General features: G+C 40.2%; 1 protein-coding gene and 1 non-coding gene across 2 annotated transcripts; both read left to right on the plus strand.

The window, feature by feature from the left end:
* The first annotated feature begins 17,492 nt into the window (after window positions 1-17,492).
* EIF4E (eukaryotic translation initiation factor 4E) lies at window positions 17,493-51,878 on the plus strand. Its single transcript, XM_075543999.1, has 7 exons — window positions 17,493-17,641; window positions 34,264-34,370; window positions 40,075-40,170; window positions 45,976-46,039; window positions 46,888-47,001; window positions 48,563-48,702; window positions 50,611-51,878. The coding sequence occupies exons 1-7, from the start codon at window positions 17,624-17,626 to the stop codon at window positions 50,723-50,725; spliced, it is 654 nt and encodes a 217-aa protein (XP_075400114.1). The 5' UTR covers window positions 17,493-17,623; the 3' UTR covers window positions 50,726-51,878.
* On the plus strand, window positions 41,193-41,327 carry LOC142444137 (small nucleolar RNA SNORA42/SNORA80 family). Its single transcript, XR_012783799.1, has one exon. It is a non-coding gene; the product is annotated as a small nucleolar RNA SNORA42/SNORA80 family (small nucleolar RNA).
* Window positions 51,879-72,089: the final 20,211 nt, after the last annotated feature.

A 72,089-nucleotide genomic window follows, 5' to 3' on the forward strand; every position in this document is an offset into this window, starting at 1 on the left:
TGTCAGCTCCTCTTTTTTGCTTCCCGCCCCCCACCCCCACCCCCATCCCTCCTTTGGTTGTTTTTATGAATGATGCTTGTGAGGTCCTTCTACAGCTTATCAGATCTTCTGTCATTCATGTCCGAGGTGTTGATCTGTTTTTGAGATGTTGAATGGTGTCTGTTATTTAGGAGCCTGGGGGGCTCGGTGATTAAATGCTTGGCTGTCCCCTAGAAGGTTATTTGAACCCACCAGCCACTCCATGGCAGGAAGACGTGGCAGTCTGCAAGATGACAGCTTTGGGAACCTAGCCCTACTCTGTTTTAAAAACATTGGAATGAGTCACCATCTCCTTGACAGCAAAGGGCTTAATTTTTTTTAAAGCATTTTTATTAGGGGCTCATACAACTCTTATCACAATCCATGCATATACATACATCATTTGTATAAAGCATATCTGTACATTCTTTGCCCTAATCATTTTCGTTCTTTTTTTACATTTTATTAGGGGCTCATACAACTCAAAGGGCTTAATTTTACCAAACAATTTGGCATCGGAAGTGGGTGTTCTTTGTCTCCCAGGATTGGGCGACACAACTGCATAGTAAGCAGAAGTTCTTGCAGGACTTTGATAGCATGGTCACAATCATCTTATAAGCATTATAAGTATTAAAATGTTCCCAGAAAGCAATCAGGTGCATCAGATTGAGAGGCATTCTTCAAAGCAACTCCTTAGAATGCCAATGTTCCAAAGACAAAGAAACCAAGAGTCAGAACAACAAATGCAATGCACCAGCCTGGTTGAAACAAAAGATGAAAAAGTAATTATTTAAATAATTGAGGGCAGCCAGATAACCATCACTGGAATATCTCCGCTGCAGCACCAGAAGTGGTGTTGAACCTCCCCATTAGAGAAGAATTTCATCATAAAGCTAAGTAGCACCCAGGTTTCTTTTTTTTTTTTTCCCATAAAGAATATATATATATATATTTTTTTTTCTTCTTTTACATTTTATTAGGGACTCCAACAACTCTTACCACAATCCATACATATACATACATCAATTGTACAAAGCACACCCATACACTCCCTGTCCCAATCACTCTCAAGGCATTTGCTCTTCACCCAAGCCCCTTGCATCAGGTCCTCCTTTTTTCCCCCCGCTCCCTCCCTTTTCCCCCCTCCCTCATATGCCCTTGGTAATTTATACCTCGTTATTTTGTCATATCTTGCCCTATTCGGGGTCTCCCTTCCCCCCTTCTCTGCTGTCCCTCTCCCAGGGAAGAGGTCACATGTGGCTCCTTGTAATCAGTTCCCCCTTTCCAACCCACTCACCCTCCACTCTCCCAGCATCGTCCCTCACGCCCTTGGTCCTGGAGGTATCATCCACCCTGGATTCCCTGTATCTCCAACCCTCCTATGTACCAGTGTACAGCCTCTGTCCTATCCAGCCCTGCAAGGTAGAATTCGGATCATGGTAGTTGGGGGGAGGAAGCATCCAGGATCTGGGGAAAAGCTGTGTTCTTCATCGATACTACCTCACACCCTAGTTAACCCATCTCCTCTCCTAAGCCCCTCTATGAGGGGATCTCCATTGGCTGACACTTGGGCCTTGGGTCTCCACTCTGCACTTCCCCCTTCATTTAATATAATATATATATACACATACATATATACATATACACATAAATACACATACATACACACACTTATATCTTTTTTTTTTTTTTTGCATGATGCCTTATATCTGGTCCCTTGGGCACCTCGTGATCGCACTGGCCGGTGTGCTTCTTCCATGTGGGCTTATTTGTTTCTGAGCGAGATGGTAGCTTGTTCACCTTCAAGCCTTTAAGACCCCAGACACTATCTCTTTTGATAGCCGGGCACCATCAGCTTTCTTCACCACATTTGTTTATGCACCCATTTGTCTTCAGCGATCCTATCATGGAGGTGTGCAGTCAATGATATGATTTTTTGTTCTTTGATGCCTGGTAACTGATCCCTTTGGGACCACTCGATCACACAGGCTGATGTGTTCTTCCATGTGGACTTTGTTGCTTCTGAGCTAGATGGCCGCTTGTTTATCTTCAAGCCTTTAAGACCCCAGTCACTATCTCTTTTGATAGCCGGGCACCATCAGCTTTCTTCACCACATTTACTTGTTCACCCATGTTGGCTCCAGCTGTTGTGTCGGGAGAGTGAGCATCATAGAGTTCCAATTTAATAAAAGAAGGTATTCATGCATAGAGGGAGTGTTTGAGTAGAGGCCCAAGGTCCTTCTGCCACCTTAATACTTGACCTATAAATATATATACAAAGATCTATTTCCCCAACCTCCTATATATATTTGCATGTACATGTCTTTGTCTAGACCTCCATGAATGCCCTTTGACTCCTAGCTCTTTCCTCCATCTCCCTTGACCTTCCTCCTGCCCTACTACCATGCTTCATTGCCACCTGGGCTAGAGTATACCTCTTCCCTAAGCAACCTTACCCTAGATCATTTCCCACCAGGCCTGCCACTCCCCCTTCTCTACCCTTTGGGGTCCCATGTTTTTCCCTTGTCCCTGGGTTTGTTAACACCACTTCCCTACCCCCCCTACCCCCCACCCCAAGTCCCCCCGGAACTGTCAGTCCCGTTGTTTTTCATCCAGATAGTTCATCCAGCCTGTCCTATTCAGACAGACCTGTGGAGTCACTAACATGCACGAAAACTAGACAGAGGAACACAAAGCAACAGTATATAACCAGACAACAAAACAACCAAAACAAACCACTGAAAAAGAACAGAACAAAACAGTTCACAAGAGAAAAGCTTGTAGTTAGTTCAGGGATCTTTGCTGGCCCTTAGGAGCGTTTTCCAGTCCAGTCTGTTGGGGCACCACGCCCTGGCCCCGAAGTCCACTTTCAGCATTCCCTGGGGACCTTGCCACTCCATTCCCTTGCTGTTCCGCTGCACTCCCCCAGTGCATTGCCTCGGTGTGGTGGGATCAGGTCAGGTGCAATTCCCACACTGTGTCTCCGGTGCTGTCCCCTGTATCGCCCTTAGTCACTGAGGGGCATCATGTCTCATAGTAGGGCCAGCCATGTTGTTCTCTCTGTGGACTGGCTGCTCTACTCAGGAACATCATCATCACGGCCTGGTGGGCCAGGCTGTGCTCCACTCTCTCCTCCTGCCCCTTCATCTGCTCCCGTAGCACCCAGGTTTCTTAACGGGGGAGAGCAGTGACCGACTCCCCCATTTCTGCGCAGCAATTGCTGCTTCTGAGGGCCCTGCTCCTCCTAGGCGCAGCCCACTTTTCCTGGCCTTCAGGCAACCCAGCCAGCCCAAATCTCTTCCCTTGCTGGCCTCTGTGTGGGCAGCTTGGTGAAGATATAATCAGTACCCAAACTGAACTTGCTGCGATTTCTCTCCCCTTCTTCCTTCTTTCTTGCTTTGTTTTCTGCCCCACCCCCACCGCCACCACATGCTCCACATCCCCCAGGCCGTGCACAGGCACATTATCAAAGAGCAAGAATCCCCACCCACAAGGTGGTTTGGTTTTCTACTCTGTGTTATTTTCTTCGGTTTCTGTACTTTTTTGGAGCGGTCGCCCACTTCCTCCTCCAGCGCCCCTTCCAGTGCAGCCACACCCATTCCGCCCAGGCAAGAAGAGGCAGTCCTTAAGATTCCTGCACATCCACCCAAACAAGAGACCCCTCCAAAAAAAAAAAATCTGAGTGCACTGACGTGTCACATTCACGTTTCCACAGCAACGGAAATGAGCAGCCACACCCAGGCCACACCCATGTCCTGTGTGTCTCCAGTCCCTCATCTCCCTGTACAACCCACCCATTACCTGCTCTCTCTCTTTCTCTCTGAAAACGCTAGAGGAGAAGTCCTTTCTTCTAGCTTCCGGTGGTCCAACGTGTTGGTTGGTTTGTGGCAGCCTCAGTCACAGCCTCCAGCTTTATCCGGTCACCTTCCCTCCATGCTTTCACTTTGCTCCTGTCCTTATCTGACGAGGGTAAGTCAAAATGTTAACTAAACTTGCACTTCATACCTGCACAAATGTATTCCAAACAAAACACGCTTACACACGTCCCTGGGATCCGTGGATGCGTTAGCTTAGTTAGGTTGCCTTCAAAAGAAAAAGGACACTTTTTGTGCCAGGGAAAATAATTCTGAGGTCAGGGCTAGTATTAAAATTTTAGAACATTTATGTACGTAGCATCTTTCTAAATCAGTGAAGTTTTACAAGTCATAACAATGGTGCTCTACAGAAAACAGTTTTTAGATGGATCAATTGTTTAAGTTAGGAAGACTTCAAAGATAAACCAGAGGAGGACATCCATTAAGCTTGAGGAAGAGACTGTGGCTGAAAAAACCATGGAAGAAACTGATGTCCAGGTCATTACAAGAAATCAGGGACACATGTAAGGGCCCTATTTCAGGTCACACACATAGTATCAAACATGACAGATGAAGCACACACAGTAGAAAAAGAAACAGAGGTTTAAGACCAACGAAAACCAAGATGCTTATGAGTGTCAACAGATGTCTTCACAAAAGTAAAAGCAGAATCTACGGACGGGGGTGGGGGGTGGGGGAACCTCTAGCAATGACACACTGTACAAGGAACTAATCTCTAAAATCAATAAAAAATTGCAACACTTTACTGGAAAAAGAAAAAGGAATAATCCCTTTAAAAAGTAAGCAAAGGATTTGAGCAAACAGTTCACAAAAAAAAATCCAAATAGATAGCAAACATAGGCAAAAATGCTCATTATCATTAGCCATCTGAGAGCTGAAAATAAAAAAGATAAGATCTCATGTTACATGGATAATGACAGCCCAATTTATTTATTTTTTTATTAAAAGATCATTTTATTCCCCCTTACTGAAGGGTCGCGGGGAGGAGATGTCAGTCAGGTTGCAGGGTACCAATGATTAAACATACAACTTTCCTCTAGTTCTTAAATACTTCCTCCCCCCACTATCATGATCCCCATTCTACCTTACAAATCTGGCTAGACCAGAGGAGGTACACTGGTACAGACAGGAACTGGAAACACAGGGAATTCAGGACAGATGACTCCTTCAGGACCATTGGTTGAGAGTGACTATACCTGGAGAGTGGAGGGAAGGTGGGGTAGAAAGGGGGAACCAATTACAAGGATCTGCATATGATCCCCTCCCTGGGGGATGGACAACAGAGAAACGGGTGAAGGGAGATGTCGGACAGCGTAAGATATGACAAAATAATAATTTTAAAATTAGCAAGGGCTCATGAGCCAGGGGGGAGCGGGGAGGGAGGGGGGAAATGAGCATATATTAAGGGCTCAAGTAGAAAGCAAATGTTTTGAGGATGGCAACAAATGTTCAAATCTGCTTGTCACAATGGATGTATGGATTGTGCTGATTTTTAAGATAATTTTATTGGGGACTCTTACAACTCTTATTACAATCCATACATTGATTGCATCAGGCATGTTTGTACCTACGTTGCCTTTATTCTTTTCTAGACATTTACTTTCTATTGAACCCCTGGTATCAACTTTTTTTTCCCTCCCTCCTTCCCCCACCCTCATACCCCTTTGATAGATTATGAATTATTTTCATATCTTACACCAACCACTGTTTCTCTTCCCCTGTGCTTTCTGTGGTTCTTCCCTCTGGAGAGGTTGTATAGTTATGTGTTGATCATTGTGATCAGTTCCCCCTTTCTCCCTTCCTTCCCCCACACCCTTCTCTCTACCTTTCTGGTATATCTATTCCCACTCCTTTTCCTGGATTCCTTCGGTTGTGAGCCCCCAACTTTTATCTATACCTAGGTACATGCTCTGGTCTAGTCTGAATTGAGAAGCAGCACTGGGTTCATGGTAGTGGGGCGGGGGTGGGGCTGGGGGTGAGGAAACTCAAGGAACCAGGGGAATATTGTGTGTTTCATCGATGCACCGTGGTTGATTCATCCTTTCCCTGTGGCTACTCTGTGGGGGGGTTGTTCCATCATCTACAGATGGACTTTTGGTCTCTGCTCTGCCCACTCCCTGCCATTCTCAACAATATGTTTTTGTTTGTTACCTGTCTTCTGATGCCTATTAACTGATCCCAATGACTCCTCATGATCACACTGGCGATGTACTTCTTCCATGTGGGCTTGTTTCTTCTATGCTTTGTTTAACTTCAAGCCTTTAAGACCCCACATGTTATATCTTTTAATAGCCAGGCACCATCTGTCTTCTTCACCACATTTGCTTATGCACCCGTTTTGTCTTCAGCAATTGTGTTGGGAGGGTGAACACCTCAGACTGCGATTTGTTAGAACAAAGTGTTCTTGTATTGAGGGAGGGTATGAACCAAGGGCCGAAGTCCATCCCCTACCTCAGTGTATTGCTGTATAAATATATGTACATAGGCCAATACCTCTATTTTTTGTGGTAATACATTTGCATCTGTACACACTTATGCTTTTACCTCTATCCATTGCTTTGCTTTCTAGGTTCTTCCTCTGTTTCCTTTTACCTTCCTCCTGCCCCATCATCACTTTCCCCCTATTTCCACCTCTTAGAACTTCCTCTTAGCTAGTTTGCTGTTGTTGACTCTAATTCCCTAGTTGTTACCCTGCCAATGGCACTGCCTGCTCACCACACCCTTCCCCTGCCGCCTCATCCCCTAAGTCCCCGCTGGAATGTTGGTCCCATGCTTTCTCCTTGGGCTTGCTTCCCATGCCTGTCTGATAGAAGTAGGCAAACTGACTATGACATAGACCAAACAAAAAGAAAACAAAAGATTGAAAGAAGAAAAGGGGAGGGAAGAAAGAGAGAGCAAAAATATACATAATTCCAGGTCTGTACGCCGACATTCATGATTATCTCCCCACTGGTTAGGAGCTGTCTCTCATAGCCATAAATCCATTTTGGGGCCTCTTCAGGGACTTCGTAGCTTTGCTTTGCTCCAGTTGTGACAGCCCAATTTAAAAACAAAACAGAAACCAACAAATGTTGGAGCGGATGCAGAGATTGGAACTCTCACATACACACTGCTGGTGGTCTGTTAATATGTGCAACCATCATGGAAAATGATAAGGCGCTACCTCAGACAACTAGAAATAGAAATTCCATATGGTCCAGCAATGCCCTCTGCTGGCCAAGGAAGGGAGAGCCATCACACCAACAGACGTGCACTCCCTGGTTCATCTCAGCACTGATCAAACAGCAAGACGTTAGAGAAGCCCAAATGTTCACCAGTAGAAGGGATAGAGAATCCTGGAATAAGATGCATTGCACGCAACAACTCATCACATGGATGGACCTGGAGAACGTTATGTTGAGTGAAGTTAGTCAATTACAAAGGACAAATACTGTATCAAGTTGCAGCTACTTTAAGGATAAGAACCAAGACAAAGACTTGCATACCAAAGGGAACAACCTTTGAGGTTCCCGAAGGAGGGAGGGCAAGGATGGGGAGTTGGTGGACTAGATTCAGTGGTTCTCCACCTTCCTAATGCTGTGACCCTTTAATACACTTCATAACTGTCATTTTGCTACTGTTATGAATCATCATGTAAATATCTGATATGCAGGTTGTATTTTCATCGTTACAAATGGAACATCATAAATCATAGGGATTAATAACAAATATAATGTCATATATTATGAAATAATTCTCTAATGACAAATAAATGAAATGTCGTCTTGAAGCATGGCGTAGCGTGGGTAAGTCTTCACAGCCAGGTAGTTGTAGATAGGTGTATTTGCATGCGGTGTATGTGTTTTCTGATGGTCTTAGGTGACCCCTGTCAAAGGTTCGTTCGACCCCCTCCCCCAAAGGGGTCGTGATCCCCAGGTTGAGAACCACTGGACTAGAATGTGGACAGGTACTGACTTGAGTGAAAGGGAGGAGGGAGGCCATTAAGGAGAAGATATCAAGGGAGGAGAGTGGGCTAGAATACAGTGACACTGTGTGTGTGTTCATAAGTCGTTTCAACTGTCAAAGAGCGGGGATAGTCTGAAATGTAAACTCCTCCAATGTAACTCAAAATAAAACATTTTGTTCTTATAAAAGTATAACTGATGGAAGAGGAGCGTGGAACTACCATTGGTGGGACAGCTACAGAAATTGGGGTCTCCCATGGTTTGCATTTTCTCAACATTTACTTTCTATTTCAGCCCTATTGGTATCAGCTTCTATTTTTCCCCTCTGTCCCTCCCCCCCCCGTGACCCTTTGATAAATTATAAATTATTGATTTCATATCTTACAACGAACACTTGGATATCTTTCATATCTTCCCTTCCCCCATGAAAACACCCTTCTGATACAAAGATCAGAGAGTTCAAAAAGCTGACCTTTCCGTCTTTGGTTTTTTTTTCAAAATCAAAGCAAATCAAAAATATTTTATAGAAAAATCTTATTTGGATCTAAGTCTTGGATTGACTGGTGTAATTCAGAAGGGAGGTCCAACCCAGCCAGTGGTTTCTGTGGTGATCTGCTGGGGCAGGTCAATGCTAGACAGAAAGAGCAGTTCAGAAGTCATGGCAACTCTCTCCGCAAGGGCTGATCGTGGCAGGATTTCTTTCTCAACAGACACTGGTGGGGAAGGCTAGGAAAGTATGCTAAGGGATTGTTCTCCATCATGACAATACACTTGCTCAGTGTTCAAGGGTAGCAAAGGCGGTCCCAGGAGACTTTTGTCGGGAAACTTCACTTCATTCATCTTACAGCCCAGCCTGATATTGTCCCTTCATGCTTCTTTTTGTTTCTCACACTCAAAAAACATTTGAAAGGAACCAGAACTGCTTATCTGGAGTCTCTTAAGGATGCCCAAACTGCTGGGGTTTTTTTGTTTGTCTGTTTTTGACAAGGTATAAATCATCAAGTACAGAATTCTTTAGAGAAGGGCTAGAGAGATGAAAACTCCCCCTTCAGCAGTGTGTGTGTGTGTATATATATATATATATATATATATATATATATATATATATATATATATATATATAAACTGAGAAAAAATAACTTCATATTTTGATAGTTTTGTAGTAATACTTTTTTACTTATCTTCATATAAGGACACAAGTCACATTGGATTAATGGTCCAACCTATGCCAGTATGACCTCAAGGTAATTTAACTAATTATATCTGTAAGAGCAGTATTCCCAAAGAAAGGCACATGATCATGGGGATTAAGATTTAAACACATTTGAATAAGGCATACAAATAAAGAGAATAAATAATTCCATTTCAGCTCCAAGATCCCATCACCATTTTGACAAAACAAATGTTAAGCTTACAGATTCCGGGAACCAATCACAAGGATCAACCTAGAACCCCCTCTCAGGGGGACGAACATAAGAAAAGTGGGTGAGGGGCGATGGAGGACGATGTAAGATATGAATATAACAATCTATAACTTATCAAGAGTTCGAGAGGGAAGGCGGGTGGGGGAGGGAGAGGGAAGAAATGGAGAGCTGATATCAGGGGCTCAAGTGGGAAAAGAATGCTTTAAAAATGATGATGGCAGCATATGTGCAAATGTGCTTTACACACTGGATGAGTGTATTGATTGTGATGAGATGTAAAAGACCCCAATAAAAGTATTTACCGTAATAAAAAAAGTTTACAGAGTCAATCCAATTTAAGCTGTTATCCTATCCCACAAATGAAATAGTAAAGACTATTTACAAGTTAAGAAAGAAAGAAAACAATAGGTGAAAATTTGCTTCAGAATGTGGATCTATTTTTAATAGCATAGTGGTAAACATAATTTTTTTGCATCAATTTTTCCCTGTGGAAATTCTATTTATTCAAATACATTAAGTATTTCTATTCTCCACCTCACCCCACCCCATTCCCTTATAATTCCTGTAATTAAAAAAATAATTTTATTGGGGACTCATAAAAGTTTTATCACAATCCATACATCCATCCATTGTGTCAAGTATATTTGTATACTTTTTGTCATCATCATTCTCAAAACATTTGCTTTCTACTTGAGCCCTTGATATCAGCTCATTTTTCCCTCCCTCCCCCAACCTACCTCCCTGCCCCACCTTGATAATTTGTAAATTATTTTGTAATGTCTTACACTGTCCAATGTCTCCCTTCACCTACTTTTCTGTTGTCCATCCCCCAGGGAGGGGGTTATATGTGGATCATTGTGATTGGTTCCCCTTTTCTTCCCCACTTTACCCTTACCCTCCTGTTATCTCTACTCTCATTATTGGTCCTGAGAGGTTATCTGTCCTTGATTCCCTCTGTTTCTATTTTTTTAAATTTTTTATTTTTTCCCTCTGTTTCTAAATCTGATCTGTATCCGTGTACATCTTCTGGTCTAGCTGGATTTGTAAGGTAGAATTGGGATCATGATAGTGGGTGGGAGGAAGCATTAAAGAACTAGAGGAAAGTTGTATGTTTCATTGGTACTATACTGTACCCTGACTGGCTGTCTCCTTCCCAAGACCCTTCTGTAAGGGGGAGTCCAGTTACCTACAGATGGACTTTGGGTCCCCACTCCACACTCCTCCTCATTTACAATGATTTTTTGTTCTTTGAGGCCTGATACCTGATCCCATCGACACCTCGTGATCACACTGGCTGGGGTGCTTCTTCCATGTGAGCTTTGTTGCTTCTCAGCTAGATGGCCACTTGTAAGACCTCAATTACTAAATCTTTTGATAACTAGGCACCATCAGTTTTCTTCACCACATTTGCTTATGCACACATTTGTCTTCAGTGATGTGTCGGGAAGGTGAGCATCATGGAATGCCAGTTTAATAGAAAAAAGCATTCTTGCATTGAGGGAGTACTTGAGTAGAGGCCCAATGTCCATCTGTTACCTCAATAATAAACCTATAAATATATGCACACAGATCTATTTCCCATCATCACATATATTTACATAAGTACATGCCTGTATTTAGATCTCCATAAATGCCCTTTGTCTCCTAGTTCATTCCATTTCCTTTTACTTTCCTCTTGTCCCACTATCATGCTCAGCCTTCGTTTGGGTTTCAGTAATTCCTCACAGTTACATTGCCCTTGATCAAGCCTAACCAGGCCTCCTACACGCTCCTTGCCATTGATTTGAGATCACTTGTTCCCTTGTCTGTGGGTTTGTTAATACCCACTTCCTTTCCCCTGCCTCCCCACCTCCCATGTCCCTCTGGAACCTTTGGTCCTGTTGCTTTCTCCACCAGATTGTTTATCCCACCTATCTTATCTAGATAGACCTGCAGAGATATGCACACAAAAACAAGACAGAGCAAAACAAAGCAACAAAAACAACAACAAAAACCCAGCAACCAAAGAGAGACGGGCCTGTGAAGTTCAGGGTCTGTTTGCTGACCTTTGCATCCATTTTTTATGTAGTCTTAGTTTGTGTACAGTTTAGGATCTGATTCTCACTGCAAAACAACATTATTCCAAGTTTCCACTGGAGTATTTAAATATATTTACTTTCTAAGCAGGTTCAGAAAATAACTTACAATTCTCCTTAACTTCCTATGCTGAACACTCCTTTTTTTTGCGTTTTCTAAAATTAAAAATAAGATACCAGCTTATGGTGGAATAGTTGACATATGATGTAACATTTCCTCTGAAGACAAAAACAAGCATAATTAAAAAGCTAAGTTACTTAAGTGTTTTCACTATTACAAAGGCGCCCTGGTGGCACTGTGGGTTAGGTGTTGGAAAGCTCACCAAAGGGGAGAAAGATGAGGCCGTCCGCTCCCCTGAAGATTCATAGTCTCGTATGGAATGTTATAAGAGCTGTAAGAGCCCCCAGTAAAATGACTTAACATCTTTTTAAAATAAAAAGCATGCTATTAGAACCAAAAAAAGATTCATGGTCCCAGAAACCTGTCTAGGCTCGCTAGTGGGTTTGGGTTTCCCTCTTAAATATTTCCTGTGGAATACTGTTGAGTCCTATGACTTTCATGTAACAATTATGTTTAGTTAATCTCATTTATAATTTAAAAAGCTATGATTTCTTCTTGTTTTTCAGATTTAACAATGTTTGTTTATTTTTAACAAGTATCCTATGTAATTATAAATTACCTTTCAGACTAAAATTTAAGCTATAATGAAAGCTCATATATAGTCACCTTGCCAACTTCTATTCTAAAAGGCAACAGCTATCATATTTAAGTAATCTGAATAAATCAATGTGGTTTTTATGGGGAGAAGAAGCATACAAGAATATAAAACACAGCTTTCGATATGAGGTGTACCATTTTTATTAATTGCCTTACAATTAAACCAACAGCTTGTTTCATAAGCTCTTTGAGCTTAGCACTTGTTCTATCTCAGAAGTCAATGGTCATAAGATAAACACACTACTCTGATAAAACATTCTGTATCTAGATCCAATCATTTCCTTCCTTTCAAAGTCAACTAACTATCTTTAATCTCAAGGGTTTCATATGATAAAGTATGTACCCTTGTCCCTGATTTTTCATTTCAAACCTCTCAATGCTGTTGGTTAAATTTCACCAAATACATTCAAGAGCTGATAAAGATTTTCACCAGATTGCAAGTCTTTAATAAGATTTCTCATTATCCTCAAAAGATACAAGCAGCTCTCTTGGAGTATTATTATCATTATTTTTTTGTGACAACACTATAGTTTGCTATTAGTTGTGTTATCACTTCAATTGTGTCCCTCAAAAATGTGTTGTAAATGCTGTGGTTATAATTCCTTTTGAGAATAGTTTTTCTTGTTAGGTCAATGGGCATGTCTTAAATCAACCTCTTTTAAGATATGAAAGAGGAGATGCAGTCAGCAGGCAATTACGAAGATCGATGCCAGGCCACATGAGATCAAGGCATTACCATACCCTTTTTCTCCCTGATACATATGTGGTTGATTGTATCTGAGAATGTTTCATGCATACCAGTCTTTTAAGGAATGCCCTTAACAGCTACACGAGGAATGGTGTCTCTTCAAACCCTGGAATTAAAATAAGTAGTTAAGAGGCAGGTGAATCAAGAATTTCTAATTCACAGGTCTCCCGTTACACAGTTGGGATAGAAAGCCCCTGGCTAGTCCTGGGGCAAGGCTAGTTGGCCACCCCAGACAATGCCTATGAAATGGCATTTCCTTAGGGAATCACTATATCTGAAGTCACAGTAAAAATCAGTCCACAGAGGTTTTTCTTAGTTAATCAATAATAGAGGCAAACAAATGTGCCTAATACCATTTTAAAATTAATTGAGTACTGTAACTATTATGTTTTAGATATTCTGGTGTCTTGATCAGCCCTACAAATAAATTAGTCTGAAAAAAGTACATTGATCATAACAATGATAGGTGTCCTCAACCCATCATTCCAAATTACGGTCAATGGGTCAGAAGTTGATAGTTTCGTACCAGAATCCCGGGTCTCCTTAACAAGGTTGGGAATACATTACCAAATATAGTCATTGTGGATTCCTCTTTATGCGTGGCAAGTAGGTTAACGCCCATCTATTAATATACAAGCATTAACAATGCTGAAACTTAACCATGAAAGTAGCAATTAAAATCCAGTCTGAAGTTACGCCCAAATCTCTGATATTTGAGTGTCGATAATTTTGTAAGCCTTTTCTAAATTCTACTGATCTAATCTCATAGGTTTAAATTTGTTCTTATCTCAATTCAACAAGGTTAAATTCAATTCAAAATACCTTATTGTTGGCTCAACATACTGCTTACATGGATTCTTCACATACTCTTGGCAGATTATTACTGACTCACTGTTTCAGACAATGATCTTATTAGGCTGTCCCACCTACAATATTTTGCTTAGTTCCCTTCGAGTGGATTCTGACTCATGGTGAACCCAGGATGTCAGATAGCTGCTGTTTCCCTACCTAGGAAGTGAGGGTACATAGCTCACAACGTTATATTGTGGATAAAATGAGGTATTGGAAGTGCATGTAAGATGCTTAGGTAGGTACTGTGGTTAAATTATTGTTCGTGAGGTTAGAGCTTGGTTATTTTTCTTAACTTTAGGTTTTCTAAGTATTAATGATCTACCTATAAATCATTAAGGAGCTAATATTTCAGAGACGGAGTCAACCCACCATGAATTAAACAATGTTTAAGATAACATCAACTTCAGAGCTAAGCCATGAAGCAGTCTGAGAAGACAGCAGGGGAAAAGCATGGAGAGTAAAGGGGGGCTAATTTCCACAGGGTGATCCAGGAATGCTTCTCTCAGATCACACTGGAACGGAGACCAGAGTGAAATACGGCAAGCTCTCTCATGTGAATGAGTACTCATTCATGGTACTTGCTTAGCTACATCCTCTTGCTTTTTAGTCACAAATCTTTATATAGGTACCAAGCTCTTTATAGCTCTATGACTTAGTAAGCTGACCAGAATTACAGTCCAGAGGGAAGTTCCTGTGCTTCCTGTATCCTTTAAATATCCTTCAGTGACTACACAGTTGTTATTAGTAACTCAATATTTATTACATTAGCTTTTTTGGTCAAGTTTGAAGTTGAACTTAGAAGTCCTTTGAAGAGAAAGTAGTTTGCAAGAACCTATCAGAGGGAAGTAACTATGGTATGGAGGAAAGACTGAATTTTGGAGAACTGGGTTTGAATTCCAGCTCATTCACTGGCTAGGTGGAACAAGGGGTTTTTTTTTGTTTTGTTTTTTAAATAAGATGTCAAATTAGTATTAACTAAGGGTTGGTAAAGTTGCAACCCAACATCACACTATTAAGCTCCACTCACTTTATTTTCTATCTCAAAAGATATTTTCTGTCTCAAAATTGACTAATTTGAAGAAAAATAAGATTGCTTTTAACTGATGAGACTAATAAAGACTTGTATGTCTAAAATTACAAGGTTTGCCTTAAAAGAAGTCCTAGACAGTACAGCAATACTATTTATGAAGGATATAATATTTTGAAACAAAGTTGAAAAGTCTAGCAAACAATGACTTTGGTTATCTGTCAAGCCTAAAGAAAGTCCCCAGGACAGAAAGGTCACATGTAACAATGTTCTGTCAAATTATTTAAAGGCATTTCAGTTTCTCTGAGTTAAGTCTATAAAGAAGTTATATACCAGCTTGAGAGATACATTATGTAAGGATCATGATTGTTGACAGATGCTAAATGATACCCCCTCATCTAGGCTTATAAATAATAGTTACTATGTCATTATGCTGGGCAATAAGTAGTTATGTACTGTACTCATATAAGCTATATAATTTGATCAAGTGGAATAGTATTGTAATACAATATTCTATTTTAAAATGTTATATTAACCTTCCTTTTGTTTGTGGGCGAAACACAGGGTTTCTTGTCTCGTAAAGTGTCACAGTCTCAGAAACCCACAGCGGCAGTTCTACCCTGTCATACAGGGTCGCTGTGAATTATTGAGTTATTTGTTCCCCTCTTTCACTACTTATATAATTATGAATATAGTAGTATGTTAAGTGTATTTTTCTTTGGATCGATAAAATATATAATTTCTGTGTAGTTCAGACTGGCAAAACAACACAACACAATTATACATACATATACTTACATAAACACTTAGTCACAAAATTCTTGACCTGGGTGGAACCTAATGGCAATATTGAACAAAAGACACCCGATTGTGCCAGAAAATGAGGTCAACAAAGCACATACGGAACAAAGAGGAGGTAAGCAGTAGCACAACAAGTGTCGGAATCCAGGATGATTTACAAGAGTGGGGAGTTTGGGGATAAAGGAAAGATTTGGTAGTCATTCCTTAAAAATATTAAAAACATTAATAGCTTTCATTTCTATGTTGATATTTCCTTATCGGCTTTTTTTGATTCTTTATCTCTGCTCTCTAAGCACATCTATGCCTTCTCATCCAGGAAGAAAACCAGGTATAAATTTTAACCCACCAAAAAATACCCTAAATATCAAGTATAAATACTTTAGATAGTTTATCATTTGGAATTCTATATACTTTTAGAACCTACTTGAGCTAAACTGATGGGACAAAAGCTTTCACGAATCACTTCTGAGATCCAGGTAAACCAAAATATATCAACAGGCAATGACTTTGAGTCCTTACACAGCTTCAATTATGTGTTAGTCAACTCAGGTGTCCATTATGTACTCAACAATAAGCATGACCCTGCTCTGGACATCAGCAATAGCAGAAGCAGGCAGTTTGGTTGCACTGATGTTTTGGTGAAGGAGAGGTAATAATATTCTTAAACAGCCTTGGAAAGCGTAATGAGATAGTTTCCTTCTCATGAGAACCTTACACTCACACCCAACTGGGTTTCTTTTTGTTGGTTGCTGGAGTAATAACCAAACTGCAGAAAAACACCATCCTGAGAATTAACAGCACAGTTATCTTAGAAGAGGAAATGTAGGCTACTAGTTAAGAACAAATTCTCATGGCTATGATGATTGTGACTATCACAGTGTTTTTTCCTAACAGGAAAGCCTCTACGAAGCAATGTTAATTACAGTTCTATATATGTACACACTATACCTATCATCCTTAAGCTTTGAAACTGCATTGGCGCACACCATAATGTAACAAAGTAAACACCACCAAAAGCATTGTTGGAAAAACAGGGGAAGGCAGCTGATGCTCAGAAAGGCAGGCAGTTGCCTATTATGAAGCATTAGAGTCCGATGCCTTTTGAAAACTGGTTACAGTCATTACCACAGCGCGCTCTGTGAGTTAAGTGGTTCCTAAATGAAAAAGCTGAGGCTCTGAATGATTAAGTCACTAGCCCAAGGAGAATGAGTCAACGTGAAGAGTCACAGTTGACCGGCCTAAGGAGACCTGTCCGTCCAGGGCTTAGTCAGCAGGCCGAGGGGTTCCCTGGCTGACACCTGGACTAGGCTGTTTCCATTCAGCTAAAGCGTGGAGAAACAGAGAGGACAGCTTCCAAATAACTTTTACTTCCTCCAAAGATTTAATCCCGAGGTCCTAATTCCAGGATTTGGGCAGGAAAGGCGGTCGTGCCCACCCTCCTCCTCTCCACCCCGCCACCAGTGGCGAGTGGGCGCAGTGGGCGGCCCCGTCCACCGCTTTCGAAGGGATGGCTCGGCGTGCTCCCCAGTGCTAGCGGCGCCGGGCAGCGGGGGGCTGCCGGCCTCCTCAGGGACTTTTCGACTTCCCACCGCCGCCTCTCTTTGGAACGGACAGGGAAAATGGTGGGAGTTGAAACGAAAACGAAATAAAGAGGCGACTTGCCCCAGGACCTGCACTAAGCCCATGAAGCTTTGAGACTGCGCGTGTTGAGCCTGCCGCTCCAACCTTCAGGGGAGATGGGAGGACAGGGCGACAAAGGGCACAGTGGGCATGCTTGGCAGTGAGTGCTACAGCGGCGCTCCCGGCGGAGGAACGGAGGACTGAAGGCCGCGCGCACTCCAGCCCGCGAGCGGCTTCCTCACCGAAACAGCGCGCCCGACCGTCCACCACGTGACCGGCTTTTTTTTTAACTACATCTTTGCCCTTAAAAAAAAAAAAAGAGAAAAAGAAAGGGGGGGGGGAGTAGACTCCACTTCCCAGAAGCCTCTCGTTACCCACGCAGCCGCAGTCTTGCGCAGGCGCCGCCAGGGCCAAACGGACACGTCCGTCACGTGGACAGGAGCCGGCCAATCCGGTTTGAATCTCGTTTTTTTCCTCTCACCCCCCCTTCAGGAGCGGTTGTGCGATCAGATCGATCTAAGATGGCGACTGTGGAACCGGTGAGTATTGCCTTTGCCCCCCACCCCCACCGGTCCCCGCGCTCGGTCTCCTCTGGGACGAGGGGACCCCGCGGGACAGCGTTCCCGGCGCGCACGCTGCCCCCTACGGCCCCCTCCCCCTCTTCGTTGGCTTGACCTCCCGCGGGCAAGTGGGGGGCGCCCCGGCGGCTGGCCGCGGCGGCGTGGAGCTCACCCGTTGTGGTGGGGGCCGGAGAGCCGGGCCGCGGGCTGGGGGAGGGGCGGCGCGGAGCCGCCCGCCGAGCCGCGGGGTGTCGGCGCCGGTGCCGCGCGATCGGGGACCTGGGGGAGGCGTGAGGGGCTGCGCCTGTGCGGTAGGAGAGCGCCGGCGGCGGGCAGGCGCCGGGAGCCGCGGGCATGGTGGGCGGCGAGCCGGCCTGGCACGAGATGGTGGAGGAAGCCCCGGGGCAGCTTTTCCCTCCCTCCCGGGCCGGCTGGGGGGGCGCGCGCGAGGTCCCCTTCCCAGGACGGGTGGACTTGGGGAGCCGGTGGGCGCGCGTGGCCGGCGAGTGGGTTGGGCGGAGCGGCACGCGCGAGGAAGCCTCGACCTCGCCGCGGGGGAGCGCAGAGGGGCGAGCGCGTGTTCTCCGGGGCGCCCGCCCCAGAGTTGCGGGGTGCGTGGCAGGCGAGAAGAGCAGGTCTGGGGTGGGGAGGGGGAGAAAGCCGCGTGCCGCCCGGGTGGAGCTTTCCGGATGGCGTGAGGGCTCGCGGTGGGGAGAAGGGGGATCACATTGTCCCGGCCCCTCCATGCTGGAGACGGGGCTGTCATGGAGGAGGGAAGGGGGAGGAGCGAGGCCTACGGATCGCTGCTGCGCGTCTGGTTGCCGGCCGGCCCTGCCGCCTTCACACGCGCCCGTCTTCCATTCATTCATCCGCGCCGGCCGGCCGCCCGCCCAGAACGCGAACGGGGCTGGGTCCGTCGGTTCTCTCCACCCCGCTTCGTGCCGAGAACCCACCTCTCTAAGGAACCGCTTATTGGAAATAGGAATTTAGCCCTTTAATTGATTTTTTTTTTTGCTTTGGTTCTTGTACTTCACGCATTCTAACAGGTTTTCTGATCAATTTAAACACCATTTTAAAGCCCTTAATGGGGCAGACTGTTGGTAAACACCCCAAGGCGAGAGTGTTTGTTGGCTGTGGCACACTGAAACTTAGGGGTCTCAAATTGCAGTTTTAGGATTGTGACATCTAAGTGACTACGCTTTTTTTGGGGGGGGGGATGTGAGTATATTAACTATAAACCAGAAAACATTTGACGCTTAGCAGCCCACAAACTTGATTGCTAAATCTTTCGGGGTGCTTTGTGCTCTAGGTAAAGGCTTGACAGTTTGCTTTGACTCTTAAAGGACTTTTATAAGTATTTTTAAAATTCCAGCCGCATGTGCTCTGTAAACCTTCACCCAGTTCACAGAGAAAAAAATTAACATACAACAAGCCTTATCATTTAATGAATAAACATTTTTATCGCCCGTTTGTTGCACTTTTTCTCCTTGGCTACCGGTTCCTTTACTGGCACCAATTTTCATGGACATTGCTGGAAGTTTGTCCTCAAAATTGTCGCAAGTTGCTAATATGATTAACTGACATTGGAGCACTAAAGCTGTGTAAAACTAAAGCTCTTCATGAGTTCTTTTGACTCTGCCCTAGTCATTACCAGTTATCTGTAAAAGAATGTATTCTCTGAAGTTGTAGTAGCATTTAGTCTTACACTGTGTAAGACTGCAGCTTAGTTTCCACAGCACAAAACCACAAAGTGATTGACTATTTTGGGCCATGAATATTTATAGCCGTTAACATATTTAGTTGTACCAAGTGTTCCTTAGACTACAAAGATATTCAAAATGTGATTCTTTTAATGTAGACTCTTAGGAACTTAACTCCAAATGATGTGGTTAATGATATAGTTTGTTTTAGTGCTGACTCAAAGGAAATTTATATGCTATTACCTGGAGTTAGTTCTGACTCACCTTAAAACATGGGGTAGAGTAGAACCTCCCCCCTTGGGTTTCAGAGGCTGGAAATACAGAAGCAGACTGCCATATCCTTCTTCCAGGGAGTGGAAGTGGCTGATGGGGATGGACCACTGATTGATCTCTCAGTCAGCATCAAACGCTTAACCTGTACACTGCCAGGGTGCCTTGAAACTTGGACAGTATATTTAAATTTAGGGAGTAAGGAGGGGTACCTTATAGTTGCTTAAAAATAAACATTGGATAGTATTCAAGTATTTTTAATGAGAAGTAATTTTAAAGCATCTTTGTTTACACTCTAGTCACTTAGAATATTTTTGACAATTTAAAATATGATTTAAAAAAAGACTGATTAGTGTTGTCAGCTGATGCTGTGCTGAAAAACGATCTTAGTGTTCACTGTTGTTTCAGCTAGCATGGGTTTCTTTGTTGTGTTCCTACTGTGTTCTTAGAGAACCATGGGTTTTCCTGTTTGTCTCACTTTTGTTCAGTCTTAGTTTAGGGATATTGCACAAAATAGCCATTCAGTTTGATATCATTGTGTATTTTACTCTTGATTCTTGCCAGGCCAGTCATGACCACTAAAACAAAACAAATAGACCCGAATTTGTAAAATATTAATTAATCAGAACAGTAGCCAGATGGGAAAAATTACTGGTCGATGCCCTGTTAGACACTTAATCTCCTTAGAAAACAAGGGCAACATACATGTTGCATAGCAACCAAACCTCTTGAATAGCAGAGTTGGTACAGCACTACCCTGTTCAAAGATGCTTGCTGGCTGACTCAGCTGCTTTGAATGCATAGCAATAATCCAGATTCGCCCATCTGCCTCTTGAGTGACTCACTCACTGTGCCTCTTCCATACTTGTACGCATTCTGGTTATTCCATTTACCTCCTTCTTAAATATTTGAGTCCTTACATATTTTTTAATCGGTTATAACTGAACCAGTTAGAAGCCTTGATGTCATGTGTATGCCTGAGTTCAGTTACATTAAGATATGATTTGTTGAGAAGTTTGGTAGGACAATTTGAGGGGAGAGCATTTTATTTCTTTACAGGTAATATGGTGGAGTTTTTTACTCTGGGGCTGATAGCACTCTGCTGTTATCCAGTTGGCAAGGTCAAAATCAGACTTAACAATTGGAGAAAATGGCAAGGCAATTTCCCTAGATTTTCATACCTTTAATTGGTTATGTTTCTTTGTAACTTTATTTCTGTATAAGTTCTATATGTGTTTTGATGATGATTTTTGAATTTAAGAGATTAATTTTGGATTGTTTAGTTAAATTGAAGACATAGTTTTAACTTTTTTACATTGTACCCATGAAGTTTTTAAGCTACATACATGAATAAACTTGGATGGTGAACTGATCGATTCTTTTCATTTAAAAGTGAGCTTTGTGTTGCAGTTTATTAGGGTAATATTTGGTCTGCTGGAAAGTATTTGTGAAGTTATTGGCAAAGACTTACCCACGTTATTATATAATTAAACTTTTTAAAACTCAAGCACTGATCGATACCATTCTTACAAGTGGGTGTTTTTGTTTTGATTAAAGAAGCCAGTATTTCAGTGTTTGTTCATAAGTTAAGTGATTTGGGTTCTGATGTGTATATTACAAATTTCATTTCATTTATACTCTGAAAGATTTAATTTCTATCCAGACACAGCTTACATGCAGTTGCAGAGGATAATGTATAAAATGAATTATGTCTTTTTAACCTAATTCAGACAAAATTAAAGGCAGACGTTTCTATAGTCTGTTTAGTTGTATTTGCAGTAAAACTAGAACTACTGACAGCCCTGGACCTGTGAGCTCATAGTTATTCTAGCACTGGACATTTCTACAGTTTCCTTCCTGCTTTTCTGGTAACAGAATTGCCTCCATCGTCGCCACATGTATACCTATCTATCTATTTATTTATGAAAAGTGGGCATGAGTATGGATTTTCGTTTCATTTTAATCCATGAGGGTTTTAAAGACAACTTTCTAATTGTGTATGGGGGGGGGTGGTACACGAAAAACCTCAGAATTGCTTTTGGTCTCCCTTGTGCAAACCTTTTTCCTTTTGGCAGGGACTTTCGTGGAAGGAGGTAATTTTTTTAGCCCTCTCTGCTCGGGGCTTAAAACAAAAGAACCCAGAATATTTCAAAGCTATAATAGTTTTTATACAAAGCAACCTTGACGCCTTCAAAGTGCTCTCCATTACACTTTTGACACACATTGGTCATATTTGCGATTCCTTTCTTGGAAACATTTTTTCAAACTCATCTGTTTAGTTGGCTGACAGCACCACCCTCATTTTTTTATTCACCTCTTCTGTTTGTCAAATCGCTCTCCTTTCATGTCCCTTTTCATTTGCAAAAACAAAAAAGTCCCATGGGCGAGGTCAGGTGAGTAAGGTGCATGGTGCAAGAGAAGCGTGCAGTTTTTTGCCCAAAACTGGAGGGTTGAGATGGCTGCGTGAGCAGGTGCATTGTTGTGATTTCAAACCTAGTCCCCTGTCTGCCACAAATCAGACCTTTTTTGTCATACACTGTCTATTTTTTTAGAACCTCTAAATAGAATATTCGATTAACACTCTGACCTGGTGGAAAGTACTGTGAGTCATTTGGACCTCTAGAATGAGATTTTTCAATTGGTATTTCACCTTTTCTTGAAACGAGAAAACCACTCAAATACTTGAGTTTTTCTCAATGCTGTCCCTGTAAGCTGTGTTCAACATCACAACAGTTTTAGGGGCATTTTTCCTGAGGAGGCAAAATTTCACAGCTGCACGCTGTTCTCTTAAACTGGTCATTACAAAAAATGAGGTTTGAATGAAACTGCTTTTACAAAAAAACTTCACTGTGACCAGAGAGAACCTTTCCAGGTGACACCACTGGATCCCCTAACCCAGCGTGAGTTGCTTGATGTTTGTCTAGCGGGGAAAATACCTACTACTACGAAAGCTCTCCTAGGTCCAGTGAATTTCCATTTTTGGGGGGTACGTCATGTAGTTTGAAATGAGAATAAGATATCTTGTAGTGATCAAATATAGTATCAGAAATGCTCATTTGTCAGGTTTAAAGAACTAGATAAAGTAATATTCCACAAGTGTGTTATGTGCAGATATATGCATGCTTATATTCATACCTTTTTTTCTGGAAATTTTTATGCCTTTTACCAATCCTTGGCAGTTAACAAGAAATACAAAGCTTATCTCCCACAATTTTCAATACTCTTCTTGCTCCCATTCCAACCATATTATGACTAGTGTTTCTTTGAAAATCCCCAATTATGTCTAGAGAAAGATATTTTTATTTCTATGGACCCTAAGAATGTGGTCAGAAAATTAAAATTTTCTTGCCAGTGGTAACTAGTTTTTAAAATTACATAATAGTTTTATTGACTTGTTATACACTATCCAATATATCCATTCAGTCAATTCTGTTCAGTCCCATTGAGTGAGATTATACTATCAGTGCTAACTCCCCCATCTCTCTTCCTATACCCTCAGGGAATCATTACTCCTGTGACTATGCCTGAGACATTATCTATCTTGTCTTTCATGTACTGCATGATCCTAAATATACAAATGAATGATGCAAATCTAACTTGATTAATTAGGTAAACCAAGTTAAAAACCATAATAGTAAGGGGAGGAAATATTTATGAACTAGAGGATAGTTATGTAGTTCATCAGTGCCAAGCCATACCCTCACTTTATCATCCATTCCGTGTGTCCCTTCTAAGAGGGACTGCCCATTTATCTTACGTGGGTTTTGTTTCTCCCACTACATCCACACCCCTTCACATCAATTTAGTTGTGTGCTTTACGGGAATAGAGAGCCTCGTCTTTCTCTTATGGAGTGGCTAGTGGTTTTGAAGGCATCCAGAATGGTCAGTTCTTGTATCTCCTTCCATAGAGATTTCTGTGGATGTAAGAAGAATATCATATATGTTGATTATTTTCAAACAGATGATAGCTAACTGTAGTTAACTAGTTAACTATGCATATGGTTTTTCATCTCTGTGCTTTGGGAAGCATTACATATCACCATGTAGCGCTTTCACATTTCTCTGATAATAAATACTTCAAGGTGTAAAAAGGGCAGGGAGGCCATGTCTGATTTCAAGGGAGGAGAATCAAACTCGCTGTCAGCCCAAAGTGAGACCCATGTCAGACATACTTCCACCGTCCAACCTTCATTACCACCAAGCATTGCTCCCTCACTATTCTCTGCTTCTCTTCTAGGTTTGATAATTCATTGCAGTGGACCCACAGAATTTACAGACCAGGCTCACCATTAGGGGCTTTAGAATGGAAGTTTACAGAACAAGTGCTCGAGAAACAGTTCTTTTGGTTATGGGTGCCACTTCTCAGCTAAGCATGCACTTAACGATTCTGTCACCTCTCTCTGGTCCTTTACCTCTGAACCACATGATTCACTACCCTTTGCTCTCCTTGGGCAGGTGTTAAAAAAGCTCCTTTTGCACTACAGATAAATGTCCAAAGAGACTTCCACTGCCATAATCCTCAGCCTGAAGTGCCAGTTCTAGGTGCTCAGTAGGCAAACTAATTAGTGCCTGGCAGCCTCTTGCCTGAAGACCTCAGCTTTCTTACTTTGGCCCACCACTTTGTCTTGTGTTCTGCCTCTTAGTTCTGCTGGTGCTGCTCCTCTGGTGTCACAGCTGTCTCCTGGATTGAGAAGATTCAGCGCACTGGGAGCTCAAGGTCCAGAGGGGACATGCTCTACTTCCAACACTTCTTCCTTGATGATAATGAGATTTCTTATTCCTCCTCCTAAGAAGGCTCATTTTATACCCCATAAATGGTACAATTGACCAAGCCCCATGTTAGAGTTCTATATACCCTATATTTTCTTTTTTAAAAAATTATATTTATTGAGGGTTTGTACAATTCTAGCCACTATCCATACATATATCCATTGTGTCAAGTGCATATGTACATTTGTTGCCATCATCATTCTCAAAACATTTGCCTTCTGCTTGAGCCCTTAATATCAGTTGCTCGTTTTCCCACTCTCCCCTACCTCATGAACCCTTCATAATTCATAAATTATTATTTTGTCATACGTTACACTGTCTGACGTCTCCTCCTGCCATCTTCTCTGCTGTCCATCCCCCAGGGAGGAGGCGATATGTAGATTCTTGTAATCAGTTCCCTACACCCTATATTTTCATGCTCTTACCAATGCACAGTACATGCATGGTATTGTCCTAACAATTATTTCTGTGCTTACCAATATTTAAAGTGTTTTCAACTATTAGCAATTTAAACCAGTGTTGTGTTGAATAATCTTTATCCTTTCACACATGAGCAAGTATATCTGAAAGGCTTAGTGTTTGGCTACAAAATGAAAAAAATAAACAATACAGATTAAAAACAAACAAAAATACAGTACTTCCTTTGGAAGCACGTGTACAAATGAACCACTTCAGTTACTACAACTGTGGTTGATTTTACCGGGTTACCCCCCCCCAACCCCTTTTATCCCCCTAAAATTGTGAATTGTTATTTATGTAGGTTAAAAGATGAAATCTTTTTATAAGTAGTAAACTGGAGACTCTTATACTTATTATCTAGGTTAAGAAGTAGGGGCAGTATCAGTACCCGGATTTTTGTTACTGGTTGATTGCTAACCAGTTGACTCTGACCCATGGCAATCTCAGCTGAGCAGAATTGTGCACTCCCCAGGTTCCTCATGGTGGATTCACACTGCCAGTCTGAGCTGGTAATAGAGTGCACAAAATTTGTCATTTCCACCACCCAGGAATTGTAGTTTTTTTATTTTGTTGTGTGCTGTTGGGTTGGTTCCCACTTGTGGTCACAGTGTGCATGAAGGAATACCATCCTCTCAATCTTTGCCCCAAAATCCTGTGCCATCATCACAAAGTACTGCCATGTTGAATCCATTGTTTCATGCACTGTTTCATCCGTCCATACTAAACACGGGATCGTTTTCCAAGCACTGATTCCTCCTGATAACGGGTCCAAACTATGTGACATGAAGTCTCGCCATTGTCAGTTCTAAAGAGCACCTTTACTTGTTGTTTGGCAGTCCAGGATGTATTCACTGTTCTTCACCAATACTGTAAACTAAAGGCAGTTCTTTGGCTTTCCTTATGTATTACCCAGTTTTCGGCTTTCATATATATATATTATATATATATTATATATAATATAATATATATTATATTATAATATTATATATATAATATGTCACTGATCCATATATATATATACACACACACACACATATATATATAGACTTGATATGATGGAGTCAGTGACCCTCAGGGCAAAATAGAATTGCCTCTTGTAGTTTTTGAAGCTTTAAATCTTAATAAGAACAGAAAGCTTCATCTCTTCTGTGGAGCAGCCGAATGGGTTTGAACTATCAAGCTTGTGGTTAGCAGCTGGACATATAATCCCACTATGACTTCAGGGCTCCTCCACTTGTATAGCCAATTGAAAATATGTTGGATGGGTCAGATGGTGCTCTTTAACTCAGAGTGACATCTTTGCTTTTTAACACTTTAAAGAGATCTTGTAGCAGATTTACTGAATGCATATATGCTATTTGATTTCTAGATTTCTGCTTTCAGGGTTGTTGCTTGTGGAGCCAAGTAAAATGAAAGCGTTGGCAATTTCCATCTTTTCTCCAGTTATGATAATATTTATTAGTCCAGTTGTGAGGATTTTTGTTTCCAAAGCCTTTTAACTTTCATCTGTTTATTATAGGTTGTTAAAGAGCCTTTCTCTAATGTTGATACCATAATTCTTCATCTAGTCCAGCTTCTAGGCTTGTTTGCTCAGCATACAGATTGAATAGTATGGTGAAAGCATACAACCTTGGTGCACAGCTTTCTTGATGTTAAACCATGCAGTGTGACCTTGTTCTGTTCAACCACTACTTTCTTGGTTTGATACAAACATTGCCTGAGTACACTGAAATATTCTGGAATACCCCCCCCACCCCCTTTTTTTGCAGTGTTACCCATAATTTGTCCCGATCCATACAGAGACATAAATACCTTTGCATAGTCAGTAAAACATAGCTAAACATTTTTGTGATATTCTCTGCTTTTAGCCAGGATCCACCTGAAATCAACTATGTGATCCCTTGCTGCACATTGTCTTCTGAATCTGGTTTCAGTCTCTGAAAGTTTTTTGATGACGTGCTCCAGCAATTGTTTCTCAGTTATCATTGGTGAAATTTTGTTTACATGTGACGTTACTGATGCTGTTTGGAGCACCTTTCCTTGGTATGGACAAAATGACATTTTAAGGATAGTTGTCTTCCAAATGTTTTGGCTCAGACTAGTGAGCACTTCCAGCTCTGTATCTGTTGGCTGTGGTGTATAAGTTAGGATTCAGTTCATTCTTGGAACCTTGTTTTCCACCGATGCCTTCAGTGAAGCGTGGACATTCCTTTCAGTAGCATCAATTTTTTTTTTCCACAAGAGAAAAGCTTGTAGTTAGTTCAGGGATCATTTGCTGGCCCTTAGGAGCGTTTTCCAGTCCAGTCTGTTAGGGCACCACGCCCTGGCCCCAAAGTCCACGTTCAGCATTCCCTGGGGACCTTGCCACTCCATTCCCTGCTGTTCCGCTGCACTCCCCCAGTGCTTTGCCTCCGTGTGGTGGGATCAGGTCAGGTGCAATTCCCACACTGTGTCTCCGGTGCAGTCCCCTGTATCGCCCTTAGTCACTGATTGGCATGTTGTTCTCTCTGTGGACTGGCTGCTCTACTCAGGAACATCATCCTCACGGCCTGGTGGGCCAGAGCATCAATTCTTGAATTAAATGCTTCTTCCTGAAATGATTCAATGTTGACCGATTCTGTCCCCTTTTCTTTTGATGATTCCCTTACCTTTCAATATTGTAACCCTTGATTGAAATTTTCTTCAATTCATTAAGCTTTAGAAATGCCAATTTCCCCCTTTTTAAATCCAGGTTTTTCACATTTCATTGTAATAGTTTGTCTTATCAAGCTGTCCATTGAAATCTGTTCAGCTTTTTTACCTCAATTTTTTCCATTTGCAATAGCTATTCTATGTTTATTCTGTTTCAGAGGCTTTTAATATTCATTTTGGGCTTTTCTTCCTTTCCTGTCTCTGCAATTAACCTTTTCCTTTATATATTATGTCCTTGATGCCTTATGATGCCTCACAACTCATCTAGTCTGTAATTAGTAGTGTTCAGTGTGTCAAAAGGTCTCTAAAGGCAGGTAGGATGTACTCCCGGACATACTTGGGCTCTTCTGGACTCGAGTTGGTTTTCTTCGGCTTTGACTTGAGCTTGTGTAGGGACAGTCAGTTGTTCAGGTGGTGCCCGGCCTTGTTCTGACTGAATGGTACTGAGCTTCTTTTCTCTTTCCACAGACATAGTTAGGTTTGACCCGTTTATCTGGTGAGGTTCATGTCCATAGTCGTAGGATAATCACAGTTTATGTTGTTGAAGAAAGATTTGCAATGAACAAGTCACTGGTTATATAAAGTTTCAGTATGTGATGTCCTGCAAACTTTTTACCATCAAGGCTGTACTTTCCAATAATCAGTTTTTCATTTCCAGTTATTGTATTCCAATCTAGTAATTAATCCATCTTTTCAATTTTTCCCATGACCATTTTTGAAGCCCTTCTCATACAGGAAGACCAGTTATATTTCAATTTCGGGCAAAAAATGGAATCTTTTTAAGATTAAGTAGTTCATATTTGTTTATCTAGAATTCAAATTTTACTAGGCTGCCTGCATTTTTATCTGCTAAATCAGGCAACCCTAGTAGCAGGGACTTGATAAATACAGTGTTTGTTGAACAAGTGTATGTGGATTTTTGTCTTGGCTTTACCTTACATTGTGATGTGATCTTGGCTCCCTTTGAGGCCTCAATTTTTCCATCTGTAAAGTGGAGAGTTTGGGTAGTGACTGAGTGCAGGGATTGCCAGTCTAGGGCAGAGAGGGACTCAGGCCCTGCCTGTGTCCAATACCTGGGCTAGCTAGGTAAGCTCTTCATGGATGCATTTTGATTGCCTGTTTGATCAATTTCAAATTGCAGAAATAGCTTTAAAATCTTTAGTTCCTTTGGCATTAGCGGTTTGTACTTCCACTTCAGTACTAGTCATTAACTTTGCAGGTATATAGACACACTATTAGAGCTGACAGTGTTGTGTTTCTGGGTGGGTCCTGAAGTACTCTTTCTGATGATACATGGGATGCCATTTGTCATTACCAGCATAGTAGACCACATGATTATTCACTTCTAAATGGCCAGTACCAGTCCATTTTAGCTCAGTAATGCTTAGGATATTGATTTTTATGCATTCGATTTCATTTTTGATAATATCAATTTGTCTTGTTTCATACTTTTATGATCTGATTATTAATGGGTGTTTGCAGCTGTTCTTATTTTGAGTTGTGCCATATCAGCAAATGAAGGTTCTGAAAGTTTACTTCCTCCAACTCATTAAGGGAAACTCTATTTTGAGGAGGTAACTCTTTAGTCATATTTTGAGCGCTTTCTATCCTGAGGGGCTCATTTTCATTTGCTATTCCAGACATTGTACCACTGCTGTACAATTTGGCCAGGATTTTAAGAAATAGATCAGCAGGTCATTCTACCTAGTCTGTCGTACTCTGTAAGCTCAGCTGACATATGTGAGTGGTGACCCTGCTGGTATCAGAAATACTGGTGGTGTTCTCCCATCAACAGCACACACAGCCACTATCGTATGACCAACTGGCAGATAACTCGTGGCTACCAGGAAGAGAACTGCAAAAGCCCTACTCTCACTTTCCTGAGGAAAGTAGCTGATAGTCCTGAAAAGTAAAACCCAAAGCAGTTGTGATTTATGTGGCATGTTGTAAAGGTTTCTTGCAAGCTTTGATTTCATTTAAGAAAAATGGTGTGACTAAATAAAACAAAAAACAAAAAAAATGGTGTGACTATTTGTTCTTGTATACTAATTAATTGTACTCATTTGTATGTGGGTGGTGCTGGAGGGAATTGCACATTTCTTGAAAAGCGACCTGAGAACTGAGTGCTTGGATACTAGCAAGAAGAGGAGTGATTCGTTAAGTGTATTAGCATGTAACTTATTAAATAAATTTCCAATTAGAATTATTGGTATTTGAAAAGAAAGGTTTTATTTATACTTATTAGTTGTGTAGGCCTTATCAGCATATACTGTGCTTGCTCTCTTGTGTGTAAAACTCAAATGTTGGTGTTTGCTTCTTTTTTTTCTCTCCGTCAGTGGAATTTGGTATGTGTCCATAGGGGTGGGGGCAGGGAGAGTGCATTTCTAGCCTCTCTACTAGTTTATGGGCAGTGGCATAGACTTGCAAGGTGAGTGAAGTTGTTGAGCCCAAGACTGGAGCAGAACATCATACATACTCTGGCATTTTATTCCCCAGAAATAGCACCTTGGTTTCTTAATATAAGCTGTTGTCTAATCCTGGATATTTGAGAGGGAACAAGGATTCTAGTAATCATAATTTATGCTGAAACACCAAACAAGCTAGACTTGGATGATCAGATAACAGTAGAACATAAGGTATCCTTAGCCATAAGTCTTGACAGGCCTGGGTTTAAGAGGAGAACACGAGGAGGGAGAGGTATATGACTTTCCAGACCTTAAGTTTGTTTGAAGAATACAAAGTGTACACATATAAAATATGTAGCACATTGCCTGACACATAATAACTACTTTTATAAGTGATACCTATCAATTGAAAATGTGTACAGTTTGGCTAAATTGAGAAAGTTAATGTCAACACTGTGTATTTTGCCTGCTCTGGTCTTTGTTCATTGTATTGCATTGCTAGCTGGTCCAAACCCACAGACGCTCTGTGAGAGGAAGGTAAGGCAGTCTCTAAAAGGTTTACAGCCTCTGAAACCCTATGGAGCAATTAGACTCTGTTCTGTAGTTATTTGGAGTCACAATTAGATTTGTTCATTTGTTTTATTATTCCATAACTTTGTTGAATGTAGTGCTGGAAGGTTGTGATTTGTAGGAATAATCTCACCTACCATTGCCATAATGTCCTTTACAGTTCTGATGCAGCCACAGATGTTCTTTTCAATTCAGTTTTAGAAAGAGAGTATAAGGAAATAAACTTGAACATGGTTTACTAATCATATTATCCAGCTACTGATTCTGAAAAAGAGGTGAAGAAAAAAGTGAGGGAGGTGCTGTCAGCCATCCAAACAGATGAGTTTGAAATATGTTTCCGAGAATGGAATCCCAGATTTGACAAATGTATTAAGTGTAATGGAGAGTACTTTGAAGGTGATAAGATTGTTTTGTTAAAAAAAAAACAAAACTTGAAATACCCGTATATACTCGTATAAGCCGAGTCTTTCAACACCTTTTTTTTTTTTTAAATTATTTTTTATTTTTTAACAAATTATTGGGGCTGATACAATTCTTTTCACAGTTCATACATATACATACATCAATTGTATAAAGCACATCTGTACAGTCTTTGCCCTAATCATTTTTTTCTCCTCTTTTCTTCTTTTACATTTTATTAGGGACTCCAACAACTCTTACCACAATCCATACATATACATACATCAATTGTATAAAGCACACCCATACATTCCCTGTCCCAATCATTCTCAAGGCATTTGCTCTTCACTTAAGCTCAACACCTTTTTAATGCAGTTTTTGGGGTAAAATTAGGTGCCTCGGCTTATACTCGAGTCGGCTTCTACTCGAGTATAAACAGTAACTTGGGAGGGAGTTCTGGATTGGGGGGATACCCCCTCGTAATGAAATTCTTTGCATCGAATTGTTAAATTTCCCACTTTTGTCATTGTTTGTTAACTAGCTGATTCACAATCAGAGACTGTATGGGTTCAGAGCAGAATTATAAGGTTTATGGACTCTGTATTTAGTCTGTGTCATATTCTTGCTCAGCTTTTTTCCCCCCTCTCATTTTTCTTGTATTATTTTGAGCTACCGAGACACTCCCCCACCTCCCCATCACTGCACATTTTTATTTGGATCTCATAAACTCATCTCCAAACAGGTGTAATACCCAGAATTTAAATTGCCTGTCTCCTGTGCCCTTACTTGCCTTCTGTTTGACCTATCAGTTAATGACTTTGATTTTTCACAAGATGAAAGGTTAACCCCTTTAGCCTGACCTTGATGCCTTTCACAACCTTACTTCAAATTCCTATTCTAGTTCTTTAGTTTTATAAACTCTCTCTTTCAGCCACCCCGAAACTATATTCTAGATCATAGGTTCTACCCCCCACTCTTCCACAGCCTTGGGCCAACCCTTTTACTCCATGTCTTCCTGATAATTAGAGATTTTGTGCTAGATCCATAATCCAGGATAAATTACAGGCAACTGCTTTTGCAGCACCCCCCTTACATGATTCCAGCAGCACACCTCCCTGAATATTTAAGGTGGGTATAAGGGAGGAAAAAATGTCTTGAAATTAAGAAATCAGCATCATGATTTTACAGCGAGACAGACCTCACTTATATTTCCTTAGGAACGTTTTCCCCCTTTTGCAGTAATTTACCAGAAAACTGCATATTAAGTATATGGAATGGATAATTAATGAGCTTTTAAATTTAACTGGCTGCTAAGAATGGATTGTACCAATAGATTGTCAGTGCCAAATGTAGCCATGAGAAAAGTCTGCTGAGAAAATAAGTACGTTTTATACTTGGATTTTAATATTAGTGCTTTCACATGTAATTCATACCATTAAGTGATTTACAGATATTTTTTATTAGATTTGGTATATGCCATCTAAATGTAAGAAGGTAAGACAAATTATTGTAAATTAAAATGTTGAACATGAAATTCTAGAGGGCTAAAAGAATCTACCACAGTGCTGTTGAGTCAATTCCAACTAATAAGATGGCATAGGACAGAGTAGACTTGCGCTGTATCTATCCTCACCCTTCACTGGGGCAGCAGAGGCTGCTGGAGTCGGACTTCTGTCACTAGCAAGCTGGGCCTGAATTCTGTCTTCCTAATGCTGTTGAGCCCCTGTACACTATTCAAACAGGCCATTTCAGTACTTATGGGGGTATTTTATAGGTATGTTGGCCCAATTTACAGCTCATTTTTCTCTAGCACTTTAACAAATTGTGTTACCTGTTTTCTCTAATCATTGAAGCTGCTATTCTGTTCTGAAGACCATCACTGGTTTTAAGCTGGTTGAAATGTAAGAAATGTCATTCAGTACTTCCCTGTTTGAAGACTTAAATCTACTGTCAGAGTAAAAGGCTGATAAAAATGGTCTGTTCACTATGTAGACTTTTAAATTTATTCCTTTGTCAAGCAAATCTTGGGTTAGTCACAATAGCAATATGTGCAAAATCAAAACGTTGCATGTTGCCCACCCCCCCACCCCCAACTTTATAGACTAGTAAAAAATCCTGGATATTCTATCACATGTTGATTAAAAACTGTTATAATTTAGAATCAGTGCTATCATTCATGTTCACCTATTTGATGAGGCCTTTTTAGGTCATGCATCTTCAACTTGATCTCCAACTTTGTTGGTTTAATTTAATCTGATGCCCAATTGCTTGTTGCAGTGCCACTACTTTTCTTTCAGCTTTTGGCGATGTTCATTGGCTGTATGTTTTATTGAAACGAATTTATAATAGGCTGAAAAGCTACATGGAGGAATAGGATGACCACCTGTCTTAAATGATTATTTCCAGACTCTTTATATTCCTTCAGATGAAAATATTACTTACGCTTATCCTCAAAAAGATTTTGGTGCAAGCTAGTGTGTAGTTTTTTTGCGAAGGGCCAGTTGAAAATAACAACTGTGAACTTGGAAGTTCCTGTAGGGTCAATAGCGTGACATATGGTAAGGCCGTGATCGTTTTACAAAGCTTTTTTGGTCATCATGACATACTCTCCTATTATTAACTGTCATCTTTTGTTGTTCTTCTCTCAATACCAAAAACAATGTTTAAAATATAGTGAATGATGTGTTAGGGAGGATGGTTGATTGTCATCCTATCTTTGTTGTATGACCGTCTCAATTAAAAACTATGCAAGTGGAGAGTTAACATTTTATATCTATATGTGTGTGTGCGCATACACACATGCATATGCTTATAAAATAATACTGTCTGTGTAAGTTTGAGGAATGTTTGGTCCATAGGGACATATTAGAATGGACAGTCTGGAGCCTTTTGTAGTGGTTGGTCGTGGGTCTGTTCTGTGTAATAATTCCTATAGGTCCTTCCCTTTAAGAAGATCGTGTTGGCGGGGACCAATCATAACGATCTACATATAACCCCCTTCCTGGGGGATAGACAACAGAAGAGTGGGTGAAGGGAGACATCGGTTAGTATAAGACTTGAAAAAAATAATAATTAAAAATTGGCATGGGTTCATGTGGGAGAGAAGGAGAGTAGAGGAGGGAGGGGAAAATGAGCTGATGCCAAGGGCTCAAGTAGAAAGAAAATGTTTTGAAAATGATGGCAAATGTGCTTGGTACAATGGATATCTGTTGTATTGTGATAAGAGCTGTATGAACTGCCAATAAAATGATTTTTTAAAAAAGATAATATTGGCATATTGATTGAGTTTTATTGTTGTCATGGTTGTGTTAAGCAATGTTTTATCATTTTCTAATAGGAAACCACTCCTACTCCTAATCCCCTACCTACAGAAGAAGAGAAAACAGAATCTAATCAGGAGATTGCTAATCCAGAACACTATATTAAACATCCACTACAGAACAGGTGAGTCTTTTCCATTACCTTAATATGCTAATAAGTATTGGCCCTTTATTAATTTAAGGGAAAAAATATTTTTGTACATTTTGTTATTTCTACTTTAAAACAAATTAGTCACTGATTTGCCTCTATTTTAGTAGATTTACTAAACATAACATTTTATATAACATCCATAATTTGTTCCTCCAGGAGTATGTACTCTACCAATTACTATCACAGGTGCTGAGAACACTAAAGAGTCAGGAAATATAGTGAGCTTGTCCTAAGAAGAACTCACACTCAGATGGGAGTGAAAGCTAAATGAAATGTATAGTTCAATGTTATGTAAATCCATAATATACTCAGAATAGAAGTAAATCACTTAAGTTGTGGAGAAGGTGGTGCTTACAGAACTAGATGCCAGAGAAGGCTTCCTGGGAAAGAACAGGCCTAGGTGAACTAAGACAGTATAGATTAAGTAGGTGGGTAAGGAAGGATAGGAGAGCATTTCAGTCTTTCAGAGGAGAGATGAAAGAATGGAATGTTATGGAGCTCTGGTATGTTAGGACCACAGTGGTGGTGTGTGTTGTGCGAGTGGATTCTGACTCACTGACCCTGTGCGGTAGAGCTGAACTACTCCATAGGGTTTCTTAGCCTGTGTAATCCTCTGGAGTATAATATAAAGAGTTTGGTTTGTGCTTTGGACAGCAAACCCACAAGGTCAGCAGTTTGAAACCACCCCCTGCTGCTCCACAGGAGAAAAGATGAGTGATAGTTGGGAACCCACAGAGGTCATTCTCATCTGCCTTGTAGGTTGCTATGAATTGGAATTGACCTGATGACGGTGAATCTGGAGGGTTTTTTTGTAACCTTTATGGGAGTAGATTGCCAGGTCTTTTTTCCTACTCATCTGAGTTCAAACCAGCTTTCCTTTGAACATTGAGTGCATTCCGTTAAGTTATGCTATCAGGGTTTCGTGTAAGGACTACACAAAAAAAACTTGCCATCAAATCAGTTGTGAAAATGATGAGAGGAAGATTGTGGTATAGAAATGAAGCTGGAAAATACATTTGTTGGAGAGTTTGAGCCATTATTAATCATAGACTGTAGAGCTTCTGAGGTTCTATTTCATGAAACTTTCTGTGTTAGTTTTGAGTGAGAATTTTATGGAGAATGTTTGGAGTCAGAGGAAGGAACTTGAAGGAGTATTCCAGGCAAAGGATGATAGCAACCTAAACCTTAAAAGGTATTAGTAGAAGCGGAAAAAATAAAATACAGAGAGATTTAGGGAAGAAATTACTCCCTTAGTTTGGTGATTGAATATGAATGGCAAAGTATCAGAGTTCTGACATAAACAACAAGGTAAATGGTTATGGATAGAGTAGGTTTGGAGAGAAAGGTGGACTTTAGTTCTAGACAGGAAGATTAAGGATTCTTTGTTCACATAGCTGCCCTATGTCTAGCAAGGAGTTGCATGTGAGAACTCAGAAAAGAACTAGGGAGAGGTTAATTTGGAATTCATGAATAATCAAAGCCACAACAGTGAGCAAGAATTGTCTTAAGAAGTGATATCGACTCAGGAGAGGCCCAGGACACCAGTATTTATGAGATTTATGTTAAAGAATACCTGGGTGTATGCATGGTGGTTAAGTGCCATCGAGTTGATTCCAACCCATATATGTATATATTTGTACAGAAGATAAAATTATTGACTTGTTTCTATGTGCACATTTTCCCTCACTATTTTAAACACATAAACTTCTTAGCCATTTGAGTTGATGCCAACTCCTCGCGACTTTGAACTGCCACTGAGTTTCCGAGACTAACTCTTCACGAGAGTAGAAAGCCCTGTCTTTCTCTTGAGGAGCATCTGACAGTCTCGAATTGTTGATCTTGCAGATCACAGTCCAACTTATAACCACTATTCCACCAGGCCTCTTTTTTTTCATGTCTAACTACTACATAGTATAATGCCATTGAATTCATTCCAGCTTGTATGATCCCTTAGGACAGAATAAAATTACCCCAGAATAAAAATTTCTGAGTCTAAAATCATAGGGGAATAGATTTGTAATAGTATGAATGTACAGTTGTGAATTTTAGCAGACTTATATATTAAAGAGTATAGATTTTGCCCTCTTTACAAACAATGCTGCCCTGTGCATCCTTTTTATTACTTGTATACTGTATAGTTACAGGTTGAAATTTTAGATATTCAAAGGCTGCCCTTTAACCAATCTTTGTAGATACGACCAAATTACTGTTTTCTTTACTAAGACTCCTACAAGTTTGAGAAAATCTTATTTCCACTACTAGTATCATCAATCTCTTAAATGATAAGTGAAAGTAATGTCTTATTTTAAAATTGGCATTTGTTTTCCTGGGGTTTAAAAGTATCTATGTTATGTAGTTCATTTAGTGTGTGGGCGTTGAGGGGTGGTTAGTCAGTCACTTTAGTGATTGTGTCTATTTGTTTCTTTCGGGTAATCTTTTCAGGTTTATTTTCAGTCATTATATATCTGGGAGTTGCAAACGGTTAACTAGTTTATTAATTGAAATGGTAGAGGTTCACATCCACCCAGAGAGGCACCTCAGAAGAAAGACGTGGCAATCTCCTCTGAAAAGTCAGCCTTTGTAAACCTAGTGGAGAACACTTCTAGTCTGATGGGATTGCCATGAATCGAACTCAACTAAATGGTAACCGTTTTTTGGTAACCTATTCAGTGTGAGGAATTATGTTAAAAATAAGTTTTCCAAATCATTTGTCTTATGTTATTGTTGATGGAGCTACACGCTTTTGGCAGGTTTTTAATTTTTGGTAGTGAAATAATGATTTCCTTCCATGACTACTGGAATTCAGGTCAGATATAGGAAAGCTTTATCTACGCAGTTAGTTAACTTTTTAAATTGTGTGGTATTCTGTCACATAGAAGTTCTGTACTATTTTTTAATTAACAGCTCTGAAAATTCTTTTTTTCAACCTCTTCATAAAAAATTAGGAGCTCTGTGTGGATTTTATCACTTCATATATTTAGAAAATATACCTGAGAATTTAGAAAAGCTTTTTAATATTTTTAAAGTCCACTACATGTTAATTTAAAATTTCATGAAAACATATAAGGCAAATATGTTTATGCTCAAAGCATAGTAGAAGTCAGTTGGATTTCAGAGTTTTGAGCCTCTTCTGCATTTAGTCTGTGGTGATGGTGTTGTTTTGGTTGAAGATAAGGAGGAAGATCTGGTCCCATGTAGATTGCAGTTGGGAGATGATTGAGAATTTTTAATAACCTTTAAAAATAATTATGGTTCTCTTTCCTTTTCTTTTAGTTAGACATGGAATCGGACCCTGTTCAAAGCCTTCCCTACTTTGTTGTGTTAATTTCTCTTGCTCTATCTTATATTTGGGATGAGTCTTGTACACATATGTTACTTTTATGGCATCCGTTGGACCTTTTGGAAATACTGGTTCATTGAGTTAATGCAGATCTTTCAAACAGTGAAACATGTCATTGTACAGTAGCACAGAATATAATTTATTAATATTATTAGATCCATCAGTATATCTTTAATAAGAAACTGCCAAACTCACTGGTAAATAAATGCAAGCTTTCCAAAATTCTGAAGATCATTCCTCTCATTCCTCAATAAATAACATTGGATTATCAGCCATTCTTTCAAGTAAAAATAAATGGTTAGTTTTCCTTACCACATCAAAGAAATAAGCATTGTATCCCCCTCCCCAGGGGGGACAGACAACAGAAAAGTGGGTGAAGGGAGAGATTGGACAGTGTAAGATAAGAAAAAATAATAATTTATCAAGGGTTTGTGAGGAAGAGAGGGAGGGGGGGGAATGAACTGATACCAAGGGCTCAAGTAGAAAGAAAATGTTTTGAGAATGATGATGACAACAAATGTACAAATGTGCTTGACACGATGGATGTATGTATGGGTTTTGATAAGAGTGGTATGAGCCCCCAATAAAATGATTTTTTTAAAAGAAACATTGTACAATGATAAGCATTGAAAGTGTGTTTTGTGCAGAATATAACAATGCACACAGATCGAAGGGGAAGGGCGCTAATAATTTTGCTGCATCAGCAAGTGCATTCTCCATTGAAACAGATTTTGCTACTGACAGCTGATGGTGATGAAAGGATACCATAACTGTTAGCTCAGTTTGGACCCCTTCCTGGTTTCCTTCTCAGGCACTAAAAGACTTTCTGCCATTTATGTGATTGTCATTCCAGTAAAAAAGAAAAGAAACTTTTTTGCATTGATTTGAAAATACCGTAAACACACTAGTATAAGCGAACTCGAATATCAGCCGAGGCACTTAATTTTACCACAAAAACTGCATTTTAAAAGTGCTGAAAAACTCAGCTTATACTTGAGTATATACGGTAGTTTTTAATCCCCTAGAATCCATGTAAGGAGCCCTGGCGGTATAGTGGTTTACTAACCACAAAGTCAGCAGTTTGAAATCACCTTAGCTCTTTGGAGAAAGATGAGGCGTTCTACTCCTGTAACGACTTCACTGCTTCAGACACCCAGAGTAGGGCAGTTCTCTGCCCCATAGGGCTGCTGTTCAGTCAGCACCAACTTCGCAACACTGATTTGGTTTGAGAGTAACTGTAAGGAAGGGAGGCTCTTGGGATCCTCAAGACTACTGATCCTCAAGGCTGTTTTGAGGCTACTGAGTTACAGTGTTTTGCTGATAGACTTTTAGACTATTTCTAAATTTTCTAATAATCATCTTTATGGAAACAATTTTGCCCAAACAGTTATTTACATAGGATACATTTATTTCAGAGAATCATGTTTGATCATTTAAAAAATAATTTTCATATATATATATATATAAATGGTTGGCAAGTACAAATTATTAAGTAGATATTAAAATGTCTCTATATCTAGGATTCAAGCATTAATCATGGAGCTATGAAACTGCATCCGTTTAGGGACGTTTCTTGACAGCATCTTTATCAATAAGAAATGGCATTTCCCATTGATTTACCATTGGTATAGAATTCAGTTATGCTAAAGAATACCTTCCGGAGCCCCGGATGTGCAGTGGGATAATTGTTTTTGAGCTACTAACTGCACGGTTGGCTGTTAAAACCTAACAGCTGTTCCACAGAAGAAGGATGAGGCTGTGCGTCTCTAAAGATTTGCAGTCCCTGAAGCCCAGAGGCAACTCACTTTAGATAGAAATTCACTTTATATAAGCACTTAACTGAATCCCTCTATTGAATCTTGATATTTTTTTGCTTAGGACTTGATGACCATAGAAGGACATATAATGGCTGCCTTGTTCTAACATTCCCATTTCCCCCTTTGAACATTCTTAACGAACACCTTTTCATTCATCTGAAAGTTTGGCTTTCTTGTACTTGGTCTGTACTTCGTCGTCTTATCTGGTTAAGTGGCTCTGCTTTGCTCTCATAAATAACTTGTTCTGTTAGAGCATTTAACATGGTCATTGTCTCTCGAGGGCCATTGAAAGATGCCATTCTCATGATCAACAGAAAATCTCTTCTCTAGTAGGCGCAGAATATGAGGATTCAGAAAGTTTGTGGGAAATTTTCATTTATTTTTAATTCCATTTTTCCATGAACTTTTTGAAGCGTCCTCATACCTACTCTTAAAGAAATAAACTATTCATTATTTGCCACCACAAAGCAACCATTAATTTAAACACCAACCTTTCTTCCTTTTTTTTTTTAAATTTTAGATGGGCACTCTGGTTTTTTAAAAATGATAAAAGCAAAACTTGGCAAGCAAACCTTCGGCTCATCTCTAAGTTTGATACTGTTGAAGATTTTTGGGCGTAAGTACCATTTTTTGGGGGGGCTATTTGTTTTATAACTTGTGTGGTTTTCTATTTGATAGTAATTTTTGTGTATTAATAATTATGAGGCTGTATCTGTCAAAGCTTTCACAAAATGAAGAGTGATAGTGAAAAGGTAACAAGTGTTCACTAAAAAGTACTACATTTTTCTTGTCCATCTCCTCATACCTGGTTGAATTAGTGATTTTTTTTAACCATTTTTAGAAAGCTTCAGCCATGTTATCTTTTGACTCTGAATATCTGATTATGCTCTATTCTTTGTCCAAGATGTCCTTCCACCATGGGCTTGTCAGCTTGTCACTTTGTGGTGGCATGTGTGTGACCGTGGCACTGAAAGCTTTGCCATCAGTAGTTCCTGTTCAGCGGAGTCACTCAAAAGGTTTCAGTGGAGTTTTTCAAAACAAATTGAGAAGGACTTGTGGTCCACTTCTGAAAAGATTAGTGAAAACATGAAGTATAAACTTGAGTATAATGCCACCTGAATTTAGAGATCTTCTCTAGAATTCATTTGAAAGAGATCCATAATTTGTTCATTCCAAAGAAAGGTGATCTTACAGAATAAGGAAATTATAATGTCATTGATAGCACAGCCTGTTCCTATAGAGTTGCTATGAGTCAGAATAGAGGGCAGTGGAATTTGGGTTTGATCATTAATATCATAATAGAATTTTGATTTGCTACAGATAATTTTTAAAATGGTTACAGCAGTATATCAACAGGGATATACAGCAAGATATTCAAACTAGATTCAGATTGGGACTTGGAATTACGTTGCTGATATTAGGTGGATTTTGGTTGAAAATATCAGAAAAGTGATTACTCGTATTTTATTGACTGTGCAAAGGCCTTTGGCTGAGGAGCATAGCAAATTATGGATCGCAATGAACAACCGGAATTTCAGAACACTTAATTATGTTCATGCAGAATCTGTGCATAGAACAAGGGGTATTTATTGACAGAATAATGGGATACCGCGTGGTTTAAAATCAGCACAGGTGCCGGCATGGGTTTGGATTTATGGCAGGTTTGATCCCATGGGCCTCTCCTAATGTCCCAGGCCAAAGCAAATTGTAACCCCGAACCAATGCCTGGCTTTACCCCCAAGGGCTTCGGACACTGAAGCGGGTTGCACAGTGGGAAAAAAAAATCAGCACAGGTGATGGCCCAGATTGAATTCTTTCGGTATACTTAATCTATATGCTGAGCAAATAATCTGAGAAACTGGGCTATATGGAGAATCAACATTAGCACACTGGAGAAGACTTAGTAACAACCAATCTCCACGATATGCAGGTAAGACAACCTTGCTTGCTGAAAGCAAAGAGGACTTGAAGATGAAGGATTTACTGGTGAAGATTAAAGGATTATAGGCTTCAGGGTGGATTATACCTCAACAACAAGAAAGCTAAAATCCTTAAAACTAGAGCAATAAACGGCATAATAAACGAACCTGGATATTGAATGCGGAAGGTGGAACAAGTGTGATGCCTTTGAGTTATGGTATTGGTAGAATGTATTGAATATTTAATGGGCTCCCAGAAGAACGAGCATATCTGCCTTGGAAGATGTATAGTTAGAATGTTCCTTAGAAGGGGGAATGACAAGATTTAGTGTCAGATACCTCAGGACATCTTTTTAGGCATGACTAGTCTTTAGAGAAGGATAGCATGCTTGTAGGTCAGCCAAGGAGAGGAAGACCCTCAGCTGGTTGACACAGTGGTTGCAATGATGGTGAAGATCCCACCAAGACTGAACCGTGTTTTGTTCTGTTGTCTCTTAACCATGTGTCAGAACTGACATGAGTTGCCCCTAACAATGAGAGCATGATATTCCTTCACTTTAGAATTCTTTGTAGTTCAGAACTTAACGTGTCTGGTTGGTGTGTGACCTTTTGGTTACCTGATTAATTTGCACCATAACTGTATTCTGGAATCCTACTTAGCATTAGCCTTCATTTCTATACTTTATTCCATGAAACATATTGGATATGCTGTACCAGGAATTCTAAGATGTTCAATCCTGGAATGCTCGTAATTCAGTGCTTGTCACGGTCATGGCAGTTTCTGTCACCCTAATTTGATAATTTCATTACACTTTGTCAAAGTTAGGAAGGGTTGATGAAATATGTTTCAGATTTCATATTGGAGTCTGCAAGAATTTTAAATTGTAAAATCTTTTACAAGACATTTCGGTACTCTATAAAAAGCTAATTTGCTTCTCATTTCTTAGGATATCATATAAAGAAAAACTATTTGAGACATTAAAGAAGGAAACTGTTAAAAAATGTTAAGAGCTTTAAATGACCCAGCAATTACCTAGCTATTCTAATTTGTTTATCTAGATTAGTGTAGAATCGTGAATCTGCTGAGTCAGTGATGCTTCTCTGATGCTTCAGTGTCACTCCATGAATGTAGCAGTGTGCCCACACAAAAATAAATGGGTCATGGTCATTGAAGTCATAGATGCTGCTTCCTCAAGGTCCAAAACCATACTCTTAGGTTACCTCCAGTGTTTGGTCTACAGGGGACATTTCATAATTGTTTTGATTCTTAAAGCATAAATAATTAGAAATATGTGTAAGTTGCTAACCAACAATTTTGAGAGGGATTGTTTTTTACTTAACGTGTTGGAAGTTACAAAATCAGTCCTGCTAATTTATAGGTCTAATTTTCTAGCCAAGGTTATTTCTTCTACCATCATCAAAACATGAAGTATTTCCCCTGTAATTTGTGGGTTTTTTTCCTAGAATCCTTTAAATCTCTTGTCTAGGATTTGGAGTTTGGGTCTTAGAACAATTTTCTTCTTCTGAATCAGATATGTGTTTACCTAGTTATTTTTTTGTTTTTTAGGTATTTGGGTGAATCTCTTACCTTGCAGTAAATATTTAATAATTTCCTAATTTCTCACTTTTCTAGCAAAATTAATTTGTGACAAATAAACATTTTGAGTTTATTCTGTGTATAGTTTTAGGGTTCTGTTTAAATTTGCCATTCTATATTAACATTAAGACACTTCAGGGTGTGAGGGCGATCTGACTGAGATATCTGTCACCACATTGATCACCAGGGTTGATTCAGCCAATCTGGCTGGCTAGGCAGGTGTTCCCCACCCCCCAACCCCCTTCCTTCCTCACCACTCCATGTGCGTCTTCCCGAAGCTGTGCACTCGGTTGAAGAGGATGACCTTCCCGGATAGGAGGAGGACCGTCCTTCAGTCAAGGGTATGCGAGTACCTGCGCTCCCCTGCTAGAACCTCCAAACAAGCCTCAAGATACTTCAGAGCAGTGTAAAGGACAACGCAAGAATCTACAAGAATCATTTGTCTTTGAAGATTTGGATGCCATTAAAGAAGGCCATCTCCACAATAACCAGCTCTCTTGTTGTCTGCTGGAAGCTGTCAGTGGTAGATTGATAGTAACCATTGTTTAGAATGACATCACACACTTACTTGTTTTGTTATCTTGCGGAATATGACCTGTTGTTTTTTAGGTGGTGTTGAGTCGATTCCTACTCATAGCGACTCTATGTACAATAGAACAAAACACACAGTTGTAGCCTGAGGGCCTGTTACCATCCAACAGTTCATTAGGTCTTCTGCAATTAGTGTTTAGTTCGGGAAGTCTGTTGTGGGGTGTTCTTGAAATTCAAGTGGCATAGACTCAAGGTCATATTATGGCTCTCAAGGACTTGTTTTAATTTTCCTCAGCTTCAACCTGAGCTTTCATAAAAGCAACATGTGGTCTGTTCCAAAGACAGCACCTGGCCTGGTTTTAGCTGCTGATACTGAGTTTTTGTCTCTTTTGACAGATGTAGTCAATTTGATTTCTGTGTATTCCATCTGGAAAAATACTTGTTATGAGTAAGTTGTTGGTCTCACAGAAGTCTATCATGTGATTTCCAACTTCATTTCCAACTATTGTTAATTCTTCTTCGTTTCCAACTTTTCCATTCCAATCACCCATTAACAATGGATCTTGGTCAGTTTCCAACTGAAGCTGTTGGCAGAATTCTTCAGTTTCTGCACAACTAACTAGTTGTGGTTGAGGAGCCCTGGTGGCATCGAGGATTATACATTGGGCTGCTAGAAACCACCAGCAGACACTTCTTTGGACAAAGTCAGGGCTTTCTACTCTCATGAACAGTTACAGTCTTGGAAATTCACAGGGGCAGTTCTACCCTATCCAGTGGGGTGGTCACATGAGTTGGCATAGAGTTTTTGGTTTTGAGGTTGGTAAACATTTAGTGGTAAATTTGAATAATATGTGCATTGATTCAATGTGGATAGTAGTAATCTTATCACATACAAAATTGTGTACTTCAAGATAACTATAGAACTGTCCTTTTGGATGATGAGTGCAATGCCATTCCTTGATTATGATTTTTTAATTCAAAATGCGTCAGTACCAGCCCATTTCATCTTACTAACAACTAGAATTTCAATCTTTGTGCTGTTTTATTTTTAGCAATTTTATCTTCCAAGTTTTCCTAGGTTCGTACTGTGTCCATTTCAAGTTCAGTTATTTGATGTTTGCAGCAGTTTCATTCTGACTTGTGCTCCATCAGCAAATGAAGGTCCCGAAGGCTTTACCCCTAAAGATCTCACCCTGTCCGAGTCATTGTGGTTGACTGCTTTGAGAAGGCAGCTAGTTCTTTTTGTCTTAATTTGAGTGCCTTCTAACCTGAGGGGCTCAGCTGGCATCGTCTCTGACAATGTTCTGCTTCTCTTCGTTAAGCTTTAAGTTAACTATCAATGTTTCCATGCTATCCATAGGGTTTTCAGTGCCTAATTCCTCAGAAGTGGACAGCCTATTCCTTCTTTGTAGTCTGTTATCAGTCTGAAACTCTGCTGACTCCTGATCCCTTTGAGTGACCGTGTTGGCATTTGAAATACCAATGACAAAGCTTCGAGCATCACAGCAGTGCAAGCCACCACAGTCCAGCACCGTGCAGACAAGTTGTGGGGAATAAAGCATGCCAAATGCTCTCTTCAAACTCTTGTTGAAGTATCTCTATAGATTAAGTTAAAATAGGATTTTAAAAAACCTGTCTTAAGCGTAATGGGATAAATCATGAACTGTAGACATGTATAACTAAACTGATTTCAGTTGGCTTTGATTAGGGATTAGCATGCCATTTTTACCTTGTTGCCATTTTAAACACACAGCTTAAATGTGTTAGCATACCTTAGTCATTACAAATGGTAACATTACATTGACACTTGGGAAACATTCTTGAGATCTATCCCATCCCTAATAAAGGACTGAATTCTCAAAGCCTGTAACTTTTTTTTTTTAAGTTAAGCAAAAGCTCCAGTAATAATTAAATTGTGCTAACAAGTCCTTAAGTCTGTGGTGGTTGGGAACCTTTGGTCTGCCATACTCTTGGATACCTCCAAGAATAATAATATTAATTTATTTCAGTCTTGCTATCTTGATGGTTCAGAAATTCATCTTGTTTGATGTCTTTTGTGTATGTCTACAAAGCGCTCATCTGCTTCATAGTTTTTTTCATCTACTTAAACTCACCTCAAACTTCTACTCAGTTTCTTATATATACATATAGATATGTAACTACATTAAAATATTTTTGTAAGGTTAAATTAATTAAAAATCATGATTCTTGAACTATTAAGATGTTTTGTCTATTTCAGAAACTGACTCCATAGAAAAACAAGTAACCATGAATTTTTGTGTTTATTTTCATCATATTCTCTAAGTGTATATGTAAGCACTTAAACTCTGCATTACATAGCCTATATTTATAATTATCCTTTTCTTTTACCTAGTCTGTACAACCATATCCAGTTGTCTAGTAATTTAATGCCTGGCTGTGACTACTCACTTTTTAAGGTATGCTTAATTGGTGATTTTGTATTTATTATAGGACTGAACCATTCAGGTATTCCTTAAAGAAATCTTGCCACATACTTAGGAATAATTAATATTATGGTAAACCTGCTCATAGTGAAACTGGATTTACTTGGCTTTAACATACACATATTTTGCCCTATTAATAGTATAGAGGACAAGTGAGAATATGTGTACATACTGGTTTAATTTTGAAAAGAGCTCTGATTACCCAATCCTTTCTCTACGTGTCTGCAAGGCCAGAGTCCGCATTTGGGGCTGGGGTGGCCTAGGTCCTGGAGACTCATGAGTGGCTTTGTGAGGAGTAGGAGATTAGTGATACTCACTCTGAAATTAGACAACTTTAACCATATTTTTCTGGATATAAAAGTATCACCATTTGCTGTCAAGTTGGATTGTGGTTCAGGGCAAGCATAGACCTTCAGTGGTAGTGTTTGGAGAAGCAGATTGCCAGAGTTCTCTTCTAGCACACGTAGGGGGAGACTTGATCCTCTAATCTTCTCATGATCAGCCCTGTTGATACTACCCAGGGACATAGATGTGTGCATAACTTCTCAAATACATCAGTACTAAAAAGTTACTGTATATCTGGAACCCAAGAATGGATAGCTTAATAAATAGTGTAGCCAGGAGCATAATTCTGCAATCCCATTCTTTTGACTTAAATCCTGTATTTCCCCCACCACCACCACCACACACACACATGTACAACATCAACTGAAGTGTTATAGGGAATAAAGTAAAAAGCTAACCATTGTTATTTGCTCTTTCTGTTGATTGTCTTTCAAAGACCAAGTAACAGTATCCGGTTTTCTCTCCTAACTCTGTAGGATGGGATTGAGCCCATGTGGGAAGATGAGAAAAACAAACGAGGAGGACGATGGCTAATTACATTGAACAAACAGCAGAGACGAAGTGACCTCGATCGCTTTTGGCTAGAGACAGTAAGGTTTTAGGATAATAAAACAGTTATAGAGACAATTTTAGAGCAGTGCAACTTCAGTTACTGTTTTATGTTGATTACTAATAGGATGTGCGATAACCAATAGAATAAGAAGTGATGGGAAGCTCACTTTTGGAAATATAGGCTGACTTTGGTTGTGAATTTTGATATTTTATGTATTAGTACAGTGGACTACACTCCACCTCTGTCCTTTTCTCAGCACCACTACACTGCAAGTCAGATACAAAGTGACTGACAGTCTACTCATTCCTCCCATCTAGTCAGTCACCTAGTCATTTTGTTAATCTGAAATTGATGCAATCCCATTGATGCAAAAAAATTGGAATTATTGCTTAATACCATTCAACCTTGCATGTTTTGATGTAATCTGGAATTTAGGCTAAGATACACTGGGGAGTGGGACTTCAAAGAATTTGTCAGAAAATGGAATTAAATGATAGTGGAAGTTTTACCAACTTTTGAAACCTCTTTGTATGTTGGTGGCCTACTGAGTTAAGTATTGGTTGCTAATCACAAGGTTGGTAGTTCAAAACCACTAGCAGGTCCATGGGAGAACCTATTCCTATAAAGAGTTAGGGTCACTGTGAGTCAGAATTAATGTCAGTGCTTTTTTTTTTTTTTTTAATGTTAAGCATGATATACAGTTTCTGTAGTCAAGAGATTCTAAACTCCATGATTGTAGGAGCTGAGTTTCCCTGTTCTATCCTTAGGACGTGTGCAATGTCTGGGTTTTAGTTACCACCGCTGCCTTGAAGTCATTTCCAACCTTATATAAGGTTCTGAGGCTGTCACAATCTTTACTGGGCCAGATAACCTCGTATTTCATCCAAAGAGCAGCTGGTAGGTTTGAACCACTACCCTTGTGATAGCAGTCCACAGCTTATCCAACAGCACCACAGGACTCTTTATAGTTAACCAAAGTCCATTGCCTTGTGTTGATTCTGACTCAATAGTGAGGCAGCCTCATCTTTTTGCTGTAATGCAGCTGGTGGGTTTGAATCACCGACCTTGTGATTAATAGTCCAATGCTTACCCATCAGCGACATCTGGGTTCCTTATTTATTTAAAAGCAAACATACATTCACTGCCAGCTCATTCATTCTTATTCATAGCAACTTTATATAGGAAATGGTAGAACTGCTGTCCCTTTGGGTTTCTGAGACTAAATCTTTACAGGAGTAGAAAGTTTTAACCTGTTCCTCAGGAACAGTTGTTAGGTTCCAACACAGAGCTTGGGTTAGCCATTTAATGTGTACTCCATTATGCCACATTTTGGTTAATTTTTCTCTTAAAGATAAAATGCAATCTTGCTTTTGAGGGAAGTTATCAATAAATGTCATTTTAGAATTCCATATGGAAAAGTCAGGACATTGTCTAAGAAGCTAGACATTAAAAAAATTAAGCTATCGTTAAAAAATGATGGGAGAAATTAATTCTGATCTGGAGGAGAAAAATAAATCTTGTTTTTAGTTTTGTAGGTAAGGGAGATATTTGCAATTTTACAATTTATTGAATAATTTGAGCTTGTTTTTTTTTTTAAGCTGCTGTGCCTTATTGGAGAATCTTTTGATGACTACAGTGATGATGTCTGTGGGGCTGTTGTTAATGTTAGAGCTAAAGGTGATAAGATAGCAATATGGACTACTGAATGTGAAAACAGAGATGCTGTTACACATATAGGGTAAGTTTTATTGTTTATCTCTGTTTATATTAGTAATTAGAAATAGTAATGTCTTAGCTTAAAATTGAGCATTAATTGAATTTAAGTAATAAATCTGGGTTTTGTGTACTATATTTAAAACTATAGTATTTAAGTGATTCTGGTCTCCTGAAACGTGTTCTTTTGTACTTTTTATATAATAATTTATCCTTTGCAAAATGGATTTTTTTTGGGCATTGTCTTTTCCCTAAAAATAGCCTTAAATAAGATTTCATTTAAAGTAGTAAAATGATTAACGTGTGTGTAATATTAATCATCGGTATCCTACTGCCAAACTCACTGCTATAGAATTGTTTCCAACTCTGTGCCACTCTATTAGATTTCCAAGGCTTGGTAAATTTTGATGGGCTCAGACAGTCTCAACTTTCTCAGTGCATCTGGTGAGTTGGACCTGTGGTTATCAGTCTAGCACTTAGTTAGCAGTGCCACCAGGGCTGCTTTGTATTGGTCATCAAACTCAAACTCATTGCCATCCACTTGATTATGACTTAGAGTGACCCCATGGGACCAGGTAGGACTGTCCCTGTGTGTTCTGAGCCTGTGACACTTTGAGGGAGAGAAAGCCACCTCTGTCTCTGAGGTGTGGTTGGTGACAAAGAACTGCCTGCTCCTGTAGCCAGCAGTTCCCGTGCGTAGCGCAGTGTACCACCAGGACTCCTCGAGTATTGGCCAGAGAGGGCATCCCGTTGGTTTTGCCCTTTTGTGCATAGCTCTTTAATCATCAGTTCTCCAGTCAGAATTCCTCTCTGAAACAAAGATAAGGGAGTTTTTCTAGTTTTACTACATGAGTTTCAGGATGGGGGAAGAAATTGCATCCACTTCTTATTTAATCAACTAGTTATTTGATATTTCACATCCGACAATAATTAAAAAACAAACAAACCTGAAAATAACAAACCAGTCCTGTTCACCTGTTTTCTGTGTTACAACTTGTCTGGCAATAAAAACACAGGGTAGCAAGTTGAATGTAATGTTGGCCATGGCTAAGGTTACATGTTGACTTGTTTGGGCCATGATTCTGTGATTTGCCACTTAAGTAACTTGACAGTTGCAAGGTATGTAGATATCTTCCATTTATTCCCTAATAGGCTATCCAATATAGAGTGTTCCTATGAATCAGAATCAACGTGATGGGGGTGGGGTTGGATAATTATAAACCAAAGACCCCTGCTGGCACTGTGAAGACTTTGGCCTAGCATACGCTAAGCCCCGTGGGCCTGTTCTACTCTGTCAGATAGGGTCAGAGTAAATCGGAACTGACTCCATGTCACACAACTCACACAACGTTTATTATTATCTAACACTTAGATTCCCAAGGTTATTTGGCTTACCACTCTTTTTAGAAAAATATTACTCAGTTGTGCCCTGTCGGGTCCCTCTTTAACAACTTTGATATTGTAGCCCATAATCCAGGATATAGTATAGGTATCTGCTTTTGTAGTCTACTTGTATATTTCCAGTGTCTCTCAGGGGCAGGCACTATTGCCTGCTTTGGGAAACACTGGTTTAGCAGATTAAAAAGTAAAAGTAGATGTATGCATATAATTGGTTTTGTGTCATTCAGTACATGTGTGATAAAACTCCGTAATAAGCATTTGCTAATTTGGTTATACTTACCGGGCTATAGCTAGCAGAGCCCTAGAGTATCCCTGCTTTGCTTTCTTTTATTTTATCAATATTATCACAGTTCAAGCTGAATAGTGGACTTTCAAATATTAAGTGGTTAACCAAGATTGAAGAGTAAATTGTGCTAGTACACAAAGGGTACTCGGGGATGTATCTCACTTTCAAGCCTAGATATTATATAAAGACTGATAATGTGCATTAAAATAAATAAATTCGCACTGACGGTCTCCCTTTTGCTTGTAGGAGGGTATACAAGGAAAGGTTGGGACTTCCTCCAAAGATGGCGATTGGTTATCAGTCTCATGCAGACACAGCTACGAAGAGCGGCTCCACTACGAAAAATAGGTTTGTTGTTTAAGAAGACACCTTCTGAGTATTCTCATAGGAGACTGCGTCAAGCAATCGACATTTGGGAGCTGAACCAAAGCCTCTTCACAAGCAGAGTGGACTGCATTTCAATTTGATTTCCATCTAAATGTTACTAAGATATAAGAGAAGTCTCATCGCCTTTGTCCTGTACTTCTGTGTTATTTTTTTTTTTAATTTTGACTAGAGTATTCACTTTCCCAATCAAAGTATTACAGTACACATCCTCCCCAGAATCCATAGATGTGTTCCTGGCCCACTCTGTAATAGCTCAGTAGAATTCACATTACAAACATTTACCCATCCACAATACCCCCTCCCCCCAAAAGAACTTGCATTTCTATGCTTTTCTAGGGTGGGGGGGGATTTATGTACCATTGTTTGCAGGAGCATATTTTGCTGGTTTGAAAGAATAGGATGCATACAGTTTTCTAGCAAATTTCTTTGTTTCTTTTTACAGCAGGTTTGTTGTTTTTTTTTTGCTGTACTCTTGCTGATGGCTGCTAGACTTTAATTTATTGTTTCCCTACTTGATAACATTAGTGATTCTGATTTCAGTTTTTCATTTGTTTTACTTTTCTTTTTCCTCTTGTAACATTGGTGAAGGATCCAGGAATATGATACAAAGGTGGAATAAACATTAATTTTGTGCATTCTTTGGTAATTTTTTGTTATTTTGTAACTACAAAGCTTTGCTACAAATTTATGCATTTCAGTCAAATCAGTGATCTATGTTTGTGTGATTTCCTAAACATAATTGTGGATTTTTAAAAATGTAACATCATAATTACATTCCTAACTAGAATTAGTATGTCTGTTTTTGTATCTTTTCACTGTATTTTAACACTTTGTATTACTTAGGTTATTTTGCTTTGGTTAAAATGGCTCAAGTAGAAAAGCGGTCCCATTCATACTAAGACAGTGTACAAAACTGTAAATAAAATGTGTACAGTGAATTGTCTTTTAGACAACTAGATTTGTCCTTTTATTTCTCCATCTCTATAGAAGGAATTTGTACATCTTAATGCAAGGCAGTCTCTGTTGTGTCTTCTCTTACAGTGTCTTCCATGTGAACAGCATAAGTTTGACACACTAGTTTATTATGTTTATTAAATTTTTAAATAAATTCAATAGGGAGCATCATATATATGGAATTAAATTGATGTGGCTATCTTTGTTTTTTTATAAACTATGACACAGACAGTCTTAAATGAATAATGTCATATTCTGAATCTGTTAAAATAAGAATTGGTTTCTTGTATCACATTCGATCAGCAGGAACACTGGCTGTAAAACGTGGTTGCTGAGTAGAGATGTTCTTGTAAATGCGTTAAAGTGATAGCATAGGACAAGAGTGCCAGGTGGTGGGTGGGGCATAATGCACTAAGGATTTTGTTAGTGTTACTATCTAATAGAGTGGAATTAACGGGTATGAAGGCTTATATTTATATTGGTAAATTGGTGTGGTTTGTGTAAATTTGAAAATGATCTATTCTTTGTAGACAATATTTGAAAGTAAACTTGAAAAAATTGTGCTATAATGATTGCATATTTCAGCTCCTGTGAAATGAAAAATGGCTAGTATATACACAGCAGGGTAAGCTGAACTATAGGTACATTAGTTGGTTTTAAATGGGGATTATGAATTGATCATTTTAAAACTGATAAATTTGACAAAAATTCTGTATAAAATAAACATGTCATTCCATTTGGGGACTTCAAAAGTTTAAAGAAGGTCAAAGGAGTGACCATCTGAGTACTATAAAGACTTGTTCAGTATTCTAGAAATACTGAATCTTTTGTATTTATAATCTCAATATCATGTACTTAATATCTCCTAAGTTTGGCTGGTTGGTTCAGCTGATTTATTGTCTGATGATAATGTAGAATTGTGAGCAACTTAAAAGCTTGCTTCAAAGTGAACTTGGCAAGTGTGTGTTGGCCATATATATATATGATTGATTATCCTCAAATGCTGTCCAGTTGTAAGCATTAGCTTTTGTGACAGAGGAGGATAAGAGATTAAGTTGTCCACTATTACAGGAACTTACAGGAAAACAACTAAAAACTGGCAGCAGGCAAACAGCTGTACTCTTAGCATTTTGGAATCACAAAGTTTTATGTGAAGCCTTTTCCCAGGAATGGGGGGGGATGATCAATTACTCTGATCCCTGCAGAAGGTAGTGACTCACAGCTTCCCCCAACTTCTTGAATACCTTTTCTAAAAAGCAAAATCAGAGGGTGCCAACGGGATATGTGGATAAATATATTTTCATATCAGAATTGCAATACCTTGTAATGGATAAATAGTATTTCATTGTAGAGGTGGGGCATATTTTATTTAACCAATTTTATTGTTTCCCAGTGCTACAAAAAGATGTGAAGCACATGAGAATGAACTAATTATAACGCTTATGCAGTGCTTCCTTTGTGCTAGACAGTTGCTAGCTCTTTGCACACTGAGCTGCACAATAATCCTTTAGGTAGATGTTAGCCCTATTTTTACAGATGAAGAAGCAGAAGCAGCCACAATTTGAAATAACTATAGTAAATAAGAGGTAACGTGGGGATCTGAATCCTAAAATTGTGGTTTTAGACCCTTAACCACATTGTATTAATCACAACATGTTAGAACTAATCTGACAGACTATGGTAAATCCGTCAGGTTACCTTCAGTTTATAAGCTAGGCATAGAAACTTGTCCCTTGATTTTTTTTTTTTAATGATGCTATTAATAGATGGAGATTTACCTAGTCTCTTTGTTAGCAATCCTTTAATCATTTGGGGAGTTTTGTGAGCATGTGGACAAAGGAATAGGATTCACAGGAATATAGGTTAAATGAATATTTTCACATAAAATCTTAAGTATATCTATCATAAATTATCTTCTAAGGTAAATAACAGAATAAAGCAAGTTGATAGTTGAAATTCTTTTGACCAAAACTGCACTTAAAAGGATAATTTTAATAAATTCAGTAAGGCATTGTGACAGTGGAATGTTTTACATTTTGAAATTAAAAATCAATTAATGACAAGTCTATTCTACCTTTTGTCTGTTGTTTCTAATGAACATTTTCATTCTTAAATGGGCATGGGAGAAACATCTTTCTTAGTTGGAGTCAGACTTGTAGATAGTCTGAAGATTTTTAGGTTAGATTGACAGTACAAACAAAACTGGGTCATTACTTAAAAGTGTCTATGGGAGTAGTACAGAAATCAGATTTAGAAACATTACACTTTAATATTACTGCAATATTCAAATGACCCTTCATTTTTGAGAATTTCACAAAACTATGTCTTTGATAGAGTGGCAATTTAGAGGTTAAAGTTGGTTCTTCCTAGTTGGAGAAGTACTGCTAATAGGTTGCTTCTCCATAACCCTAACTAGCTCATGTCGGTCAATACTTAAACCCACTAGACTTCCTCTCAACCAGGGGGTTTGCTATCAACAGCAGTTCCTGTCCTGTAGCATATTTCAGTGGTCTATATTTCTTACTATGAGTTCTGAAGTGACCCTAGGCTGTGGATTAGGACCTCTAATGACACAGTATTAGCAAAGTCAGCAATTCAAGCCCACCAGCTGCTCTGCAAGAGAAACATGAGGCTCTGCTGCAGAAAGATTTACAGCCTCAGAAACTCAAAGGGTGGTTCTGCTAGGAGTCAGAATTGATTTGATGACAGAGCTCGAGATCCATAAGTAGTTCTAAACTTTTCAGTGACGAGCAAAACAAATCCCGAATTGCAGACGCATTCACAGATGACACTGTCTTAGAATCCAAGGGTAACATTTTTACATTTTAATCCTCCCCTTTTAAGTTTTTTTGCTTAGGATTCCTCATAGTTTTGTACGGAAGTCGCTTACCTCTTTTTGCTTCAGAAAAATGTCTTGAGCGACATTATTTGCGAGGCCCTGGGTTTCATGCATATAGCAGAGAACAAAGTGAGACTCGGGCCCTGTTCTCAAGAAGTCTGTGAACCTTTCAAAGCAGGCATAATTAAAAATGTGTAACTTTCTACCAGTAATTTTGCAACTGATAAAAAATTGAGGTTTTTATGATGACGGTTTGTTTTTATTACTCCAGTCTAGTCCACGTTCATCGTGGATTCCAACTCACAACCACCCGGCACAGGGTTCCTGAGGCCTTTACGGGGGCAGACAGCGTTCCTTTTCCCACGAAGACACCGGTGGGTTGAACCACCCCCTTGCCCTAGCAGTCAAACTCGTTGCACCAGCAGCGCTGCTTTGTGTCTCTAGAGGTAGGTTTAAAATGAGGGTTCGCTGTGAGGAAGCCTCCAGCTAGGATACTGAGTCTAAAAAAGCAAACCCTCACTTCCAAGTTCGAATCTCTGTGAAGACTTCATCTCTGATTAGTATTACTGTCGTCTGTGTAGTCCAGGTAAAATTTTCTGGTTCATTTGGATGGTGTCGCAATAAATACACATACAGTCACTCTATACCGTTGAGTATATTGAAGCACTTCGGTGATGGTGCCTGCATTGTTATGGTCTTAGAGCAGTTCTCTCTACTTCAAAATGCCAATTTATGCTTTTCTTCCCCTTTAATATTCTCAACCAAAAGTGTGTGCAAGTATGTGTGTTGAATATAAAAACTCAGCAAAACAAACACTGTCACCGATTTGTTGCTGATTCATAGTGACTAGGACAAGGTAGGAACTGCCCTAGTGCGTGTCCAAGACTTCTAACTTGTTACAGGAGTAGAAAGCCATTTTTGTCTACCCCCGAGGCACCTGGTAGTTTTGAACTACTGGTCTTGCAGTTAACGCATCACCGCTGCACCACCGAGGCTCCTGGTTAAACTATAAAAGGTCCTTAAAAAACCCTACTAGTTCACTTCTGACTTGACCCTACAGGAGAGCAGAATTGACCTTTTTAGTTTCTGAGACTTAAGTCTCTATGGGGACCAACAGCCTCCATCTTTCTCCCTTGGAATAACTGCTAGGTTTGAACTGCTAACCTTGTTTGACCAGCAGCTCATGCACCATGAATGCTCCTTGAAACTGCTGTAGAGTCCATTTTGATTCACAGAATCACCGCTGTGCATTTCTGAGACATGAGATCTTGACAGGAATAGAAAGCATCTTTCTCCCAATGAGAAATGGTTGACCTTGAACTAGGCTGTCCAAAGATGCCCCTGGTCTCCTGTAGGAGGTGGAAATTCCCTGACTCCTACCTTTTTAAAGAGACCCCGTAACTTTCCTTTAACACATGGAATATATGAGCATATTTTTTTACTTGAATTATCTTGGGTCTTTGTACATACCACATTTTATCATGGATTTAGGAATACTGCAATTGGAGGGCCTTTAAATATTTTTTAAATGATTTGCCTTGTAGACTCCCATTGTATGTTATAGTCTCTTTGCCTACTGTAATTCTTTGGTAAGTGTGAAGAAAATTGTTTCTTCTGCAGTAGTAATGGCACCTCTTCATTCCTTTGTTACATAGACCATCTTAATGTACACGTGGATATATCATAATTGGACCTCCTTTTTCTGATTGGGCTTCAATTTCATTTTTTTCATAATGAGAACATTGTTTTAAACACTATTAAAGTAATTTATTTGCTGGCTTGTAATATAATTGTTTGCATCTACTTCCATTTTAGAACTATAAACTGGAAAAAAGTTTAGTTATTCCAATGATACTGGATCTAGTTTGATTTTCAGCTTTATAATGAATTCAACATCACAGTATTTGAAATGAGCATCTTTATCATAACTAATTTTTCATGGTTTATTTTTGTTTTCATTTTAATTTAGATCTAAGCCTGTTGCCATTGATTGACCCTATAGGACTGAGTGGAAGGGCCCTTCAGCGTTGTGAGATTTAGGTTAAAGTTTATAGAATAGTTTGTTTTCCATTAAATAGTTCATACATATGTTGCTCTGTGACATTGATTGCAGTACTCACAGTGTACCAACATTTGTTTCAGTTACTTCCCTGTGTTGACCATTCCTCTGTGTCTGCTTTTCCTCTCCCTGTCTTCTGAGAATTAGACCCGCTGCTGAGAGTCAAAGCAACTCACTGGGTTCTTTTTTCTTTGAAGCCATCGAGTTGATTATGAATCAGCAGTTTCATACACTAGAGTAGAACAACTTGCTCCATGGGGGTTTCCTAGGCTACCAATCTCTATGGGAGCAGACTACCTCATTTGGACAAATGCTGCCCTTTTGGTCTCTTATAGTTGGTTGGTCTCTGTAGTGTTATTGTTCACTGTATAATCTTGTCTATTGTTTCCTGAAAAAAGTTGGACCATGACCGGAACGTTCAGACCCAGGCCTAAAGAATGGATGTCTAATGGCCAGAATCTTGATGACCCTATTTTTAAAGTTTTGTACCAGTTTTTTCTCTTACTCTATCCTGTACCTAGTGTGCTGAACCCCCTTGTAGAGTGGGATGATAGTAGTAGCTGGGGTTGGGTACTCCATTTTCTTGGTGTTTTAAGCTTACGTTAATTGTGATTTGAGTTGGCAGAGCAGATCAGTTTTCTACTCAGCAGTTCAGATACACTTTGCTTCCTGTCATTCATTCATTGCCCTCCCTCTGATGTAACATTTCTCCCATTTTTTGTTTCTCAATTTGCCTTCCTCCTTTTCCAACCCTTCTGAAAGTTGTCCTTTGTTAAATGCTGCCCTTTGACTTCAAAAGGTTGACTATCCAGTCATTGTGCCTAGAGTCCGCAGTATTTGGCTAAAATTTGAGCCATGGGTTCAAGGTCTGAGGAGTGACTAGGGACCACCAGTCTCTATCCCACCAGTAAGCCCAGCCTTAAATTTTTATATGATTTTGTTTTGTTCCATATTTTTAACCCATTCATAGTGAGGCTATTCCAATACGATCCCTCTCAAGGCACTTGATAGTGGTAGCCAGGCACTATCTCGTTCAGTGTTTTGTACACTGCCCCACCCCCAGGGGGTGGGTGGTGGTATGCTGGAATGGTGCAGGGAAACTGCAAATGCAAATTCTGTATCATGGATAATGGGTTATAGTACAAAAGTTCTTAATTGTCAAGGGGGCACTGAGTAATATTTTTTTTGAAAAGAGGGTGGTAGACCAGATCTATTCTTTTTAGTGTCAGTATTGGAGACAGGGTTCACATTGTTAGTCCATTGGATTGTTCCTCTGCTCCGTAATTCTTATCACTGCTCTGGCCTGGGAGCAGCCAGGTTGTATCTTAGGTGGCCGATCTTGTGCATTGAGATCCCAGTGCTGCGTGCACAGCAGCTTTGTGGATTGTTGTATCAGTTGACCTAGATGTCACTGTGCTTATTTGTTTGTTTTACAGCTACTAATTTGTTTCTCCTTCTCTACCCTACTTTTTACTCCAATTTTGGTGACTGAGTTCTGCATTGTGCCTGGCTGTTTGTTGTTGTGTAGGACACTCCGTAGACTATGTAAGGCTTACATTTTTTTCTTTTAACAATTTATTGGGGCTGATACAATTCTTTTCACAGTTCATACATATACATACATCAGTTGTATAAAGCACATCTGTACAGTCCCTGCCCTAATCATTTTTTTCTCTTTTCTTCTTTTACATTTTATTAGGGACTCAAACAACTCTTACCACAATCCATACATATACATACATCAATTGTATAAAGCACATCTATACATTCCCTGCCCCAATCATTCTCAAGGCATTTGCTCTCCACTTAAGCCCCTTGCATCAGGTCCTCTTTTTCCCCCCCCCTCCCTCCCCATTCCCCCCTCCCTCCCCATTCCCCCCTCCCTTATATGCCCTTGGTAATTTATACCTCGTTATTTTGTCATATCTTGCCCTATCCGGAGTCTCCCTTCCCCCCTTCTCTGCTGTCCCTCTCCCAGGGAAGAGGTCACATGTGGATCCTTGATTGTAAGGCTTACATTTTATTCCAACCTGACCCTGTTGGCCCCAGATCCCCGTGCGGCCAATTGTTAAGCTTATCATTTGAAACTCTCCTTGTGTCAGCACCGCCTGGCTGAGAGTTCCCACAGCTACTGAGCAGTTCCCATGGATGACAGCCCTGTAGGACTCCTGTAGAATAAGAGTTCTGACACTAAATCTTTACGGGAGCAGCTGCAGTAGCCATTGTTTTGCAGTGCCTACTTAAGGAATTTGTAATTGAACCAGAATTATTCCTTTAAAAATATACCCAAAAAACCGATATTGAGTCTATTGCATCTGGTAGTCGCCACATATAGCCACGAGAATCATTATGGTCCCACCCACATGCCTTTTATCAGGAAGTTACTTGACCATTTACCTGCTTATGCCTTTTAAAAAGTTCCTCTCTCCCGTATACTTATCAGCCGTCTCTGTTGTCCTTGAATTAGGTCTTCTTTAACTTCCAAATCTTGTCTTTCTTTACTTTCCTCCATGTCTCCCCATCACTTATCTCTAGGTCAGTGGTCAGGAAACCAGAGCCCAAATCTGACCTGTTTTGTAAATAAAAGTATTTGTAAGACGCCATGCCTTTTGTGCATAGATCCACTTTCTGTAATGGCTGAGATGGTTAATTATTTTAGACATTAAGGAAAAAAGGGTGGTTGTAAATCTTCATGGTAAAGGTCATAGTGGCAGGGTTTGGTTCTTTGGAGGCAGGGTACACAAAGCAAGCCCCTAACCCTCTTTCCATCTCACTTTGAGCAGCCTCTCCCTATCCCCACTCTATCTATCTGCCACCGAGACTTGATTTATGCGTCCTTACCAACTTGCTTGCCACTTCACAGTTGATCAGTCCGACCTCAGGTCACTGAACATTCTGAAATTTGTTTCCACACGTTTCTGGCTTCTCTCTTAAATGATATTCTATGTGATCTTGCTTCTTATCCTACCCATCCCCTCAAGCCTACACTGTTTATCTGCTTATACGGGTTCCTTTTTTTAATCTTTTAATTTCGTCTTTCCCTTTTTTTGGTGACATTTTTGTTGACACCTAATCCATGTGTGTCATACAGTTCAATAGTTCGATCGTTCAGGCATCAGGAGGGAATTGTATAATCGTTATCCCAATCAGTTTTGGAATACCCCCCCCCCCCCATGGTTAAATTGCCTTTAAAATGAGTTGCGTGATCACAATCCGTTCTAGTCATATCCCCACACATTCCTTGTTTGCCCCTGAAATCCCCTCACCCTGTGTCTCACATCCCCCTCCCTCCCCTACATCCCCCATCAACCCTTGCATCAGTCATCTCTGTGCATCCACATCTGTGCTTCATAAACTGGGAACCCAGACACAAGGATCAACTAGAACCCCCCCCAGGGGGACGAATAACGGAACAGTGGGTGAGGGGCAATAGGCATGATGTAAGATATGGTAAAAATAATCTATAACTTAAGGATTTGTGAGGTAGGGGTAAGAAATGAGGAGTGGATATCGGGCTCAAGTGGGAAGAGAATGCTTTGCAAATGATGGCGGTTTATGTGCAAATGTGCTTGACACCTTGGAGGAATGCATGGATTGTGATAAGAGATGTAAGAGTCCCCAATAAAAGTATTTTTAATTGAAATAAAGTGGTAAGGATAAGATTAATAATCTGAAGATAAAAATACAAATAGTAAAAAAGTGCTTTCCCAATTTTTGAGGGGAAAAATACACTATATTAGAGGAGTACTAGGAAGAGATTTTTTAATTGGGCAAGTATGCTACAAAAGACTATTGCCAAGTGTTAAGAAGCAAAGATGTCATTCTGAGAACTAAGGTATGCGTGCCCAAAGCCATATTTTCACTCACCTTGTGCATGTAAAAGCTAGACAATGAAGACCAAAACCAAACAACCCCCAGATGCTACTGGATTATGGAATTAGTACAGAGTAGCGCGTATATACCTTGAATTTCCAGAGGATGACAATCTACAGGAAGTCGTACAGCTGTTTTTCTTAGAGGAGACTGTTTGACATTTGGTTATGATGGGAGGAGCCCTGGAGGACAGACATCCTGCTTGGTAGAGGATCAGTGAGATGAGTTGACATTACTGCAGCAGTGGGCTCAAGCAGTAGTGATTGTGAGAGTAGCCTGCAACCTGGCGATGTTGAGTTCTATTATGTATAATGTATAAAGTTGTCATGAATTAGCATTGACTTGCCCTAACAGTATTCATAGACTTACTTGGAATCACATGGTGTGACAACTCCTATCAGGTTAATCACACTGAAATGGTCAACAGTGTTTCCTGGCATTTTGGACAGCAAGTTTAACCTCAGTCTACATGTTATTATCCAGGAAATTTCTCAATGTATTAAAATTGTGCAAAAAATGCCTGGTGTTAATATGTAAAATGGAAACTAGGGAAAAAGCTTCACTGTTGAGATACTCAGGAATGTCAGCTTATTTGCACGTTGCTCGGGGAGTGGAGTCTTGGTGCAGTCAGTGTGCATTGTCTATCCCCAATAATCCCCAAAGTGCTCCCATTACAGTCTCAGTGTCCCATAAATTTCCAAACTGTCTCCGCTGCTGCTGTGTCCATGGAGAGCCGGTTCTTTGGGTTCGACCTGTTCTAGATTTCCTTGCCTGTATGGATCACCAGAACCCATCTAATTCATGGTACCTGGATCTGGGTCTGCCTGTGATGCTGAATTTCTGAGAAACTCAAGTGATGCAGAAGATGATGTTTGTGATCTACTTTGAAAACTAAAGCCACCATGCCATTTCTCTGTGCTGTCCATCATAATAGCCCCCTTGCCACATCAAACTTTTAAAATGTCATTAGAGAAATAATTCAGTTTCTCATTGATACTTGTCAGATTTCAGACCTTTACTAGACCCATGGGTATCTTGTTGCCCTGGGTGGCAGTCCTCTGTTAGGGTCTATCCATTCTGCACTGTCCTCGTGATGCTGGCATGTTCGAGTCCCATGTTGCACCTACTGCGAAGGGCCATTCAATGAAGGGAACTTTACCGGCAAGAGAACAGACAATATTTTGTTGTGGTCCACCTTCTGTTTTCCTAGCCTTGTCTTAGTGTAAAGATGTCACTGAAACCTGCCCACCATGAGTGCCCGTGCTGGGATTGGAAGTACCAGTGGCATAGTGCCTACATCATAGCATCCATGCCACTAAGTACCTAAAACTGGCAGGCACATGCTGCTGGTTGTTACTATTTTGGACAGTGCAGATGAAGGACAGAAAGTTCTATTGGGACATTGGTGCTGTAGGCATTTGTTTCTCAAGTGAGCTTTTAATAAGTTCCAGATGGCAGTGAGGTTGTCTTTTGGACAAGTAGTTGAAGAGCTAATTATGTGTGCAAGCATATGCCGCAAAAGCTGTGCTTAGAACTAGGAATTCTCAAAATGCTAATGACTGCGATCCACAATAAGAAATACATTTTGATTATGCATATAGATAATTACTAAGCATTTCGGTAACTCAAAAGAACACACCGCTGTTGAGTTCAAGTAGTACCCCACAGGGTGTCAAAGGCTGTCTTCTTGAAAGCAGACTGCCTGATCTCTCGGAGCATTTGGTGGACTTGAACCATTGACGTTTTTGTTGGCAGGCAAGGGCTATCACCCCACACTGCCCACTGCTATCGAGGCAGTCTGACTCGTGCCAACCTTATATTATGAATAGGGGCAGAGCTGCCCTTTGGGGTTCCTCAGACTATATCTTCATGGGGGCCAGCAGCCTCATCTTTCTGCAGAAGTACAGCTGAGCGTTCATTATAAAGCCAAAGTTCCCCTAAGGTGTATGCAACCTGAGTCGCATTCTCAGACTTGGGGTTCTAACGTGTTTTGTTTTTAATGTTGGCGTTCACCATGTCTAGTCAGCCACGATTTGCAGTTTTAATAAGTGCCATAAAAATGCCCCAAGTAATCAGCAGTTTGTTATTTGACCCCCTTGAGCACAAAAATTACAGCCTATTTTAGCTCTATTTGAACTCTTAAGGTAAAACACAACTTTTATATTTAGATGATTGAATTAATTACCTTCTTACTTAACCAGCCACAAAGATAATAACGTTGATTTCATATTAGGTATTTTTTAAAGGGAAGAAGACAATAATTACATTGCACAATTAGCTGTCTGCTTAGAACTATTCAGTAAATCACAATAAGTCCATGCCGTGCAGTAACATGAACATCTACCTTGATTTTGTGTAATAGATGTGTCTACATTCACCTTGTCAAAATGTGAGGTCAAGCTATTAGAAGTTCTTTAATTTTGCTGAAATTCTGATTTAAAGATTTTATTCAATAGCAGTCTCCCAAAAACTAGTTATTAAAAAACTAGTTATTCACCTGATTTTTATGGAGCACCTAGTACAAGTACCAGCTTGTGCTAATTTTGAATGGAAACTAGAAAACAAAATAGACATGGTTCTACCTTCATGAGGATTATAATTTGTCATTCTACATAATGTAAATATATTGTAATCTCCCATTAATACATCATTAAACTGTTAAATGTCAGGCATTGTTAAATTCTGGTTTATGCTAATGAAAAAAAGAATAAAAATCTCCCCTAATAAGGCTTTTGTATTGGTGGGTTTGTGCACATGCTCAGTGAGATAGTTAGTTTATTGTGCTAGCCTGGCTGATACACACAAGTGGGATTAATTGAAGGGCAGCGAGATAAGTGGCTTGGTGAGCCTCGCCTTTCTTGTCTCTCACTCTGATCATCGAACCAGTGTGCGGTGCCTTGCTTGTTCTGTGCCTCAATTTACAGGCTACACTACCTGTGGGACGCCTAGCCTGTGGACTGTGTCACTGTAAGTTGAGGTCCCTTTAAGACCACATGATTGGAATTTACATCTCTTGAGCTGGGGACTGACTTGGTGACCTGGCTGACGGTGACCTGACTTACTGTTTGCTGCATGTGGTGCGATAGCCTAGCTCTCGCCTGGCAGGCTCAGTATGAAGGACTGCTAGTGTCTCACAATTCTCTCATGGGAGTAAGTTGCACTGAACCATTTGTACTGCTGTATAATTTAACTGTTTATTTCTTATGTTTATCTATCTATCTATCTATCTATCTATCTATCTATCTATCTATCTATCTATCTATCTATCTATCTAATTGTCAGCAACCTGGTTTTATCTCTCCAGAGAACCCTACTAACACATTTTGGTACCAGGAGTGCTTCTAGAGAAGTAAAATCATAAATATGGGCTTCTTAACTTGCCTCTCTACCCTGACTAGTCTTAACACTTGTGAGGCTATTTCAACATCCCAAAGCTTGGATAAGTCTGCGACTCTTCCTAATCCATGGTGTGAATTAGCAAAGATAATACCTAAAGTAGCACCACCGATAGATGAGGTGCTGGTTAAAGGAGAGGCTCTGAGTGATCATATATTTTCCAGGAGTTTTGTAAGAATGACAAGTATAGGGAAGCTGGTTGGTTGGTCCTTCTTACAATGGAAAGTGTGATTAAGAGAGGGATGATCTCAGAGCCTCAAAAGCACGCCTCAGGTGCAGACTAACAGATTTGAAAACTTCCATCTGTGCGACAAAGGAGAGCCTTCTCTCCTCTAGTAAAAGAGCTGACATTGCTGAGAACCAGGTCCAGAGTCTCATTATAGGAGTGGCTGAATTACAACAGCAGCTGAATTGCAGATCTAACGTAGTGTCTGAAACCAAAGTAAGGGCATTGATTGGGAAAAGTTGGGACCCTGAAACATGGAATGGGAACATAGGGGTGATGATCCAGAAGAGGAGGATATTGAGCCCTTAGAAACAATCAACTCACCCCAGTCAATAAGATCCACCCCTCCCAGCTGAAAGTATGAATTCACAACCCACACCTGAGCAGATTAGCCAAACTATTCAAGTTGATATGCCAGGTGGGGCTGCATCAGTAGCATTGCCTGAGGGAGATGCCTTACAAGATATTGCTGAGAGCCCCAGGAAACACCCTCACCACCCATTATTTCCGCTAGACCTGTCACTAAAATTAAGTCTCAGAAAGCTGCTAAAGGTGAGGTTGAGATGATTACCCCAGAAGAAGCGCACTATACTTGTAAAGATCTGCTCAAATTTTCAAATAACATACAAGCAGAAGCCTGGGGAATATCCCTGGGAATGGTTACTAAGGGTGTGGGTTACTGGTACACACAATGTAATATTAGATCAGTCTGAGTTTCTGGATCTGGGACCCCTAAGCACAGACTCTTCTTTCAATGTCTCTGTGAGAATGGCTAAGAGAGGATCTAATTCTTTGGTTGCTTCAATGAAGCATGGACTGCCAGATGGCCTAGATTGGGCCAGCTTGAAGTACCTGACTTACCTTGGTACACTGTAGAGGAAGGCATACAAAAGCTTAGAGAAATTGGTATGTTGGAATTGGATCTACCAAGATATTCCCACAGACCCCAAAAGGGGGTGTCTTGAGGACATACCCTTTACCACAACCATAAGGAACAAGCTTGTGAAGTGGGCCCCAGCATCTCTTAAGACTCCTGTAATTACTATTTTATGTGCACCAGGATTAGTAGTGGGCAACTGCCCTAAGCGAATTCCAACATTTGCCCACAATGGGGCTGAATGGTCCCCGTGATGGTAGAGGTCAGGTGTCAGCACCGAATCAGCAGAGACAGGCTGGGCGTGGTTATAATAGACAACAAGGTTTCAGTACTAATCAAAGCAAAGCAACCTGTCTTGTGTGGAATTATGGCACTAGCTACTTAGCCATGGTGTCCCTAGGAATGAAATAGTTGGGAAGCCTACTAAATATTTACGTGATCTATACAGGCTAAAGAATGGTAGATCAGGTGAACAGCAGAATAGACAGTCACGATCGCTCAATCAATTCCCAGACCTGAGCCAGTTTACAGACCCACAACCCCTTCAATGAGGGGGAGGCCGGGTCCCTTTGAAGGAGGACCCTGCTACGTCACCAAAGGTCTATACTGTTAGTCTTTCTTCTAGCCTTCCCCAAAGGGACCTGCAACCTTTCACAAGAGTGACTGTTCATTGGGAGAAAGGAAATAATCTTTCCGGGGATTACTGGACACTGGCTCAGAACTGACACTAATTCCAGGAGACCCAAAAGTGTTTCAAAGGCCCACCAGTCAGAGTGGGGGTTTATGGAGGTCAAGTTATCAATGGAGTTTTAGCTCAAGTACACCTCACTGTGGGTCCAGTGGGCCCCCGGACCTATCTTGTGGTTATTTCCCCAGTTCCAGAATGCATCATTGGAATAGACATACTTAGTAACTAGCAGAACCCCCATATTGGATCCCTGAAACATGGAATAAGGGATATCATGGTAAGAAAGGCCAAGTGGACACCTTTAGAACTGCCATTACCTAGGAAAATAGTAAACCAAGGGCAGTGCCCCATTCCTGGAGGGGTTGCAGAGATCAGTGCCACCATCAAAGACTTGAAAGATGCAGGGGTGGTGATTCCTTCCACCATCCCCATTTAACTCACCTATTTGGCCTGTAAAGAAGACAGATGGATCCTGGAGAATGACTGGATTATTGTTAACCAGGTGGTGACTCCAATTGTAGCTGCCGTTCCAGATGTGATTTCATTGCTTGAGCAAATTAAAACTTCTCCCGGTACATGGTATGCAGCTATTGATCTGGCTAATGCCTTCTTCTCAATACCAGTCTCAAAGGACCACCAGAAGCAGTTTGTCTTCACCTGGCAGGGGCAAAAATATACTTTCATAACTTTCCCCCAGGGGTACATCAACTCTTCTGCCCTCTGCCATAATTTAGTCCGAAGGGACCTTGATCACCTGTTTATTCCACAAAATGTCACACTGATCCATTATATTGATGACACTATGCTGATTGGACCCACTAAAGAGGATGTATCAAAGACTCTAGATTCATTGGTACAATATCTGTATACAAAAGGTTGGGAAATTAACCCAACGAAGATTCAGGTACCCTCCACATCAGTAAAATTTCCAGGGGTCCAGTGGTGTGGGGAATATTGAGATATTCCTACTAAAGTGAAGGATAAGCTATTGCATTTGGCACCCCCAACGACTGAAAAAGAAGCACAATGCCTATTGGGCCTCTTCGGATTTTGGAAGCAACATATCCCTCACTTGGGTGTTCTACTTCGACCTATTTATCAAGTGACACGGAAAGCCTCCAATTTTGAGTGGGGCCCAGAACAAGAAAAGGTTCTTCAACAGATTCAGGCTGCCGTGCAAGCTGCTTTGCCACTGGGACCATATGATCCAATTGACCCAATGGTGCTAGAGGTTTCTGTTGTAGATAATGATGCAGTGTGGCGTCTTTGGCAGACCCCTATTTGTGAATCACAGCGTAAACAATTGGGATTTTGGAGTAAAGTTCTGCCATCCTCTGCAGACAACTACTCCCTCTTTGAAAAACAGCTGTTGGCCTGTTACTGGGCCTTGGTGGAGACTGAACACCTCACCATGGGCCACCAAGTCACCATGAGGCTTGAACTACCTATCATGAACTGGGTATTGTCTGACCGATGGAATCATAAAGTTGGACGTGTGCAGCAACACTCCATTGTTAAATGGAAGTGGTATATATGAGATCGGGCTAAAGCAGGACCTGAAGGAACAAGTAAGCTGCATGAAGAAGTGGCCAAATGCCCACAGTCTCCACTCCTGTCACATTGCCTCCTTTCTCCCAGTCTGCACCTATGGCCTCCTGGAGATTCCTTACCATGCTTTAACTGAAGACCAAAAAAGTCATGCTTGGTTTACGGATGGCTCTGCATGATATGCAGGTGCCACTCGTAAGTGGACAGCAGCAGCACTACAGCTCCTTTCTGGGATCTCCCTAAAGGACAGTGGTGAAGGGAAATCCTCCCAATGGGCAGAACTTCGAGCAGTGCACCTGGCCGTTCAGTTTGCATATAAGGAAAAGTGGCCAGATGTGAGACTGTATACTGATTCATGGGCTGTGGCTAATGGCTTGGCTGGATGGTCAGGGAATTGGAAGGACCATCATTGGAAAATTGATGACAATGAGGTGCGGGGAAGAGGTATGTGGATAGACCTCTCTGAATGTAAAGTAAAGGTAATTGTATCTCACGTGAACACTCACCAAAGGATTACTTCTGAAGAGGAGGACTTTAACAATCAAGTGGATAAGATGACACACACTGTGGAGACTGGTCCTCCTCTTTCCTCTGCCATCCTGTTATCACCCAATGGCCGCATGAACAAAGTGGACATGGTGCCAGGAATGGAGGTTATACATGGGCACAGCAACATGGACTTCTACTCACCAAGGTTGGCTTGGACACTGCCACTGCTGAGTGCCCCATTTGCCAGCAGCAGAAACCAACATTAAGTCCAAGATATGGGGCCATTCCTTGGGGAGATCAACCAGTAACTTGGTGGCAGTTTGATTACATAGGACCACTTCCATCATGGAGGGGACAGCCTGCTCGATATGGATTTGCCTTCCCTGCACGTGATGCTTCTGCCAAAACTATTCGTGGACTTACAGAATGTCTCATCCACCGGCATGGCATCCCACATAGCATTGCTTCAGATCAAGGAACTCACTTCACAGCAAATGTAGTGCGGCAATGGGCCCATTCCCATGGAATCCACTGGCCGTATCATGTTCCTCATCATCCTGAAGCTGCCGGCTTGATAGAACGATGGAATGGGCTCCTAAAGACACAATTACGGCGCCAACTAGATGTCAATAACTTTCGGGACTGGGGCAATGTTCTCCAGGAAGCTGTATATGCTCTAAACCAGCAGCCAATATATGGTGCTGTGTCTCCAATAGCCAGAATTCATGGGCCCAGGAACCAAGGGGTGGAAGCTGGAGTGGCACCACTCACTATTACTCCTAGTGATCCCCTTGTAGCATTTTTGCTTCTTGTCCCAGCAACCCTGTGTTCCTTAGGCCTGGAGGTCCTGGTCCTGAAGGAAGGAACTCTCCCACCTGGAAACACAGCATGAATTCCACTGAACTGGCAGCTGAGAATGCCCCCTGACCACTTTGGGCTTCTCATGCCTTTGGATCAATAGGTCAGGAAGAGTGTCACCATACTAAGTGGTGTGATTGCTCCTGGTTACCAAGGAGAAATTGGACTCATGTTACATAATGGAGGTAAAGAAGAATATGTCTGGAATCCAGGAGATCCCATAGGCTGACTCTTAGTGTTACCATGCCCTGTGATTAAAGTAAATGGTAAATTACAGCAACTCAATCCTGACAGGACTTATAATGACCCAGACTTCTAAGAAATGAAGGTCTGGGTCACCCCACCAGGCAAAAAAACCACAGCCAGCTGAGGTGCTTGCTGAGGGAAAAGGTAATACAGAATGGGTAGTAGTAGAAGGTAATTCTACCTATCAATTAGGACCACGTGATCAATTGCAAAAGTGAGATTTTTAATTGTCAATGTATTTTCTTTTTATGTTCTTATTGCATATATTTCCTGTGTTCAGGGATGATATATCAGATACAATTGGACTCAGTGTGTTTTCATTTATATGTGTGATAGATGTTTGATGATAAGTATAAGTATGATTTCATCAATGTCCAGAAATTATGTAAGTATATATGGTTAAAGAATTGTGTACAGGTGTCAGGTTAGCAAGGGGTGGATTGAGATAGTTTATTGTACCAGCCTGTCGATAAACACAAGTGGGGTTAATTGAAGGGCAGAGAGATAAATGGCTTGGTGAGCCTTGGCTTTCTTGTCTCTCGCTCTTTGATCATTGGACCAGTGTGCGGCTGCCTTGCTTTTTCTGTGCCTCAATTTACAGACTACACTACCTGTGGGACGCCTAGCCTGTGGACTGTGTCGCTGTAAGTTGAGGTCCCTTTAAGACCATATGATTGGAATTTACATCTCTTGAGCTGGGGACTGACTTTTGATGACCTGGCTGACAGTTGGTGACCTGCCTTGCTGTTTGTTGTCTGTGGTGTGGTAGCCTAGTTCTCTCTCCAGAGGACTACCTGACGGCCCTCAAGACTCGAAGGACTGCTAGTGTCTCACAACTCTCTCATGGGAGTGAGTTTCACTGAACCATTTGTACTATTTTATAATTTGACTGCTCATTTCTTGTACTATATGTCTATATCTAATTTAATAGTTCATTTCTTGTGTTATATATCTATCTTTATAAATATATATATGAAATGATCAGCAATCTGGTTTTATCTCTCTAGAGAATCCTGTGTAATACACTCCGTTTCCCTGTGTGTTTCTAATCGTTTCACCTTGAACAATTCAATGTTGTAGGAGATGGTAATTTCCATGGTTAACCTTGTATCACTGTACAGTGGTGGTTCTTTCCCATTGCTGTAGATGTCAGTGGTTTTACCTGACCCATCCCCCTCTAGGAACTACTACTAATATTTACCCCTTCTGTGGATTAGGATTTTAAATAGGTAGGTTCAGCTTCAGATGGATTGAATTAGAACCTAACTGCGTTCCAGCAAGTATATTTTTAACTTTTTATTTTTGGGAAAGTTGCAAATAAGTTGTAAGATTAAAACAAGGACATTTCATATTCCCTTAGCGATATTCCTCAAATTCGTTTTACTACATTTACTCCTCTGTTTAAATTGGTTTTCTTAGCTGTTAGCCTACAGTCCTTGTGTACTTCAGGGTGTATTCCTCAAAAACTGTAGAGTTTGTATTTTTTTAAAGTAGTTACCCAAATCAGAAAGTTATCATGAATACAAATGATTAAGAGTAAGGCTCTCTACATTTTTAGCAAGAATACCATAGAAGGTTGTGTTTTTCTCTTGGCTCATAACAGTCTGACATCTCTATTGTTGAATGTCTTCTTTGATTCTGTGATTAAAGTGGTGTCTGGGTTTCTCCCACAAGGTTATCAATTTTCCCTTTGTAATGACGAAGTATCTTGTAGTGGAACTTCATTGACACTATGTCCTACCCCGTTTCTTGTCAGACTTACATCCACTTACTTCAGAGTCCATTGATGATTCTTGACTAAATCAGATGTTAGGATTGCTAAATCATTGTATTCATTAGTTAGCATTCTGCTGTAAAAAGGACATTTTCTTTATTTTTATTTATTTAAATATGAACTCAGTTTCAGTTTGATTTATAATAGTAATCCCTTGCTATCGTTTAATTTGATGATCACATTCTCCAAGGTTTGGCCAGTAGGAGTGCCGTTAAGTGGACAGCTTTGTCCTTATAATGCGGTCACATCATTCTTTGAACAGAATTTACATTCTGGCAAAAATAAAAGTCCCAGGCTCATCTTGATATCTCATACTCTTTCTTCTGCAACCTTGAAACTGACCGCCTTTCCTTGGAAGCTTGAATCCTTCGGTGGAGCATGGTGATTACATGAGCTGGGTACTAAATATGTCCATTGCTACGGTGCTGCCATTGCTTATAGGCGCTGACTTTAGACAGTTAGGAAACATGTATGTGTATCTCTTTATTCCTGTAATCCCATATGTATCTCTTTAAAACCATGAGTTTATACCTATCTTTAATGCTCATCCAATAATGCAGGCTTCTTTTTAATTCTCTTCTATGTTATTATTTTCTGTTTATAGGGAGAAAACATGCTTTCATCGTTCCCAGCATATTATTTGTACAACCTTATAGTACACAAAATAGTATAATTATCAGCCTAGTCCTTTGCAAAGGGAGACTTAGTTAAATAGAATTCAATATTTGTTTAGAGTTCATTTTGTTCTCATCTTTTAGGGTACAGAGTTCAAATTCTGAGCTCAACAATTCAATTCTCCCTCCTTTCAGTGTGCTTATACTATCAATTTGAAGTACCAATGGATCATGCATTTCTGTTCATATGCTAGTTTAAGTCCCCTGGTCTCCCCCTCACTCTTTCCCCTCTCCTTCCTTTTGTCCTTCCTGGTTTATTCAACCACTCTTATGTACGATCACATATTTCACATATGTTCTAATTATGTAATTGCAAGCACTGCTGCCATGATAAATCAGTACAGAGATCGAAGAATCAATAAAAAAGGTTAGTGGCAGGGTTCCAGTTGATTCACGCACAGGTTTATTCCCAATAAAATGCATTTACATCTTTGAAACCCGTAGATGGCTGCAGGCATGTCTGCCCTTCGTCTCATTCGGGAGCCTTAAAAAGAAAGGAAGAATATGCGGGGTCATTTATATTCAAGGCAGAGGGTGGTTCATACAGTTGCGGTGGTGTCTGTTTTTGCTTTTAGAATCCAAAGAGATAACCTTGATACATGTTCTCTAAGAACACAAGATGATCAAGGGCACTTAGGAGGAACATTTGTGTGAGAAAAAGTCCAGGAAAGATGCACCAAGGAATATTTCTTTCATCATGACAATGTACATATTTACTATTTGAGGGCAAAAAAAGGCTGATCTATGAGAATTTCGTTGGGAAACCTTATGCCATTTACCCGACAGCCCCGTTCTCTCACAAGTTGTGTCCTTTGAGAATGCCAGAATGCTGCTTGC

The sequence above is a fragment of the Tenrec ecaudatus genome, chromosome 3, assembly GCF_050624435.1.
Source record: "Tenrec ecaudatus isolate mTenEca1 chromosome 3, mTenEca1.hap1, whole genome shotgun sequence".
NCBI lineage: Eukaryota > Metazoa > Chordata > Mammalia > Afrosoricida > Tenrecidae > Tenrec > Tenrec ecaudatus.

Coding starts and splice junctions, on each gene's coding strand:
- EIF4E (XM_075543999.1), top strand. Junction 34,371..40,074: donor AAACATCCACTACAGAACAG/GTGAGTCTTTTC, acceptor TTTAAATTTTAG/ATGGGCACTCTGGTTTTTTA. Junction 48,703..50,610: donor GATGCTGTTACACATATAGG/GTAAGTTTTATT, acceptor TTTTGCTTGTAG/GAGGGTATACAAGGAAAGGT.